This window comes from Pinus tabuliformis, chromosome 2_2 (genome assembly GCF_031772625.1).
Source record: "Pinus tabuliformis cultivar Carrire ecotype Pingquan chromosome 2_2, CPIR1, whole genome shotgun sequence".
Lineage (NCBI taxonomy): Eukaryota > Viridiplantae > Streptophyta > Pinopsida > Pinales > Pinaceae > Pinus > Pinus tabuliformis.
The window spans coordinates 27,160,338-27,232,426 of NC_142300.1; positions in this window are offsets into that span (position 1 = coordinate 27,160,338).

Here is a 72,089-nt window from a genome sequence, read left to right on the forward strand (position 1 = left end):
TTAGTATCTTCACCAAAAGCTTGGGATTCTCCCATGTTCTCATTAGACTCTTTCTCTTATCTCACTAAGTAGAAAGGGGGAGTGGAGGTGTGTACAGGTCCACAAGATGACAATTTATTAGGGGTAGTTGCCTTTTGTCATTGATGACAAAGGGGGAGAGAAGGTAGTAGGAAGAGATGTCATGATCACAGGGGGAGTACTTTTGTTGCCATCAATGCCAAAGAGGGAGATTTCTTATCAGTGGTTTTCATTGATGTCAACCCAAGCAACACCATGGGCTACCCCGATTTTGCATGGGAATTTTGAATTGAAAAATTACTCTATTCTGAGTCAAGAATTTTCTATATGGATTCTACTCGTTGATATGTTTCTGTTGATGTATGGCAAGCCACATAATTCTTCACGGTTTGAGAGATATTCATGTTTGAAGTTAGTAACCCTAGTTAGTGGGCTAAAACCACATGGGGTTGTGGCATGACACTCATCATTGGTTGTGGGCATTGATTAGTCAATAATTAATAATGTTTTAAGCTCCTAAAATCCCTCCAACTTTCACTTGTTGAAGCCCCTCTCAACTCAAGTCATTTCTATAAATTGTGACCCTCATATCCTCCTCATGCAAGTACTTTCAACAGACTATATTGTGAGAAGACCTCTGTAATTTTTTGGCCCTCATGAGATTCTAACGCATGATATGTTGCATGGATTTTAAGGTTTTGTTGAGGTCTAGTTAGGGTACAAAATTATGATCAAGTTTGAAGGTTTGTTTTGAAGCAAGTTTAGAGATTTGGATTCTAGGATTTCACTGCTTCAAACAGGCCATCGTAGAATTCTCGATATAGGTTTTTTCCTACAAAGCTTCAAAATATGAAATCAAAAATCATTTTAGCTGAAATCTTGATGAACCTTGTGACCAAATTTCCGATTTTGGTTTGCTATATTTTCAGAGATATGATTTGAGGAAGGTAGGGTTTTTGCAGGTTCCTGAATTCCATATCAAACAGGTGACCATGGGAAAATTGTCATAAATTTATCTATGATAATTGGATTCAAATTTTGTAAACTGTGATTGAAAGAGGACAAAATTTATATTGTTGGGTATTTCTTTCATGGCCAAAGGTCGAAACGATGAGACATGGCACTTCGTACAAATTTTCTCTACGGAACCCGTCTATAATCAGGTCATCGTGGGAGATTAGGCATAACTCTTTCTTGAAGAATCCAATATCTATCAAACCTTTGGGGTTGGAAAGAGGAATCAGAGGAATACAACAAGATGAAATTTCAGATCTTGGAGATCCAAAATTACATAGATACAATAGATTCAATATCGAGCTCCTAGAAGGCAAGAAAAAGTATGCATTCAAGGATCACTGCAGTAAGGACCACACATCAACAATCAAGGGTAAGTCTGATACAAAGAGGTATGTATGATTAGTTTTTTCATTTGAATTTTGAATATCATCTCTGACATGTGTTTTGCAAGATAGAGTAAGTATTTTGTTTGTGTATTGGTTTGGGTCTTATTCATTAATGCATGTGCAGGAAGGAGGACACTTCAGGACAACTTAGACACATACTAGAAGGACATGAAACACCAAAATAACATTACTTGAAGAAAACATGACAATACCTCAGTAGCTGCAATTGATTTAAGAAGTCGTGTCAATTCAAGCGTCAGTTCTTGGCAAGAGTCAGTATTGTAAAAGATCATCATTGTAAAATTGTAAAAAAGTCAATCTGCCTAGAGTTGAAGAGGCATTGTTGGGAGGTATAGGAGTCATTGTTGGATGATGTCATGGTTAGATTGTAGGTCATAGTGTGATTGGGTAATTGGTCAATTACAAGAAAATCATTGTAAATTTTATTGTATCGTGGATCATTGTCCCTAGTACGAGAGTCCACACTCTTCTTTCATTTATGGTCATTATAAGGTGGTAGGGAGGTGCTAGGAAGGTGCATGAAATCGCTTACAGGTTGGAGCCTGTGAACACTTTAGGGTGGTAGGTTGGTCTAGGATGTTGGGGCATCCATTCAGTTGACTACTGAAGAAACGAGGGCATTAGGGCGTCCTTCCAGTGGGAGCTGGAGAAGAATGATTTTCTAGAATTATAGGAAGTTGTAACTTTCATTTCAGTTGGTGCTGAAGATTAAATAATTTATTCGAAAAGTGTTTGGCGCTTTTTGACCGGGAGGGGGTTTTCCACCTAAAATTGTTGTTCCTAGTCTGTTTTATTGTTTACTGTTGTTATTGGAAAACCATTAATAATAATTGAAGGTTAACTAATGCTATGAAACGATTTAAAAGTGCTAATTTCTAAGGAATACTGATTCACCCTCCCTCCCAGTATTTCCAACAGACCTGTGCAGAAACTGTACGCGCCTTTCCTTCTTCATACCTATTGGGGAAAAGTGATTGCCTGTCATTTAATTTGTCAACCTGGGGGTTTCGTAAACTTGTGAAGCATGCATGCACTGTATGTGCTAGAAATTGTCTTTCAGTTTAGATCAATCTAACTACAAAATAATGAAAACCAATTCATTTAATCTATGAAATCAAATAATGAAAATGAAATTCAACTAACCTGTGAAATAAAAAACAACTAATGTATACTTAGTTATTCTAGCATTCAATTATGAAGTGTTACCTTCTTGAGTTGATGTGTAAGCAACTATTTATACTTTAACTTCAACCATTGAATCTTGAAATATGATTAAATCAATTTCTTAGAATGATCTTTAGGAATATCAGTTAATCCAATTAAGTGAGTATCTTAAAAGAAAATATAAAAGCACGAAAAAGTAAAGCTCAATGATTGCATAGGTTGAATATTCAATCACCCAATTTGAAGCCACCTTCTTGGCCTAATATTTTATTCAATTATACAATGAATTGATAGTTTGATCTAAGAAAGTAAATAACAGAACATGAAAAGAAACTAAATAACTATGAGGTCTTTCCTCAAACTTAATCCAATTTGGAAAATACATAAATCTTTCCTATTGAAATGTTTTTAGAGAAGCAAATATTACACAGTCATTCTAAAACTAATACTAAGAAAGCAAATGAACTTTAATCTATAAAAGCAATTAAATCTCACACATTTTAGGTAGTCGACCTAAAAGTGTGAGAGATGGTAAATCAAGATGCTACATATATAAGAAAAACCAAGTCAAAATGAAGGAACATTCATGAGTAAGGTGCCACAATCTAATTCTGTATTCAAAGCTTGAGCATAACTCCAATTTTACACATGAAAATGATAGGAGAAAATTTCCCCTATTTATACAAAAATATGAGAAGTTATCTCATTAATGAGAGTCCATGAATCTCTCCCCATATCTCTAGAGTTACAATCAAAATAGGAAATGATAAGACACATGTTTTCTTAGAGTTTCAATACACATCGGAAATGAGACACATATCCTCATGATCCCATGATCTTCTCCACTCAAATTCGAATTTGGTTTTGGGAGGCCTCATAAGGGCCTTTTAGAAGCTTCCTTTTGACCTACACATGTCAACAATCTCATCCCACTTGTTAGGTATAAGCATATGCACATTATTTTCTAATTTTTAGCCATAAATTCACTTAAAAATGCTAAGAATTAATAAAGTTTGGAAAAACATAAATGTGACCCAATAATGATAATGGTAAGGTAAATGTAATGAAATAGAGGTAAATGTAATGAAATAGAAGTGGAGTGAAGATGACAATATGGAAATATAAGTGAAAATGTAATGGAAGTGAATGACAATTTCAAGGCCCAACAATACCCACATGTGTACGTGGATTTTATTTACAAAATCGATGTATACTCTACTTCGCTTCACCAAACCTGAGTGTGTACATGACTTTGCTTCATAGAACCTGAATATACTCAAATTTTCTTCACCAAACCTGCATATACTTCAATCATATTTATCATTCTTCTATCTCTGAATTGGTAATCCTTTTCTATCACATGTAGACATATCTTGTTGACATATTCTTCACGTAGGTTTCCATCAAAGGAAAAATCATCAAGTAGGTTTCCATCAAGGACAACACATTATTCATAATGCCAACATTCTCCCCCTTTGGGCTTGATGGAAACCACTTTTGTGTTTGGTCACAACCACCTGTATATACCTGTAAAACACATCAAGCTAAGCACCAAGATTTTCAAACACCAAGTTACTCTCCCCCTTTAACATCAAGGGAAAAGGGATGACCAATGCTTGAATGAAGGCTTCTCTTCCTTCGTTGATATGAGCGTTGTAAATCTGATCATCTGAGTATGAACACTAAATACTGACCATGCTCCTTTTGAGCACACGCTGATATTTCTAAAGGATGTACATTGAAGTACATGAATGAACTAAATATGAATTTCCCCATCACCAAGGACTCAAACAATCACCCAATCATAGTGGGGTTACAAATTACATCATATGCCCAAAAACACTTGACAATAATAGTCCATACATGACTGAATTTGACAATGATTACATCATATGTCTTTCATGACATTTAAATCAAATGAAAGATATGACATGTATAACAAATACCAAAGACCTCTATAGTAGCTTCAATATCATCAACCTGTGACTAGGTATGTAGCAACAACATAAGTGAAGACCAAGCATATCATCATAAAGTAAGGTAGGATTGTGTATCATCATTCTTCAGAATCATCAAAATATGCCATGTTCTCAATATCATCAAGCAAATGTAGCAATAGTATATCAATAACCTTATCTTTGTGAAAACTGTCGCAACATCATTCTCTTGGCCCAAATTATTCATACATAAAAACTATGAAACTCAACCACTCATCTCATAGACTTCATCCATGATGGAAGCATTATCATCAAATAATCATAGCATGAGATAAAAATATCTACATGTTTTTTTCACAACTGATAAGCATCAACCATAATTAGCAACTCATGCATCATCATTCAAGAACTTCAACAACCTAAGCAACATTACCATTGATAAGCATTATTATGTACCAAGGAATTTTAAAGCAAACATAATTCAAGCAATGCATTATTAGAAGTATATAAAATTCTCCCCCTAAACCTGTGGAAACTCTTCATTGCCAAATCTAATCATATAATCTTGTATCTCATTAAGAACATCAAAGTATCTTCATTAATCAGTTATCCATCAGGGCATCAGCAACTTCTAAAAACCACTTCTAAATAGCATCAACATAATGTAACCATCAACCATCAGAACAAGAAATATAAATAATATTTGACTGAAGTATATCATAGCCTTCTCTTGAGTCCGTATCACTATTTATTCATCACAAAAAAATATACGTGATTTTTCAGATCAGAACTCGTGTATATGTGCGACTTGTCTTCATATGATCCGCGTACAAAAAATTAAATACTAAAAATTCAACTCTCCTTGAACCTGTACTATATCTACTTGCCTCCTATTACTACACCATATGCACCATCAATGGTATAACCAATATGAATATGAAAATAATCATAGGAATCATCATCAAGGCAAAACATGTATTTCTCCCCCTGAGATTATTGATCCTGTGGACTTGATAACAGACTTCTGTTCTTATGAGGTCAAGTACCTCACATTACTTCTGCTTTCCCTATTAGAAGTATTCATTTAAGAATAATGGATCACAATGAGCACCATCTTCTTTTACTCTAAGTCTAAATCCTCATATCTACTAGAATTTCATTCTTCAAGCACATATAATTTGTTTGGGTTTCTATATCCTCTTGCTATGAATTTCCCAGTTTCTTCATCCATAACCTTGCACTTGGTTGATGTAAACACAATTATATTTCCTTTATCTTACATTTTACCTAAACTTAGAATATTCTACTTTAGACCTTGAACTAATAAAGCATCAACTTCTCCTCTATGTTTATTAATTCTGGCTTTACCTTTTCCTAAAACTTTTGCTGAAACATTAGTTCCAAGAATAACATTACCATATTGGTTTTTCTTGAGAGAACCCATCCTACTCTTATCTCCTGTCATGTGATGAGAACATACACTATCTATGTACCATTCATCATTGTCTTCAAATGAGCAAAGTGCAATACCACACCTTGTTTGTTCTTCTTCTTTATGCTTGTTATGATAAATGTTGGTGGATCCATCTTTTTCAGGTCTTCTGACATCAATATCCTTATCTGGTTTCTTACCATGTTGTATGCGACGATCAATATACTTGTTCCTACATTCTTTTCATACATGCCCAAACTTGTTACAGGCATAACATCTTATATGAGTAGAGAAATCATAATACTTTTGTTTCATATTCCATCTGAAGAAATCAATAGCTTTGTGACCATACCCATTGCAAGAAAAAAATTATCCATTAAAGAGACCAGAGTAATTGGGAGTTGAGGATATTTCTGTGAAACAATTATTTTCTTGTGATTGAAATAGTCTACTTCTAGAATTAGCTGCAATGTGTCCATAACTATGGCATATCAAATACTCAACATTGTTGGTCAAAGGAGAGAATTAGTTAACATTTCTATAGTTAGGAGTAAATGATTTCCTTTGAAGATTCAATTTCCTTATTTGTTGATCAGGTTGACTTTTTATCTCTTTGTTGAGCATTTCATATTTTGCATTATTATTCTTTAAATTCCTTTGCTCAGCTTGTGAACTAGATTCTCCTTTAACAGTTTCATGAAAACCAAGACCGGATTTGATGGCGGGAGCCCTTTGACTACTAAGAATATTATCTAAAATCTTAGTACTATCTTGAAATCACAAAAGTTTATCCTTTTCTTCTAATTTACCTTTTAGGATGTTTACCTTAACCTAATATTGCTTTTCCTTTTCTAGATATTTCTTCTTCATAACTTCTTCAATCTTTCTTCCTTCCTCCACTTACTGCTTTAATTTGAGAATCTCTTCTTTTAGCTCATTTTATTTTTCTTCAAATGCTTGAAGTAGTTCTTCATTCCGCTTATCTACTTTTTCAATATCTGCTTTTAGAGAGACAATCTTAGCTTCAAGACCTTCATAATATTTTTTAGATACCATACCAGCATGATATTGTTTATCATATGCCTGCAACTTATCTTTAAGATTAAAATTCTTTTTCAAAGCAAGGTCAAACTTTGTTCTAAGATCGAAAATTTCTTCTAACATGTCTTCTTTTGAATCAATAACTCCATTTGACACTTTGGACACATTGTTAGGGAAGAGATTACTTGGAAGTTTCCTTTATGAGGAATCTTCTTCATGGATTGCTTGTACCTTATCCCACACTTGCTTTGTAGTTGTATAATGTATAACTTTATTTAATGTTGAATTAGGTATGCTACAAAATATGTCACTCAAAGCCTTACTATTCTCTTGCCCTTCCTTGTTTGATGGAGGAATCTTGGTGTAGCCATTGCATACTAGATACCAAGCATCAAGGTTCATTAGATTATACTTCATATTTTCTTTGAATTGTTGATAATTATCTTTGCTTAGCATATGCACATCTGCATTGTCCATTATTTCTAACTTGCATTGATCTAGAGACATCATTTTGAATCTGTCTTACTTGTAGAGTGCTTACCTTCACTTTTACCCATGAGTGTAAGTTCAGTTGATTTATTGTCATCATCACTATCATTATTGCATAGATAATGAAATGTATCACATTTAGCACAAGAGTCCATACTTGATAATTATTTATTATCATCTTCTTCATTCTTGTTGGGATGGTGTTCCCAGGGGAAAAATGGAATTAAATAGTAATGTTTTGTAACAAATTTTGTAAAATATGTAAAGTCTCCATGATTTGTGGATGCGGAGCGCATAGTTGCATAAGAGTCAAAAGGGCTTAGCCCCTTGTTTTAAGTAAAACATTGAGTTGGTTTTGAGATTCACCCATGGTCCACGGACCATGGCATTGTATCGAAAAGTCTATAAATAGTTGAGTCTTACATCAAGGAAGAATAAACTTAGATAGAATTGAGTTCATTGGAGAGTCTTGGCCAGGAGCTAAGGTAGGAAGGCTCTTCTTCCCGTGCTTAGGTAAAGAAAGGAAGGCTTCGCAACTGAGTGCATGGAGGCCTAGGTAGAATCTGCAGCTGAGTGCATAGACCCCTACAGCTGTGTGCGCAAACCCTTACAGCTATGTGCGCAGAACCCTGCAGCTGTGTGCGCAGGGTAGTTTGAGTTTGCAACCAGTGAATTGAAGATTAATAAAGACAGTTTTCTGAAGAATTATTGAGTATTTTTGTTTATATCTATTAATGTTATATGCAGCTAATGAATGACATGTTTTATGAAATACTGATTAAATGCTATGCGATTGTCTTGAATTTAGCTTAATAATGCATGAAATGAATTCTTAGCCACTTCCGCGAAGATTCTGGTGATCCTTGATATGTTTTCTGATGAATAAAGTATATCTACATGAACTCCCATTTAGGATTGTTTTCTGATGCACGTAAGTAGGTAGATTGACTATTAAAGGCCCGCAAAGGCTAATCCTGGGCTTTCTCGAAGGTCTAAAGGCCACTTAACTGAGTTGCAGTAACGTGCCCTAGAAGTCTGTCAATTTGTGCGGAGGAAGATCCAAGGCACTGAAAGACATCACACTAATCTCTCGATGCAGAAGCTTGGTTCTTGCTTCCCCCCATACTGCTTCGGGTGAGACTGCAGCATGCACTACGCAGGTTGTTTTCGAAAGGGCCAATATTGTAGGGTTTTGTTGGTTGGCACAACTAACTCTGAACCTGGGTTATGACCCCCTAAGACAACAAATGGTTCCATTGACGGGACTGGGATCTGCTTGAAAGATATCATAGCGTGAGAAAACAAGAATCCGCACCTGTCGAAGGAAGAGTGGTTGAATAGATATCTGTATACAATTATACACAAGATCTTCTTCTACACCTTCCCCATTGAACTGTATGATGGTTAGCTGAATTGACATATAGTTAAGGAAGGTGGAAGCTCGATAGTCCTATAGTGTGGACTCCAGAATTAGTATGACGACTAGAAGCTTCTGAAAACAAGATTGCACGGGCTGTCGACCATTGGATCGATCAAATTCTAGGAGGATTTGTTATAGAATTTTCAGTTGATACCTCAGTCAACTATAACGAAGAGGAGCGAAAATTCTTCAAGGGACCACGAGGTAAGTATTTAAGATCATTGAATACTTGGATTAAAATGTTGTTATGTGAAAAACAAGTGATGCCATTACCTTGATTTTCAGAGCTATGCGGAGTAGACGATTCTTTAGAAATCATGAAGGATCAAGACCAGACTATAGTCCATTGATTAGACCTCCTTCAAGTGATGACGAAGGGGTGGGGAAGACTACATCATGAAGCATTGTTCAGCTAATCACTCAGGGGATTCCTAGAAAAAATCATCCATCCACTCCACCTCCACATCCACCTCCACCGCATACACCTTCGCCCACACCTCCACCTCCACCTCCACCCTTCAAAATGGCGAACATAATGAAGATGTCAATCTTCAAGGGCATAGGAAGTGAAGATCTAGAGCAGTTCTAGTTTGTTACGAATGCTGTATGGACATCACAACAGATCACCAATGATAACATAAAGAAGGCGTAGTTGGTTATTGCTTTGTAGGATCGTGTGCTAACCAGGTACATTAAGTATTGCGTTGATAATCCTCTTGCAACACTAGTAGAGACTAAGACGACTTTGAAAAAAGAGTTTAATAAGCCTAAATCTAACTCACAGTCGGTGATTGAATTTAAAGAGATCATGATGAAGGTTGAAGAGACGTCTTGGGACTTTGATCAAAGGTTGAAGTGCCAGATCAGATAGGCTAACATGCAGATCATAGATCGCTAGCATCGTGACTGGTTTATTGCTTCACTTCTACCTAATTTGAGAATCGCTCTATCACAACAAAAGATAGATACATAGGTAGAAGCCTTGGAGATCATGATGAGGCTGCATGCATCACATATTCATGACACGAACCTGGGGGTGCAGCAAATCCACTCACAATTAGCAAGCCTCCACCTAGAATTATAGAGTTTAACAAAAGACAAGGAGATTAAGCCTGACCTACATGCAAAAGTGTGGTGTTTGAAGTGAAAAGGCCATGGGCACGATAAAGGTCATTGTCCCATATATGCGAATTGTATTACATGAGGGGGGCCAATTCCCTTGAAGCCCTAGTAGGGCCAAACATGGGGGTTGCGCTATGGTGTGCCATTTGTCAAGTTACTAGGTAACATGCGACAGATAATTTCCATCTACTTCAGAAGTTCATTCAAACACCCCAACAGGTGTTCTGTAATTTCTGCAAATCTGTGGGCCACGATGAACGCCACTGTCAAAGCTATGAGTTGATGATGGAAAGAACCCTAACTTACCGTATGCAAGCAAAAACTCAGCCTCTAGATCAAGGCACTGGAGGCACGCGCGGAGGTTTTTAGGGCCGAGGAGGTGGACCTGGTAGAGGTCGCGGTCAAATTATTTGCTACAAATGCGGACAACCAAGGCATTATGTGTGAGAATTTCAGAATCCTACACACCCATCATGTTAATAATGCAGACAATTTGATCATACTATAGAAGAATTCCTGGTGTTAATAGCTAAGATGCAAGAGAAGAAAACGTAGCCTCAACAACCGACACATAATTTACAAATGATGAGGGCTGAGTCCCATGAAAAAGATCAGAGCGTTAATATTATGCTGATAAGTGGAATGATGACTAGTGCTGATAAAGGTAAACAACCTGAATAAGAGGGATGGGTCCATAAAGCTCCAGATAAAGAAGCCGACTTTTCTAGATTGCGCTAAGAAAATTTTTATGGAAGCAAAGAAGAGCTTCGCGGAGGCCTCTACCTCATAAATCTAGGCAAGATGAAAGAAATTATCAGACCTTCATAGGTTGATCCTTCTATACCCACTATGTTTTTGGAGACTTGCATGAAGCCACTACGCAAAAGAAAGGCAGTGGAGGGACTACAATAATTAATAAATAAATGCACTAGTAAAGATAAGGCCCCTGATGGACATCACATGGTTAGAAAGATTGGCAAGCATAAGGCATTGACAGGGTGATAGATGAGGCTAACAACGTAGATAGGTGATTATGAGATGGACCAGGTCATCTTGGATCTGGGGTACGATGCAAATGTTTTACCGAAACATACATGGGAAAGGATGGGGAGAATTGCGTTGTAGTGGTCTCTGATTCAGCTCAGGATGGCGAACCAACAGAAAATCATCCCCGTGGGATGATTATATTGAGTAATGGTGGATATTGAGGTCGCAAGTGCAGTGGCAGACTTCGAATTTATATAAATTGTCGATGATAGTAATCCTTACCCTGTGCTCCTTAGAATCAACTTGGCTATTGACATGAATGGGGTCATCAATTTGAAGAAAAGGACAATGTCATTTGAAAGAAAGTCACTTAGGGTTACAGTGCCATTGGACCCTATAGAAGGGGTGCGCTACATTGAACCAGTCCGCAATTATGAAGAAAGTGATGATGAACTGGATCAAATTTACAAGATAACAACATGAGATCAGGACAGGATAAATCCAACAATAGATGGGCAGATTGCATAGGACCGAGAGAGTTCCTGCACCTCTGATTCAGATGAGGAATTAGAGTATTGGAAAAATCTCTTACATGAATTTTCTACATTGTGATGCAATATGATGACGAAGTCGCTGCGTTGTGTTTCTTCGGAGGTAAGAAAACAACCTTATTACGGTTTAATTGACGTAGATCTATTTTTGGATGACTTTGAGCTTGAAGTCCCTGAGGACCATTGCTTCCAAGCCTTAGAGTTGGAATTGCGTGCTACGCCTACACGATGGTGGGGTATGCATAAGGATAATTTTGCTAGATGGAAGGATTACAGATGAATATGAATCTATGGTTTGGACGTACTAATACCAGAATGAATGAGAAGTATAATGGAAAGTATGATCCATGCAATCACCTGGCAAAGTGGAATAAGGCATGGGGGACATAACCACAACTAGAATGGGTACACATATTTTGTCATACCTTGGATACAATCCCCATGAACTGGTATCTTGAAACAAAGCTCTACCATGACACTGCGGAATGGGATGTCTTGAAGGAAGGTTTCTTGTTGAATTTCAGTTTTGAAAACGATTTGCAAGCATCGATGAAGCACTACAAGAGATTAAGGTGGTTATCTTCAGAACACCAAAGGAACCTATGGAATTGACCCAACCAGAATGGAGCACCCAGCTACGTCACACATTGGAATACTATAATGTGACTGCTGAAGAGGAAGAAGAAGACCAAAGGAACATCAATATTCTAGAGGCAGAAGGGCATCGCGAAGTTGGAGGCCCAAAAATAGAAAACCCGAACATCTACACACCTTTGAAAATAAAGTAGGTAAACATTGGAACTGAAGAAGAACTAAAGTTCACAAAAATTGGAGACTATTGGGATGGCGCTACAGTAGTTAAAGTTGTTAAATTACTTCATGAATATCAAAATCTTTTCCCCACTAATTTTTTGGATTTAAAGGGCATAATTGGTGATTTTGGCGTTATGAAGATTGCATTGAAGCCGGACGTGAAGCCTATTAAATGAATGCCTTATCTCCTTAATCCTAAGTATAAGGAAAAGGTTCGCCAAGAGCTAGATAAGATGCTGGAGGCAGGCATCATAGAACCTGTTGAAGAATCTGATTGGGTGAGCTTGATGGTGGTCCAAGAGAAGAAACAAAAAGGCGAAATAAGGATTTGTGTAGATCTGCGGAAGCTTAATGATGCATGTGTTCATGATCCATTTCCAACACCATTTACAGATGAAGTGTTAGACAATGTTGGAGGGAAGGATGCCTATTCCTTTACTAATGGGTTTTCAGGGTATCATCAAATCAATATCATGCCAGAGGATAAGAGAGAAATGACCTTCGCAACAGAGTGGGGTTGTTTTCAGTACAATGTTATGCCTTTTGGACTAAAGAATGCACCTGCAATATTTTCCCGCGTAGTCATCGCGACATTCAAGGAGTTCATTCATAAGTTTCTGGAAGTGTATTTTGATGACTGGATAGTGTTTAGATTAGTGAAGCGCCATGTAGTGAGTCTGCGCCTAATACTGGATACATGTTGAAGATACCACATCACACTGAATTTGAAAAAATTCATATTCTGTGTTCCTTTTCGGATCTTGCTGGGTCATGTTGTGTGCAAGCAAGGATTGATGGTGGACCCTACAAATATTGCGGCGATTGTGAAATTGGATGCTCCTAGGAACGTTAAACGGCTGCGCACAACATTGGGAAATACGAGATACTATAGAAAATTTATCAAAGCTTATTATCATATTACCGCACCTATGGAGAAACAACTAAAAAAGGACGTGACATTCTGTTGGGACAAAGAGTGTCAGGGCAGCTTAGATGTGTTGAAAGAAAATATGGTAACTGTGCCAATCTTTTTGTTTCTCGATTAGAAAAAGGAGTTTCATGTACACATGGATGCTTCTTGTATTGCGTTGGGTGTAGTGCTAACACAAGTTGGTGAAGGAGAACTGGACCATCTTATCACCTTCGCAAGTAGGAAGTTAATGAAGGCCAAGAAAAATTATTCAACGACTGAGCACGAAAGGGTTGGCCATGGTCTACGTGTTGTAAAAATTTAGCCATTTTCTGTTAGGAGGGCATTTCAAGATGTATACAAATCATTCTGCCTTAAAATACCTAGTCAACAAACCTATGTTGTGGGGAAAATTTGCAGATGTTTGCTATTATTTGAGGTGTATTACTTTGAATTCATTGTGAAGCCAGGGAGGTTAAATCCTGGACCTGACCATCTGTCGCGAATTGAAACAGGTGAAGAACCTAGTAATTTGGAGGAAGGGTTGCCAGATGTGCAACTCTTCGTGGTGCACATAGCGGATGACCATTTTGCAGACATTATTCACTTCTTAACTATAGGGATGACGCCGGAGGTATACACGAGTCAATAAAGGAAGGAATTAGTAGTGCATGTGACCAATTTTTCAGTCATTGTGGGACATTTCTATAAAATGGGTGTAGATGAAATATTGTGACGATATGTGCTAGACTTTGAGCATCAAAGAATTCTCGCCAAAGCTCGTGGGGGAGCTGCGGGAGGCCATTATTCAGGAAAATCAACTACGCAGAATATTTGCGCGTAGGTCTATGGTAGCCAAAATTGCATAAGGATTCCAAGGCATACTGTAATGCGTGCGATGCATGTTAAAGAACTGGCAGACTGTCGCGAAGGGATGAGCTACCATTACATCCTCAAGTATCTTTGTAGGCATTTGAGTAGTGGGTGGTTGACTTTACTGGGCCAATTCTACCCCTTGGAAAGAAAACAGGTGCACACTATATTATTACTACGACGGAATATCTAACCAGATGTGCGGAAGCACAACCTATAAAGGATTGTACAGGGGATAAGACATCAAAATTCTTGTTTGAGTATGTCTTAACAAGATTTGGATGCCTGAAAGTATTGATGAGTGATAGGGGTACGCACTTTCTGAATGAGATGATCAGCGTGTTGACTGAGGAATTCTAGGTCTACCATCAGAAGAGTACATCCTATCATCCACAAGAAAATGGAATTGTTGAAGCCTTTAACAAGATTTTGGAGAACGCGCTGACGAAGATCTGCAACGTGCAATAGAATGATTGGGATGTATGTGTACCTACAATGCTATGGGCTTATAGGATTACTTGTAAGAATCTGACAAGACAAATGCCATTTAGATTGGTCTATGGGGTCGAAGTCGTAATGCTATTGGAATACATTGTACCTAGTATGTGCATAATATATTTGACGGATATGGCAGATCGCGAGGCCCTGGAAAAACGGCTTATGTAGCTCATGGAGCTTGAAGAAGATAGATTTTTTGGCAGGATTCCATCAACAAGTATAGAAGGAATGAAAAAAAGCATGGCATGATCACCATATCAAGCTTCACAAATTCAAGGTAAACGATTTTGTCCTATTATATGATAGTAAGCTCACTAAGTTTCCGGGTAAATTCCAGATGTATTGGTTAGGGCCATATATTGTCAAATAAATTATAGATGGTGGCATAGTTTAGCTCGCAAAGCTAAATGGGGAACCCTTCTTGGGGAAAGTGAATGGCAACAGGTTGTAGTTGTATACAGGGGATCTTGCGCAATGACTATATGGTAGCAATATAGTCTTAGTGCTCCAGGCAGTTGCAAGGGATCGCGACACTATAAACTACACTACCCATCTTGAAGGAGAAGGTAGCGAGAAGTCTGCGTGGAGAGTGATGAAGATACAACAAATGAAGCTACACCATGGGGGAAGGTACTACACAACACGAGAGGAAAATGACTGTTAGAATTACTATTCACGATGGGACGACCAAAGAGCGGTTAGGAGGAGTAGGATGGTGGAAATTAAGGTGAAAATATTTGAAGATATACCGCCAAAAAAACATTTATTATGAGAAATTGGGGGGAACGGTTGAATTTGAATTCAAAACCCCCTATAAATTACGTGTACCAGCCCAACAGAGACTTTGCGCTCTAAGACTTGTTGGTGAATTTTGCTGTCTGTCGCATATGAGCCGAGCATTCTAGGAAGAATTTATGTCACTAGAAAATTGTTCTCTTGTAGCCCGAGAGTTATTTATGGAGAGAATGACCACCACTAACCTTGCCGAAGTCCTGAGTTTGGGAGCAACTATGTTTAACCCGCTAGGACTAGAAGTGTTTAGTATAGAGGCTATGCCTACAGTGCCCATGGTGTGAGGTCACCTAGGCCCAAATAGACTATGGCGAAAGAAAAACAATCTGCTATGAAAGAAAAGAAACCAGCCGTGAAGGAAAAATTGATGAAGACGATGCCGGTGCGTGCGTCACTGAGGAAGCATACCGAGACATAGGCAAAGCAAAAAAAGGATAAGTGGTCGGAAAAGTTGTGGACCTAGAAGGGGAATATTTCCAGGGAATTGAGGATATTGATTCCGAAGAAGTGGAGCATATGATGAGGCTGCGTGAGTATATCCCTCCACGGAAGGGAAAACCTAAGATAACAAAGGATCCTGATACAGGAAAATTTCCAGTATCAACACCTTTTCTGCTTGAGAAAGTTGTGTTCGAAGGTCCTAGGCTGGTGCACATTCCATTGCTTAAAATGGAAGATTGGGACCTCGCGGACCACACAAATTTTCCACACTTGGAGACTCAGAAATACATGCAGAAAACCTACTTTGATGACACGGGGGTTACAATTTTGGAGCCCATGAAGTGGGTGCGCAGTGTTGAGTAGTCAAGGTTGCTCAATCTACTGTTGGTGCCACATTATCACCGCACCCCCATTAATACGGTCTGCGTGTGCCAGCTCCTCGCATTGGTGCATGATGGGTGCCTATGGCTAGGAGAGCCTATCCCTATCACTGACATGTTGATCCACAGGATCACTAAGTTACCATACAAGGGAGCGAACCCTGCCAAGGAGTTTGGGGGCAAAACCAAAGAGAAAGAGTTGACGAGTAAGATGAAGGAGTTCGGTATGATTAAAAAGTCGTGAGAGTACTCGATCATGTAAATATCAGACTCGATAGTATAGTTGGTTGCCCATATTCTAGCAGGTAAAGTAATGATAAAATTCTGCGTGGATGAAGTTCTGATGCCAGTCATATCACTCGCGTCTCAGTACGTGAAGGGGGTTCAATAAAACTGGGCCAAGTATCTATGTCAGGAGCTCCTCGTGAACTGCCATGAGGCCCATGATGAGAGAAGGCTATTCCATTACACCTGGCTATTGTTGTCTATTGTTTTGGTCTCTTTGAGGTTACTAGAGGATAGCCAGTTTCCTCCGCACAAAAAAGAATTGCCCGAGGCAGCACTGTTTGCCTCATTTTGGGCCTCAAAAGATCCAGAGCATATGAAGGAGACAAAGATCTTTTGAGTTTTGATGGAGATGGACATGCATATAGTGGTTAACCAATGGCCAAGGCTGTCTCCCACCTTGTACACGTAGCTATCAGCTTATGCATAATTCAAAGCTGATTTTCATAGGGTCTTGATCAAAGTGCGCAAAGACCCTGAGAAGAAATGGCACGCGTTGTTTTATATGGTGACAAATACAGATATTCAGGAGGTTGTGGGGCTTTGGCCGTGGGAATGATCTGTTGTAACATTATTTGGTTTTGATAAGTTAGTATATTAGTCAAAAATAAATTCAAAATGTTAAGTTAGGATATGGATGCAAAAGAAAATAAAAATTAAAATGTTAGGACAATTCTATATTTTATAGGCATCCATATCAATAAAATGATAGGAGTTAGCTGCCCTAAAGAAAGAAGGCAAAAGAAAAATAAAATGTTAGGGAAGCAAAAAGAAAACAAAGGCTTCATTTTCATACAAAAATAAATGCAAAGGCTACTAGTCTAAATGCGCCACATTAGAAAAATGTTAAATTTTGTTAATTTATGATTAATTCCTTAATCAGGATTAAATATTTGGTTATAAATATTTGGCATTTCAAATTTTATTATAAAACACATATTTGATTAGACCCAAGCTAATAAATGACAAGAGGTCTTGTCGGGTTTCCATAAAACAAGCGCAGGATTCAACGGTTGATCTACTCCCTTCCCAGATCAATGCCGGGGAGAGATTTCACACTCCCCTTGATCGTTTGTCGTTATTGCGACAGGGGGCAGGCAGAGTACGCAATGCAATTTCCATGGCGGGTGCCCCAAAACCACTTGTGGAGAGATTTCACACTCCCCCAGCTCAAAACCACAAACTACTCACTCCCCCCCTGCAAACCACTCGTGGTTTCCCTCCGCCAAGGGCTCTTTCACCCCACCAAAGCCGTTATCCCTCAACCAATCTTGAGCCACCAACTCACATACCCATTGCCTATTCGTCCCATCCATTACCCCATTACACGCTCACTGCCCTATTGTCGTACCCGTTATATCCACCTGTTGTAGCTCAGCTCCCGTGTATTCAAAGATGCTATGGTTATGAATAAAACCATTATCCCTTCCTGCATGTTATAAATAAAACTACACCTGCCTCTTCTTCACTTTCCTCTGACTATTTTCAATTATTTGTAGGTTTACAACTTTTTAGCACTTCTTCCTACTTGCTCAGTTTGTTACTACAACCACTCTTCCTCTTGTCTTCCAACATGGCCCCAAAGGTGAAATCCAAAAAGAAGAGTACAGATGAAAGTTTTGCCACTCCAACCTAGCTTGACCTTGACCATATTTTGCTTGTGGATTCACTGTTCAAAATTGCAGAAGCCAAGTGCGAGTTTGATTTCTATGAACTATAGTTGTGGCTCAAACAGAATTATCTCGACAAGAAAGATCCAATTAGGTTTTTGGAAACCTCGTTACGTTTCTATAGTTTCCAAAGACACATGAGTTCCTTGACCTTATTACCTAGTGTCAAGCCAAGTGTGATCCTGTGAAAAGATCAGTCATGGCTCGGAATGGAGACATTCTAATAACCACTTCTTCTCAAACCATAAATGAAATGCTCATAATTCCTCAAATTGAATCTTTGAATCAGTTTTCACCAACAACACTTATGAATCTGTACCATAAGTTAACCTTCCCAGAGAGAGCCCAAATTTTTGAAATATTTTTGCCTGAGGATGTAGAATTTCCCAAAAGAAATCCACCTTACTCATCTTCCATTTTTCCTGAAGCCTCTAAACATTACATTTCCTTGATTTCCTATTTACTAGGGTACCCTGATGACTAGTTTGTTGATGAGACTATCCTTGGTTTCCTATCCATTTTTAATAAAGAACAACCACTAGAATTCATGTATAATTACAACCAATTATTGGCTGATAATATACATGAACATTTCATGAACTTCACTGTGTGGGGAGTGTTTAATTACAACTCTGTAATTGTCCACATGTTTCCTTTTCAGCAGGGTGATCTGTTACCTATCAAACTCAGCAAGAAGGATGAAAAAGGAGTGAATCAATTAGTGATTCATTGGACATAAATGGTCAGAACAACTTCTACCACCTCATCATTTGTAGAATTTGTAGATGCATTCGTACATCCAATGACACATCTCCTTAATAGTTAGACAGAGCCCAGGATTGGGGATGAAATTAAAACGATTCCACACTTAAGTGAACAAACCAAAACTGGTGATTGTTATTTATACCAGAACTATACTCAAATAAGAGTATATGGTTGTGAGCTTTCACCATATAAGTTGCCCAAATATGTTCCTATGAGAATATTTTCTCTAGAATATATTAGGCAGAGCTACATTTTGTGTCAGATAAAAGGAAGTCTCAATTCAAGCTTAAACTATAGATTGGATCATTTATTTGCAACACCAGATCAACTGGTGTTGAGGTAGATACATTGTTGAGGATACTGAATTTTCAACCCAGTTTCACCTGGTCCTATGATACTTTTGGAATCATTTCTACTTTGAGAGATAGTTTCAAGATGACTCCTTATAACCGTACTCCACGGTTAGAAATAGAAAAATTTATGAATAAAGAAACATGGGTTGATGGGAACCTTCAAGAATGGAATGAGGAGATCGTGTCTACCGCCACTGAACAGACTCCAGTTACTCAAAGTAAGAAATAGAAAATGTGAGAGAGGAAAATTCATCTACTGAAGATGTTCTGAAAGGATTCATTTTTCAAAAAAACATGCCTAAGGTTTTCTTAGACACATAAGCAGAAGAGGCTCCACCAGTGATCATTGATCTTGGAGATCTAGAAGTGTCTACATCAGCAGGAGTTAGTGCTTCAACCACTCCTCCCACAATTAGTGCTTCAACTACTCCTCCTACAACTTCACCTTCTAGAGAGCCTCTAGAAATTATTCACTAGCTCTTCGAGTGATCAAAATATATTTTCAAGGTTCCTAGAAATTAAGCCAAAAAATGAGACTTAAAAGTCCAATGTGTTCAACCAGTTTTGGAAAAAAACTTCAACCTCACAACACATACTACTTTCTTCTTTTGACAATGAGAAAGGCAGAATGAAAATGGATTTCTTACAAGCCTAGATTCCATTTCCTAAATCACCATCTGTTTACAAAAGGACTGTGTTTTGATTTGACACCAATCGAATTCATCCAATTGACCAGATGGATATGCACAGACAGACTGGTGAGATGTTGTTTTCTACTATGACAAGTACAACCATGTCTCTTTATAAACTTAGGATTCTCGTATCTAATGTTCAGTCCCAACTTAAGTTAGAAAATATTTCTTCTCTAGTTAAAGACAATAGAATAAAAACATTAGAGGATTTTGTGATAAAAATGGGATATGATCCCAAAGATGTAAAAGTTGTAGAGCTACTCCTTAAGAAGAAAGATGTAGACATTGCTGCATTGAAGAAACTTTTAAACCCACCTTCAACAGAAGATCCTATGACCAAGGATATGGCAGAAAGTGAACAACAAAAGGAGGATATGCTCAAGCTTATCATTGAGCAGAATATACAGTTGAAGAAAATGGAAGAGAAAATTGAAGAGTTATTGAAGGAAAAGGAAGTATCATAGCTTGCCATGGTTCCACTCGCAATAGTACCAATAGCAGTTGCAGGTACAAAGCCTAGTTCCTCATCAACAACCATTGAGTCTACATGAACATCAACTGATCTAGTCAAATTATCACAGGAATTGTCAATACAAAAACAGGAAAACCAGAAAATACTACGGAAATTCCAAAATCTAGAATTGCAGAAAGTACAAAATGATACTTTGTATCTGCAAGAAATGCAGAAGACTCATAAATTGGAACTTAAAATCCACAAGTTAGATAGTGATTCCTTGATGGAAGACACTTTGGCTCATGCCAAGGAAAGTATTTGGACAAAAATAAGCCAATCCATGACAAAGGCATGGCCTTCCATACAAATTATTTTTGAGCAGCATGAACTCACTACTAGATGCAGAGCAGTGATTGAAGAACATAAAACAGCCTTGAAAACCAAGACAACAGAGGCCACATATATGATCAAGGTTTTAAACTCAAAGAGCATAGAATAATTAGAATAAATAAACATCTCCAGCATAACAACCACCATCTTAGAGATCAAGAAGGTATTACAAAAAAGGAATTTGATTAATCAATTAGAAACTAAATGTCAAACCCTGGATATTTCTGTCAAGATATCTCATTCAAAGTTTAATGTTTTAAATCAGAAAGGGTTGCCATGCTTAGTAGGTTTGAATGATAAACTGATTAGATTAGATGATTATTGTAAAGAATTATATGCTATTGCAGTAGACAAATCCAAATTTGCAGGGGTTAAAGGATAGATAACAGGGAGGGATTTTCTAGAAGCCTTGGAGTTTGATTTAGCCATCTTGCATGAAATTAAACATTTGTTTCTTACCAAGCCTAATTTCAAGAGATACACAGAGGTGGATGAAACATTTAGTAAAATGGTGAATGTAGAATTCCCAAGTGAACAAATATGGGATCAATTGTGTGAAACAATTGAGTAATTTCTCATTTTAACAGCACGACAGTTCATCAGTGTTTTCAGGATAGCTCATTAGTGTTTTCAGGCGAGATCATCAACAGATTCCCAAAGGATAGAGCGACCTCTTCAGCAGTTTCTCGGTTCCTATTATATTGTTCTATTTTTGTAATTTTTTACTATTTTGGTATTCTATTCCAAACAGATTGTAGATCTTTTGCAAAATTTTGTATAAATAACTCCTCCTTTGAGTTATTGTGGGTTGAAACCTTGAACAGTTATCAAGCAGATTTGTACTAAGCTAGAGCATTTTTGAAATAATAAAATATTCTCGATTGACCTCATATGGTCTATCTCTCAGTGAGTTGTATTTCTTCTTGTTCATTCATTATGTTTTCTTCATATAAATTAAGTCGTTTGTAGTTATCCAATTTAAAATTTAACTGAGTTTCGGTCTCCTTTTGAATCCTCTGTGAAGTTGTATTTTTAAATAAGAGAATAATTTACATAATTGTTTGTTTTTGTAAGTTCCTATTTAAATATAAATTACACCAGATCTCTATAATAGTTTGATTATATTTTTTTGATTAAGAAATCACTATTTTCTTAATTTCTTCTTATAAATGGTTAAATATTCAGTTTGAATATCAAATCAATTATACCTCTCCATTCTCTACTTCTCGATCCCCATCTAAATCAAACTAACCATGTGCAGTTAAAGAACAACCTTTTATTCTAATTAAGAATATATCTAAGTTTGAATCACCCTTTTATAAAATAGTTCACTGGTCATCCAATAATTTAAAACAATAAAACATTATAGATGATTTGGCATAACTAGTTAACCTTAGGTTATCTCAAAGGACAACATTAGATTGGTGCCTTTGCCGGGGAGCGAAGGATTGAAAGTTAGATTTTCTCTAAGGCAACGATTTTCCCTTTTCCTTTAAGATGAATAAAGGATAGGATATAGGTCAAAATATTTCACCTCGCGATTCCACTAGTCTAAGATGGCTCCTTTTAAGCATACTAGATCACGTTCTGATTCTAAGATTGTTAACCCTCTACTAGATCTAGAAAGACTTATTAGGGTAGCCTCTTCAAGGAGAATGCATAGAACCCCTTCTTCTTCTTCAGCTTTACACCCTGAAGACATATCATCTATAGATCCATTTTCATTTGTTCCATCCAATCTTGATTGGACAGAACTACCTCCTAGGGTTTCTGAACTCCGTTCAAAATGAGTAGATCTTCCATCAGCCTTTTTAATACAATCACTTGAGTCATATCAAGTGCCATCCATTCCTATAAAGTCACCTTCATCTCAGGAATAATTGGGTTTACATTTACCTAAATTCATGCATATAGAATGCATTTCTCCAACTTCTTATTCTGTTCCATAAACTTCTACTAATATTGAAGAGACATTCTCTTTCTATTCGAATCCTGTTGGCATTATGATTCAAGTGTTGTCCTTGATGGCAACTCACTCAGAGGTTGGTACAGGTGCTCAGAGGTTGGTACAGGTGATGGCAACTTAATCAGAGGACAGATCTTAGTACAACATGCCAAGAAAGTTCATACACGCAGGTTCGTTAAGCCCAAGTCGCGTATACAAGCAGGTTCACTATATACCAAGTCGCGTATACGCAGGCTCTCTATATATCAAGTCGCGTGTACATGCAGGTTGGCTTCAGTAAAAGAGCGTGTATGTGGAAAAGTACCTTTGGTCCGTGGCGGTTAGTCCTTGGAAGTTGTGCCTATGGTTTCGGACCATGGTGTCTCGACGGGCGTGTCGATCCCTCGTTTTGAGGTTGATGGTATTGTGTTACTATGGTTTTGGTCCGTGGTATTGTGAAGGACCTAAAGCTATATAAGGAGAAAGATCATTAGGCCAAAGCAGGTGTGTATGTGAGTGATGCAGATCTGAGGAAGTGTGAGATCCAAATGCTGGTTATGGGTTGGTGATCTGAACCAAGGTTTCACTCATGCGAAGGATGATGAATGATGGAACGAGATCTCAAGGCTTGGAATGATTATCTTCTTATGGTTTGACTGTGGATAGACTAGATCTATTGGCGCAGGTTTATTGTTATGATCTGGGTAAGTTTTGATGTCTGATATAGCTGCGGAGTTTAAGTCTGAATTTGCAGATCTGTACGCGGGTTGGCTTTGGTAAAAGAGCGTATACACGCAGGTTGGTTTTGTCGAAGTAGCGTATACAATGTGAAGTATGAAGATGGAGTTGGATCTGGTTGTTGTTATGTTCTTGATAAGGTTTCAGTGATTCAGTATTGGGTGACTCAGAGATTGATGATGCAGGTTGTTCTACAATGGTGATAGTTTCATGGATCCAGTATGAAAATGTATGAAACGTGGTCCCGGGAAGATCATAGGCCGGCACCTACATACTGGTAAACATATCAGCCAGTACAAGAGCCAGGGGGTTGTAGCTCCCTTCCAGGAGCAGCTGGAAAACGAGTAAAAGTTGGAGCATTCTGTAGGTAGGCACCTACGTACTAGTAAATGGATCGGCTAGTACAAGAGCTATGAGGGTTGTAGCCCTCTGCAGGTTGTAGCCTGCGTGCTGGTAAAGGACTGCACCAGTACATTGTAAAAGAAGTTTCTTATTAAAGAAGAAAGAGACAAATTGCAGCAGGTGGTTTTCACCCACATTGGGTTTCCACCTTATATCATGGTGTTCATGTGTGTGGCTTTTGTGTGATGATCTATTCTGTTATACTGCACCTGTTTACTGTTAATATGGTTAATAATGATCTGATGCACTTACTGAAGATAAGCTAACTGAATCATAAGATTTCTGGATATACGCTAGTTGCTTTAGACACAGTAGCGTGTACACGCGGATTCACTTAACTGAAGTAGCGTATATGTTTATGAGTATGAAATTGAAAAGTTTTATCTGATTTGATAATACTGATTCACCCCCCCCCTCTCAGTATTATTTCCAACAATTGGTTTCAGAGCAGGTCCTTCAGAGAAGCTTGATCGCTTGAAGGAGATTCGTAGAACAATGGGGAAGAAAGCACGTCAGAAGAAGAAGACAGCTCAAAGGAACAATGACAACCTGCCGTTGAGTGGAAGCAAGAATTCAGATCCTGAATCACCTCAGAATGAAGATGGACAAACAAATGAAGCATCAGATCAAACCATAGATCAGCAAGATCTACCTAGCAAAAAGGAGAATGCCCTCAAGGAAGAAATCATCAGATTAGAAGATCTATTGGAATATGCCTCCAGGATTCGACAAATGCTGCTAGCACTGAATAAAGAGCAAGAAAATGAGATCCTCAAACTAAGGCATCAGCTGGATGAAGGAAGGAAAACTGAAGAGACCTTGAAGAAGCAATGTCTGGAAAAAGAAGAACAACATCAAGTTGAGGTAAATATCTTGAAAAGTAAATTAGAAGAAAAAGATAAACTATTACGATTTCAAGATAGTACTAAGATCTTGGATGATATTCTTAGTAGTCAAAGGTCCCCTGCTATCAAAACTGGTCTTGGTTTTCATGAGTCTATTGAAGGTGAATCTGGTTCACAAAGTAAGACAAGAATCTCTAATGCAAAATCTGAAAGGCTCTACAAGGAGATAAAAAGACAACCCCATCAACAATCAAGGAAAGAGACTCCTCAAAGAAAATCTTTTACTCCTCCCATGGATAATGTTGAATGTTATGTATGTCATAATCTTGGACATGTTGCAGCCATATGTAGAAGAAGAAGGTTTCAATACCATCATGCAGAAAGATCATCACATTCAAGGTACTTTAGTGGATATTGCTTTTCTTGCAATATGTTTGGCCACAAAGCTCCTGATTGCTATAGGAGGAATATGAAACATGTAAGATGCTATGCATGTAACAAGTTTGGACATAGAGCAAAGGATTGCAGGAACAAAGCTCATGATAAGAAGAAATCATCAACATGCCTGAAGATATGGAAGAAGAAGGAAGTTCAGTCAGAAAGATGTGGCACAGCACAGACATAACAGACTCAGGGGGAGCTGAAGGTATAGAACTTCAGTGTTCTAATTCTCATACGCAAGTTTAATGAAGGTAAGTCGCGTATATACGCGAGTTTCACACTGCAAAATCGCGTATATACGCGAGTTTCACACTGCAAAATCGCGTATATGTCAGTCTGAAGAAATGCAGTGGGGATAGGCTCAGAAAAGGGGTCTGATATGATTCAGTCCAATATCTGCTCTCTTGATTAACGGTTACAGTCTGCTGAGGATGTTTGGAAATGTTTTGATACTTGTAAGATGTTAGAAGTGTTTAATCCTAACTCGATGATGATGAGATCTTGATGCTTATTACTGATCAGATCTAACTACAGATGGCATAGGCTCAGGGGGAGCATATACTTCAAATAATGCATTGTTGGCATTATGGTTAGAAGTTGTTGATAAAGTCTATGAAGCTAAATGATACATCTTGTTGTTTGATCAAAGGAATGGTATTGCAGGCTGATGGTACAGATCATATATGATGAATGATAGTCATGGTCTTGAATGAATTGCTGGTCTTAGAACTTGCATCTACTCAAGGGGAGCATGGATGGATTGATACAACTTGGAGCCCATTCAGAAACTTCAGCATGTATCTCTTTTGTGATATCTCTTTTATGGTGTCAAGGTCATGTAACGGCCTATGTTGGTTTCCCCACTATGCCTGGGATGAATGATGTAATTGGTTGTTATATGTAAATTTCTGATGTATCCCCACTTGGTTGGGAGTATGGATGTATGTATTAAGTCTTTTTGTGATAGGAAGGTCCTTTATGATGTATAAGTCTTGGTTCTTTTTGAAGAACATCCTTTTGCAGATCTTGCCTACAGTCAGGGGGAGCATGTTCAGCACAACAGAGCAGAGATATTCAGCATGTACTCAGGGGGAGTATGGACAGCAGAAGGTATACCAAAGAAGAGAATATCTTGGTCCGCCCTTTGCCCTTGATGTCAAAGGGGGAGAGTGACTTGGTGTGGTGGTTGCCATCAAGTCCAAAGGGGGAGATTGTTGGCATTATGATTCAAGTGTTGTCCTTGATGGCAACTCACTCAGAGGTTGGTACAGGTGCTCAGAGGTTGGTACAGGTGATGGCAACTTAATCAAAGGACAGATCTTAGTACAACATGCCAAGAAAGTTCATACACGCAGGTTCGTTAAGCCCAAGTCGCGTATACAAGCAGGTTCACTATATACCAAGTCGCGTATACGCAGGCTCTCTATATATCAAGTCGCGTGTACACGCAGGTTGGCTTCAGTAAAAGAGCGTGTATGTGGAAAAGTACCTTTGGTCCATGGCGGTTAGTCCTTGGAAGTTGTGCCTATGGTTTCGGACCATGGTGTCTCGACGGGCGTGTCGATCCCTCGTTTTGAGGTTGATGGTATTGTGTTACTATGGTTTTGGTCCGTGGTATTGTGAAGGGCCTAAAGCTATATAAGGAGAAAGATCATTAGGCCAAAGCAGGTGTGTATGTGAGTGATGCAGATCTGAGGAAGTGTGAGATCCAAATGCTGGTTATGGGTTGGTGATCTGAACCAAGGTTTCACTCATGCGAAGGATGATGAATGATGGAACGAGATCTCAAGGCTTGGAATGATTATCTTCTTATGGTTTGACTGTGGATAGACTAGATCTATTGGCGCAGGTTTATTGTTATGATCTGGGTAAGTTTTGATGTCTGATATAGCTGCGGAGTTTTAAGTCTGAATTTGCAGATCTGTACGCGGGTTGGCTTTGGTAAAAGAGCGTATACACGCAGGTTGGTTTTGTCGAAGTAGCGTATACAATGTGAAGTATGAAGATGGAGTTGGATCTGGTTGTTGTTATGTTCTTGATAAGGTTTCAGTGATTCAGTATTGGGTGACTCAGAGATTGATGATGCAGGTTGTTCTACAATGGTGATAGTTTCATTGATCCAGTATGAAAATGTATGAAACGTGGTCCCGGGAAGATCGTAGGCCGGCACCTACATACTGGTAAACATATCAGCCAGTACAAGAGCCAGGGGGTTGTAGCTCCCTTCCAGGAGCAGCTGGAAAACGAGTAAAAGTTGGAGCATTATGTAGGTAGGCACCTACGTACTAGTAAATGGATCGGCTAGTACAAGAGATATGAGGGTTGTAGCCCTTTGCAGGTTGTAGCCTGCGTGCTGGTAAAGGACTGCACCAGTACATTGTAAAAGAAGTTTCTTATTAAAGAAGAAAGAGACAAATTGCAGCAGGTGGTTTTCACCCACATTGGGTTTCCACCTTATATCATGGTGTTCATGTGTGTGGCTTTTGTGTGATGATCTGTTCTGTTATACTGCACCTGTTTACTGTTAATATGGTTAATAATGATCTGATGCACTTACTGAAGATAAGCTAACTGAATCATAAGATTTCTGGATATACGCTAGTTGCTTTAGACACAGTAGCGTGTACACGCGGATTCACTTAACTGAAGTAGCGTATATGTTTCTGAGTATGAAATTGAAAAGTTTTATCTGATTTGATAATACTGATTCACCCCCCCTCCTCTCAGTATTATTTCCAACAAATCCTTTGTTTGATAATAAGGAAGAATTTACATTAGGAGTTCAGAAGTTGGTTATTAAAACCCCTTTGAAATCTCCAAGGAGGTCTCCTCCCTCTTTTTCTCCTCCACATACTAATAACCCTAATAACTCCTCTTCATCACCTTCATCTTCATCATCTACCTCTTCCTCATCATCATCCACTCAGTCACCACAAACTCCTCCTGTTATCATGGCTTTTCAGCCCATTGTACAAGCAAGGTATGCTACTCTAGTCCTCCCTCAAAACTTGGCAAATTTTCCTGATGGATATCTAAAGCATTTACCAAGGTTTAATGGAGAAACTGGTCCTTCAGTAGAAGATCATGTATCAACTTTCCTAGATTTTGCTGACAATATGAACATAGAACAGGAAAATGTTTATATGAGATTATTTGTGCAATCCTTAGAAGGAAATGTTAGGATCTGGTTTAGGCAACTTAGACCTGACTCTATTACAACATGGAATGAGCTCATAACTATTTTTAAAAATCAATGGGGGGTAAAGAAAGATCATGTCTACTTTCTCATTGAATTTGAAGAATTGAAGAGAAACCTTGGTGAACCAGTTGCTGAATTCATCAAGAGATTTAACAAACTCTATCATAAAATGCCTGCTGATTGTAAACCACCAGTAGCAGCTGCAAAAGTCAGATTTTCCAAAGTGTTTGAAGATGACTTTGTAGTCATGCTGAGAGAAAGGGTATCTAATACATTAGAAGACATGTAGAAAAATGCTATAGAGGTATAAGATAATAGGTCTGCTTCTGGAAAACTTAAAGCTAAATCAGAGAAAGAAGAAAGAAAATTAAAAGCTAGAATTGATGATTCATCTTCTTCCAAATCTACACTTGAAGATCAGAAAATTGATGAAATTACATCTTTACTTAGAAACCTTTCTAATAAGATTTCTAAAATTGAATCACAACCTAGAACAACTCAACAAGCTGCTGTGAGACCTCAAACTCAAACTCAATTTCAAAGAGCTCCTCAAATGCAGATCCTTTAGAGACCAAGTTTTGATCAAAACATTCAACCAACTTTGTTGATTTATGATCAACAACCATAGGATACAGGTCCTTTAATCACTGAAGATATCAATAATGTTGATTCTTCAGCAGTACAAATGTCCATAATTCCTTCATCTTCCCCCTAGTCTTTTGAACAATAATAAGGAGTTGCTTAACTTTCAAAATATCAAGCATTTTTTGAATTTCTAATTGCAAAGTTAAATAAAAGATATGATCTAAGACCTAGATCAGGCCCAAGTAGACCAACAAAATCTACCACTATAATTGAATGTGCAATAAAATCTATTCAAACACAAACTCCAACACCTCAAACTGTAGAGTCATCTACTGAAACCTTTTCATATGATAAGACCATTTTGGCAACTTTCAATATTGAAAAGGAATTGGAAAGGGTCAAGATTCATATCCCTTTAGCTGAAATTTCCAAAAACCCTAGTTGTAAAAAGCAATTGTATAAATGGATACAGTCCTCTAGTATGGATGCTGAGGGAGATGTTATTAGTTTACAAGATGAAAAACCCTCAGTAGTGTTTGGCCCTATTTCTAATATGATTAACGAGATTGTTCTACCATTTTATGTAAATTTAAAGGCCCATGACTTTCTTTTGTATAACTTCATGCTGGACTCTGGAGCTTCTCATAACCTTATTCCAAAGGTAGTTATGGACTAGCTTCAGCTACAAGTTACTCGTTCTTATCATGATCTCTACACCTTTGGTTCAAAGAAAGTACCATGCCTAGGACTGATCAAAGACCTAGTTGTGACCTTAGCCCAAATACTTATCAAGAGTATACTTTTGGACATAGTTGTCACTAATATTCCTGCCAAGTTTGGCATGCTCCTGTCTAGATCATGTTGTGCTAAACTTGGAGGATCACTTCAAATGGACATGCCTTTTGCTACTCTTCCAGTCTATGGAGGTGAACATTTAAGGTTATATAGGGAAGTTAGATTCCTCCATACTGTTTGTAGTTATGATCAAGAAAAAAGTCACCCTATCTATGCAATAGATCAGGATTTTGGTTTCTTTCGGTTGTCCTTACAAAATTCATCAAACACTCAACTTGCCATCGAAAATACAGTTTCCAAACCTAAAATTGTAGAATCATATATCTGGAAACTTTATTTTGATGGATCTTTCTCAAAGAAAGGAGTAGGGGCATAATTTTTTTTAATTTCAGCAAATAAAGAAAACATAACTCAATCATGCAAACTTGACTTTGAAGTCACCAATAATGTGGTTGAGTATGAGGATTTTATACTTGGTCTTGAACTAGATAAGAGTCTGTTGAGGGCCCCGAAGTCGGGTCAACAACAAGGGGGATACCCACCCGGTCCGGAACCTAGTTGGCGGCTCCTTGCCCGTTTGGAGTAGCGGGTCCGACTGGGGGTAATGGGACCAGTTTCCCAATGTGATGGGTGTGTGTGTGTGCATAGAGTCTGATGATATTAATCTAGAGGTTTTTCTAAACTAGTCTTGATTTTAACTGCTAAACTAACTCTATGCTAATGTAATCTAATGAAGAGAAATACATCTGATCTATGCTAACCCGGGGTGTTTTTCTTTTGTTTATGCGATCTAGAAAGATTTCTAACAGCAGCTAGTAATAAAGATCATTCAACTGATATCAGAATATAAACCAATAAAGATAAACCGTTCTGCATAAGAAGTTAGGCAGAGTAGTTGTGAAAAACATATCGCATAATCAGTTTTCTATATGTTAAGCATGATTAAATGATCCCACCGTACAGAAGTGCCAAATGGTAATTCAGAAATTCATACAATAACATATAAAGAACTCAGCTACATATCAATTTAGGGATACTAGCAGAATCTAGTCAAGAGATAAAAGTACCATTTATGACTAATTTCACCAATAAACTTCAAGTAATAATGATTTATTTCTACTTGTTCTAACATCTGCTAAGAGTACAGAAGTGCAACATCAGTAACAGATATTAAAATGCAAACATAAATAAATCTTGATCCATCTATTCATCAAAAACCTCCTCTGAGGGTGCAGAAGTGCATGTTCTGAGGATAAGTTTTTTGACAGATTTCCGGACCCTTCTCCAAAAACCATGAGAAGGGTTAAATACTACTAGCTAATTGATATTAATTACATGAATCTAGGGAATCGGCTTCAAATGACCGCCCTTTACTAAAAGAAAATTTATTTCTAAAACTTTAAATCTAATTTCTGACCGTTTCTGTATATTCTCTTTAGTGCTGTCAACAGCGCAACGTTTTCCTGGGAAGAGTCGGCTGACTGCCTTCTTCTTTTGCTCGGGAGATAAAAGTGGAAATAACAAGAGCTGACACTTTCTCCTGACAGACCAGAAGATATTTTCGAAAACCTTTCTCTAGCTGGGTGTATTCGCCGCGTGTATACTTAGCACAACCCAGGTTCTTCTCGAACTGATTTTGCTGTTGCTGTTTTGGTTTCCGGTTGTGCGAATGACTGAGTGGGTTAGGAGTCGTGCTGTATGGACATCCCCCTGTTTTAAGAATTGTTTCCGTTCTTTGTTCCAGGTTTTCCTGAAGCGTCTTCCTTCTCATGCGCTTCTTTCTCTGCTTTACCAAGTCTGAGCTTCAGGATCTTTTCTGAACACGCTGCTTTTGTGCGCCTTTGACTCTGAGTCCTGGATAGTCTAATTTCATCAGTGCCAGTTGTCTGATAGTCTGGAATCCGCGGTCCTTCTGCATGCGACATTCATTTGCGGAGGCATCTTCTCTCTGCTGTTTGATTGGCGCTTTCCCCTTTCTCTCAGATGTTTCCTGCATATAGATTTATATCAGTTGTGTGTCTTGCAGTCTACGCAAAGAAGCAGGGAAATGAAAAGATTGACATGAAAGCATTAAACTCTAATGAATGCGTAATCCTGACATGCATCATGACTTGACACTTCGATAAATGCGATGCAATCATTCCTCGATACTCAAGCACGAGGTCATTAAATTCCTTCAAGGCGCGCACTTAATCCTGGGCTTGTCGTGTGATAAGTCTTTTCAGATCGCAGATCGCAAATCGCTGCCATCACAGATCGCGAATCGCTGCCATCGCAGATCGCGAATCGCTGCCATCGCAGATCGCGAATCGCTGCCATCGCAGATCGCAAATCGCAGATATCGCAAATTTTGTTTAATGGTTATGCCGTATAGCGTGATGCTTGCGATTGGCGATTTCGCATATCGGCGGTCGGCGTTTTTCGAAGGTCTTCTTTTAAAGGGGCGCGTGTGATGTATGCGATGCGATGAACTTCGCATCGCTCATTCGTGGTCTTGCTTTTCGCACTCGAGCCAAGCTTCGGCCTTTCTTTGCGATGCGATTTAAGCCTTAGTGAGAGAAATATAAAAACTTTAGAAAAATATTTTTTTGGAATTTTTTGTTCAGGGTCCCCTCTTTGCTTGACGTTATTGCTAATGTCAAGTGAAGAAGGGGGGTTGTTGGTGACCACAACAATGGCGATTCACTGTGAAGAACCAGTTATCTCTGCTTGTTCTATTGCATTTTCACTTCCAAAACAGAAAAGTTTTCTTACGCCTAAATTTTGTTATGGACAGATAGAGTATTACCCCTTATCCTGTCAATGATGTTTTGTCACAACTTTTTATTTCATTCCGATTGTTTGCTTCCTCTGGGTTATTTCTTGTATTTACACCTAGACATTACTTAGTCTTTTCAAAGACAAAATAAGGTCTTCTCTGCGTACTGGCTTTGTAAAGTATGCTCATTTGTCGTAGGTAGAGCCTCTGCTGCCCGCAAGCGTCCATAGCCTCAACAGGGTTACCATATTTATCCAGCAATGATCCTTTTTCCTGCTTGAGGTTATTTACAACATTCCAGAGAAAAACCCTTTTGACACTTTTTCTTTCCTTTTTAATTTTTTTTATTCTCTAAAGAACAATGTCTTGGTTTGGTGGCCAAATTATGACACAGTCATTCACTTGATTTACACTTTTGCTGAACAAGCTGGCTCGCGATGAGACCCCTTGTCTTTTGATTGCAACAATCTTGAGTCGTTGCCCTGTTTTGATAGACAGTAGTGGCAAAGTCAGCAAGTTATAATATCTGTGATCATGATAAGCCGGCTCGTGATGAGACCTCTTATTCTTTGAGATATAGTGTTTTCTTGGATTGTTTCTCTGGATGCTGCGATTTTCCTTAACAGGGAGGAAATCATTGTTTTTCCTTAAGAAAGCTCTGGACGACAATAATAGAGTTTAAGAAAAACAGTTTTGCAGAGAATACTTATTTTGCTATTGATGATACTTTTCATTGCGTTGGCATAGAACAATTTTTTGCCAAAAGTTACCTTCATCCCAGATTTCTTTGTAAAGTTGAAACTAACATCACATTCAGGCTAAAGTTAACTCTACCTGTCAATAATAAAAGTCAGATTTTTCGAAAAGCTTTACTATTTATACAAGTGAAATCAAAATTTGATAGAGAAATGGTATATACTTCATAAATACAATTTATGATCACTCACAACCAACCTTATTTATATTTAAAAAATAAAACTAAAATAAAACTAAAATTTTCCTACAAAAATTAGAAGGATAACCTTCTATGGAAAATACATTTTGAGGATTTGTCTGTTTACAGGCAGAGAATCTCTCCTGCCTGTCAAGTCCTGCAACACAAAAGTCGATGGGCCTATGACTTCTATGATTTGAAAAGGACCAAGCCATAGCTTCTGGAATTTCGTATGTTTGCCCTTCTCTTCGTGAGCCTTATCCCACTTCAAAACTAGGTCTCCCATCTGAAAGTTTTTTCTGGTCATTATGTTCGAATCAAAAGAGGATTTTATCAGCGCTTGGTGGTGAGCGTGGGTTTTCTTGGCCTGTTCTCGTTGTTCTTCTAGCTTGATTATTTCCGTTTGCCTTAGTTGTAAGGGAGAAGTGGATACTTCATAAATGTATTGTACTAAGGACAAGGAGGGAATGACTAAGTGAGTAGGAAGAACTGCTTCTCTCCCGTAAACTAAATTAAAGGGAGAAGTGCCGATAGAGGCTTTCTTTGTAATTCTGTCTGCCCATAGGGTGTTTACTAGCGCTTTATGCCAATTCTTTTGGCTTTGGTCGACTGTCTTTTTGATAATCCTAATTAGGTTCTTGTTCATTGATTCAGCCAACCCATTACCTTGCGGATAGTAGTTGGCAGAATACTTTAGTTTGAACCCTCTTTTGAGTGCGAACTCAGTCATGGTATTTCAAGAAAAATATGAAGCGTTATCGAATATTAAGGCCGTTGGCAATCCAAACCTAGTAATGATAAACTGATCTATGAATTCAATAATATTTTCAGAATTAGCTGTCTTGAGAGGAACTGCCTCTACCCATTTAGTAAAATAGTCAGTTGCAGTGAGGATATACCTATGCTGTTTAGAGGAGTGAGGAACGATCTCACCTATTATGTCCAGGCCCCATTGGCTGAACGGCTGTTCGATGTTAACCGACTGCAGTGGCATGGAAGACTTCTTTTGTTTCCCTGCAGCCATTTGGCAGACTTGGCATTTTCTTACGTGATTGTACGAGTCTTTGAACAGCGTGGGCCAGTAGTATCCTGCACGTAAGATTTTGTGTGCGGTGGCTTCTCCAGCATAGTGTCCACCTGCTGGTCCATCGTGGAGTTCCTGCAAAACCTTTTCGGCTTCAGTTTTCTCAAGACATCTAAGAAGCACAGAATCATAGTTTCTTTTAAATAAGACATCATCTACGAGCTGATATTGTTTGGCTTTTAACCTCAGGGCTCTCTTTTTGATGTGATCCAGGTGAAATGGAGCATATCCATTTTTCAGGAAATAAATGATGTCAGCATAAAATGATTCTGCGTCGTTTAGGCTTACCTCATACGTGTGTACCTCTTCAGGCGATTCTTCGGGGATTTGCGATGCTCCAGCTAACATCTTGCAGAAGCCTTGGCCTCTTACGATGTGTGCCGGCTTGATTTCCAGGTCATATTCTTGCAAGGCGGTGATCCAATTCGCTCTCTTCTCGCCCACGTCTTTCTGAATCAGGAGGTTTCTTACCGCTGGGAATGGTACTATGACCTTGGTATGGGCCTTTAGCAAGAAGGGTCTGAAATATTTGACCGCTTTGAAAACGGCATACGCCTGTTTCTCTACGTCCGAATATTTCATCTCAGCACCTTGTAAGTTTGAGCTAAAGAATGCGATTGGGGCTTCTGCCTTTTCTTGGTTTGCCTAGGTCAAGATCGCAGCATAAGAATTTTCTGAGGCAAACGTGTATAAGATGAATGGTTCTGAAAAATTTGGGGTTGCTAGGGATGGAGCGTTGATGATGGCTTGTTTGATTAAGTTAAATGCTTCGTGCTCGTCTAGACCCCATTTAAAGCTTGAATTCTTTTTTATCATTTTTTGTAAAGGAGAAATAATGCGTGAAAAATCTGGGACAAATCTTTTCACAAAATTGATCTGTCCTAGGAAAGATTGCATGGTCTTTTTGTTATGGGGCATGGATATCTCGGAAATTTCTCTGATTCTGTCAGGTTCAATGTGGATGCCCGATTTGGACACTATGAACCCTAGCAATTTTCCTTCACTCAACGCGAAAAAAGATTTCTTCGGGTTAAGCGAGATTCCATACCTTAAACATCTTTGAAAGATTTGCTTCAAATCTTTGAGATGGTCGCTTCGGTTCTTGGAGTACACAGTTATATCATCCAGGTAAATCACTACTGATTTATTGACTAACCCTTTGAACGCAATGTCCATAGCCCTTCGAAAAGTAGCGCCGGTGTTGATCAGACCGAATGGCATCTTCCGATACGCGTAGGTACCCCATTTAGTTCGGAAGGTGGTTTTTAGCTGATCGTCTGGGTGTACCAGCACTTGATTATATCCTGAAAATCCATCCAGGAAAGACATCAATTCTGAGCTTGCTACAGCCTGTAGTATTTGCTCCATAGGTGGGAGGGGAAAATTTTCTTTCTGACAGGCTTTGTTGAGATTCCGGAAGTCGATGCAGATTCTAATATCTCCGTTTTTCTTCCTAACAGGTACCATGTTGGATACCCATTTGGAATGTCTGACCGGGAAAATTATTCTGGCTCTCAACAACTTATTCAGCTCAGTTTTTATCTGATTTTCCAGGTTGGGGTGGATTTTCCTGAGCTTCTGTTGGATGGGTTTCTCGTTGTCAATCATAGGGATAGTGTGCTGAATGATAGAAGTGTTATAAGTTTTCAGCTCATCGTAGTTCTAGGCAAAGCCGTTTTTGTACTGTCGTAGAAGACAGATGTATGCGGACTTTTCTTCAGGAGCTAGGCCTTGGCCTAGATTAACGTTTTGGGGTTTCTCTTCGGTTCCTAAGTTCACTGATTCGTAGTTCAGAGTTGAACTGTAAAGTTTGGCGTTAGCTGATCTTTTGAACCGACCTTTTAAGTCATACAAATCTTCTAATTTGACCACTGATTTGGGTATAGCATTATCCGTGCCATTTTGTTGTATTTGGTGGTCATGACAGTCCTCGTCGATTATCTGGTTTGAGTAGGATCCTTCAGAGGTAAGGAAACTTACGATGTCTGGGTCGTCGTTGAACACTCTCCAGTTGGTGATGTTGTCAGGGATAGACGGCTTAAAAATTAACTCTATGGAAAACCTATCTGGACTAAAGTCTTCGGAGGGGATGAGTCTGGAGGCTACGTTTGCTAGCAGGTCTGCGCTTGCATTGTGAAGTCTTGGGATTGATGAAATATTGAATGCTGTAAAATGCGCAGTGAGATCTTGCACTAAAGACTGATAGTGCTTTAAATGACTAGAGAGGCAGTGTATGGTGTTACATACCTGTTTGACGACGATCTCGGAATCTCCAAAGACTTGAAGATATTTGACGTTGCAGCCGATTGCTTTGTATAGGCCTTGCACCAAGGCTTCGTATTCCGCTGTGTTGTTCGTGCAATCGAACTCCAACCTGCATGTGAGCATGGTCTTATTTCCGTCGGGGCTAATCAAGACGCATCCTGCTCCCGCTCCCTCATTGGACTTAGAGCCATCAAAATATAATTTCCAAAATAAAGAAGTATTTACAGGGTTATCTAAGAAACTAACACATTTTGAATCATCAGTCTGGGAAAAGTTTTCTACTTGGGACACGACTGAATTTTCTAAATATGGTGATATGTGAGCATTGAAATTTCCAAGGAAAGAGTCTACCGAGTAGTTGCCTATGATGCTGCTGTTGTATGCTATGGCTTCGTTCTCTCCCTCCAAATCCGTCACTATGTACTTTTGGTGCAGTTCTCATTCAACCTTTATTTGATTTGGCTTCCCGTTGAAGGGTAACCACATGTGTGACCAGTCAGTCGAAAAATATCCGTGGAGCTTCTCGGACCAATCCCTGCTAAGAATTAGACCATAAAATTCAGGGATGTCAGCAACTAGAATATCGATGACCTGGCATACCTTGGGGTTGGACGACAGTCTTATGTTCACTTGATTAAGTTCGCCTATCACTTCGACTTGTGATCGATCAAGTTGAACTACGCGCACTGCGGATTTTTGTGGTTGAACATTAAGTTTGGCACATATTGACTTGGGTAAAATATTGGTTGAAGCACCAGAATCAACCAAGCAGTTATGCACGTTTCTGTTAAAGATCTCATAAGTGAGGAGGAAAGGAGGAGTGTGAGATCTAGACCTCCCTCCAATCAAAGCGATGTCATTTGGATCGATTTTATTGATCGCGTTAATTGGGGGTCTTCCTATATTATGGGAAGCTATAGCTGTAGGTAGAGGTGCAGTAGGTACGGCGTGTAACTCTTTCATCATGATCTTCTGTTGGTGTTTCAATTTGCTCAACTCGTACAGGGTGATATTAGCCCTAGTCTTCTTCATGTCGTCGATGATGTTATACTCCATTTCATCTGACACTATTAGTGTCTTTGATGGAGGCGATTGCTCTGATTGGACTGGACTAAATGAGGTCGCTTTAGAGGTTGTCTTCTTTGTTGCGACCTTTTCTTTCGCTGGAGGGCTTGCGACCTTCTGTTTTGGGGTAGTCTGGGGAGGATCAAGTTGATTTCTGCTTCGTGTGCTAACCGGAAGTGCTTCTTGATCTTCCTCTTGTGGGAGGATGAAATCCCACATTCCTTGTAGTTCCACCACTTCTTCGTCGTCAGTCTGCATTTCGATGGTGCTCTCTTCTTCTTCTTCTTCAGATTCCACATTTGAGACCACGTTGGGTGGCTTCGTCTCCATAAGGGGATTTCTTTTGAAATTCCTAAAAGGCTTTCTTGGGGACGATTCTGCTACTTGCTTTCTTATGTCAATCATCTCATTAGACATGGCTTTCAAGACCTTTTGTAATCCTTCCATGTCGAAAGGATCCTTCGTTTGCTTCTTCTTGGTTTCTTCTTTGAAAGAGATTTTCTTAGATTTACGCTCTTCGATTGTAGATCTCTTTTCTAGGGCTACTACGCGTCTTTCGACTGCCAATGCCTCAGCCAAGTTTTCGACTAAGGTTGTCTTGCTTGCCCTATCTATGAAGATGGCCAAGTTTGAAGGTAAGGCCGTGATGTACCATTCGCATCTTACTTCCTCGCTGGGCTGGGAAGCAACGGGGATTTTATTGAGGATCTTGTTGAACCGTAAGTTAAAATCTTTAATGGGTTCCCTAGCCTCAGCTTTAAGATTGGACAGATCGTTGATCAGTGTCGCTGTCGATCTATCATCACCGAATTTGGTGAGAAATTGATTTTGAAAAATATCCCAGCTGGTGATAGATCCGGAGGGTAGCGAAAAGTACCATGACCCGGCTGTCCCTTGCATCGTATAGGGGAAGAGTCGGACCACGGCATCTTCGTTGGTGACCCCGTTGAGATTAACAGAAAGCATGAAATTATTGATATGTTCTTCAGCTAGCATTCCAGTTTCTGGATTGAACTTTGGTAACCACTTCTCAGGATGGGCAGGTATTGGACTCAGGGGTGGAGGCATTAAAACCGCCCCAGGGTTGTTCCATGGAGATTGTGCCATCGCTGAGTTGCTGGTTAATAAAAGTGTAGAAGATGATCTTCGAGGTTGAGAAGATAGAGATGTTACGATCTTTGACGATTGTGGAGGAAGGGTTGCGGAAGATGGATGAGTGATTTGAGGTGGAGATGTGGGTGGTTGACTTCGCGGAGAGGGAGTTGAAATGGACGAGGTGGATGAAAGAGTCTCTCTGTCAGACTCTTGAAGTGCTTTCCTTGCTCTTTTCCTAGTGGGGAGAGGGATTTCAGTTGGCTGAATGCCGAACTTTTCACTCTTCAATCGGGTCAGGGGATGAGCAGGGTTGTATTGCGAAGTCAAGCTGCCTTTAAATTTATCAGATTTCTGGTTAAAAATAGAGAATCCCTGGAGTTTACGGATCAAGGTTTGAACTTCAGGGGGATCGACAATAAGTTGTTTTGATATATCGGGATGTATAGCAGCGGTGGATGTCTGAGCGACTTCCAGTTCCGAGTTTAGTCGTACCGGGGAAGTCGGGGAAGTTGGTGAGGGTGACTTGCTCTTAGAATGGTATTTGGATTTTGAATTATGCGCCATTCATAGCTCGGCCCTCCTTCTAGCACCAGAAATGTTGAGGGCCCCGAAGTCGGGTCAACAACAAGGGGGATACCCACCCGGTCCGGAACCTGGTTGGCGGCTCCTTGCCCGTTTGGAGTAGCGGGTCCGACTGGAGGTAATGGGACCAGTTTCCCAATGTGATGGGTGTGTGTGTGTGCGTAGAGTCTGATGATACTAATCTAGAGGTTTTTCTAAACTAGTTTTCTATATGTTAAGCATGATTAAATGATCCCACCGTACAGAAGTGCCAAATGGTAATGCAGACATTCATACAATAACATATAAAGAACTCAGCTACATATCACTTTAGGGATACTAGCAGAATCTAGTCAAGAGATAAAAGTACCATTTATGACTAATTTCACCAATAAACTTCAAGTAATAATGATTTATTTCTACTTGTTCTAACATCTGCTAAGAGTACAGAAGTGCAACATCAGTAACAGATATTAAAATGCAAACATAAATAAATCTTGATCCATCTATTCATCAAAAACCTCCTCTGAGGGTGTAGAAGTGCATGTTCTGAGGATGAGTTTTTTGACAGATTTCCGGACCCTTCTCCAAAAACCATGAAAAGGGTTAAATACTACTAGCTAATTGATATTAATTACATGAATCTAGGGAATCGGCTTCAAATGACCGCCCTTTACTAAAAGCAAATTTATTTCTAAAACTTTAAATCTAATTTCTGACCGTTTCTGTATATTCTCTTTAGTGCTGTCAACAGCGCAACGTTTTCCTGGGAAGAGTCGGCTGACTGCCTTCTTCTTTTGCTCGGGAGATAAAAGTGGAAATAACAAGAGCTGACACTTTCTCCTGACAGACCAGAAGATATTTTCGAAAACCTTTCTCTAGCTGGGTGTATTCGCCGCGTGTATACTTAGCACAACCCAGGTTCTTCTCGAACTGATTTTGCTGTTGCTGTTTTGGTTTCCGGTTGTGCGAATGACTGAGTGGGTTAGGAGTCGTGCTGTATGGACATCCCCCTGTTTTAAGAATTGTTTCCGTTCTTTGTTCCAGGTTTTCCTGAAGCGTCTTCCTTCTCATGCGCTTCTTTCTCTGCTTTACCAAGTCTGAGCTTCAGGATCTTTTCTGAACACGCTGCTTTTGTGCGCCTTTGACTCTGAGTCCTGGATAGTCTGATTTCATCAGTGTCGGTTGTCTGATAATCTGGAATCCGCGGTCCTGCTGCATGCGGCATTAGTTTGCGGAGGCATCTTCTCTCTGCTGTTTGATTGGCGCTTTCCCCTTTCTCTCAGATGTTTCCTGCATATAGATTTATATCAGTTGCGTGTCTTGCAGTCTACGCAAAGAAGCAGGGAAATGAAAAGATTGACATGAAAGCATTAAACTCTAATGAATGCGTAATCCTGACATGCATCATGACTTGACTCTTCGATAAATGCGATGCAATCATTCCTCGATACTCAAGCATGAGGTCATTAAATTCCTTCAAGGCGTGCACTTAATCCTGGGCTTGTCGTGTGATAAGTCTTTTCAGATCGCAGATCACAAATCGCTGCCATCGCAGATCGCAAATCGCTGCCATCACAGATCGCAAATCGCTGCCATCGCAAATCGCGAATCGCTGCCATCGCAGATCGCAAATTGCAGATATCGCAAATTTTGTTTAATGGTTATGCCGTATAGCGTGATGCTTGCGATTGGCGATTTCGCATATCGGCGGTCGGCGTTTTTCGAAGGTCTTCTTTTAAAGGGGCGCGTGTGATGTATGCGACGTGATGAACTTCGCATCGCTCATTCGCGGGCTTGCTTTTCGCGCTCGAGCCAAGCTTCGGCCTTTCTTTGCGATGCGATTTAAGCCTTAGGGAGAGAAATATAAAAACTTTAGAAAAATATTTTTTTGGAATTTTTTGTTCAGGGTCCCCTCTTTGCTTGACGTTATTGCTAATGTCAAGTGAAGAAGGGGGGTTGTTGGTGACCACAACAGAGTCTAAAGGTTCAAAACTTGAGTGTATTTTCTGATTCTGAGCTAATAGTGAAGCAGGTTAGAAACCTGTGTCAAACAAAGCACCCAAGACTTAGGTCCTATAGAAATGAAGTTTGGGACACAATTGAAAATTTCTTCCTAGGATTTAACATAATAGCTATACCTAGAGATGAGAATATGCATGCTGATTCACTTGTTGTCTCAACAAGCTCTTTCAAAATCCCTGAGCCAGTATTGTTGGAATACCAGATTCAAGTCAAGTATAGACCATCAATTCCTAATAACCTTAAACATTGGCAGATTTTTGAGGATGATGAACAATTAAAATCTTTTCTTCAAGTCATTGATGAATTCTCAAATATGCAAATTGAAGAAGATCAAAAAGATGTTCAAGAATCAAATCAACAAAGCCCAGAAACTTCATTTAGTCCTAAAATTCTTGATCATGATATCATTCAATTATCTAATAATTTTATTCCCAAAGGATTAGTTCCATTGGAAAAACTATTTGATAATAATGATGTCTCCAAAAACCCCTTGTTTAACTCACCTGAAGAAGAAATCAAAGAATGTAATATTGGGAATTTAAATGTAGTGAGAAATGTTAAATTGTCATCAACTTTGCCTTTGGATGTAAAAATCAAATACTTGAATCTTCTTAAAAATTACAAAGATGTTTTTTCCTGGTCTTATAATGAGTTAAAAACTTATGATACATCTTTAATTGAGCATAAGATTCCTTTGAAACTAGAAGCAAAACCCTTTCAACAAAAACTAAGAAGAATCAATCCAATACTTCTTCCAACTATTGAGAAAGAACTTAAAAAGATGCTTGATGCTCACATCATAGTACCTCTACGGTATTCTGACTGGGTAGCTAACCTTGTCCATGTCAGAAATAAAAATGGTGAAATTAGGCTATGTGTCGAAATCTGAACAAATCATCTTTAAAGAATAACTACCCATTGCCCATAATGGATCATCTACTCCAGAAAGTTTCAAGTGCAAATAGGATTTCTATACTAGATGGATTTTTTGGTTACAACTAGATTATGGTGAGTCAAGCTGACCAAGATAAAACTGCTTTCACCACTCCTTGGGGTACATTCATGTATGCTAGAATGCCATTTGGACTGACAAATGCTAGAGCCACTTTACAGAGAGCCATGGATCTAGCATTTGTAGGTAAAAGATCTGAATTTATTATCATTTATCTAGATGATTTAACTATTTTCTCTGATTCTGATGAAAATTATTTAAAACAATTGAGTAAGGTTTTTGACAGGTGCAAAAAATTTGGCATATCCATCAATCTGAAGAAATCTTTATTTGTTGTAAAGGAAGGGAAATTACTAGGGCATATAATTTCCAAGGAGGGAGTTATAATTGACCCAAAGAGAGTTTCAACTATTCAAACCCTATCTCTACCAAGAAACAAGAAATAGATACAAACCTTTCTTGGGAAAATAATTTTTCTCAGAAGGTTTATCCCTAATTATGCAGAGATAGTAAAGGATATAACTAATATGCTAAAGAAGAACAATGAAGTGAAATGGATAGTTTCTGCTAGATATGCTTTTGATCAGATCAAAAAGGCTATATTTGAGGCCCCTACATTAGCCAATCCTGATTATTCTTCACCTTTTAGCATATTTTCTTTTGCATCAGAGACAACCTTAGCAACTGTACTTTTACAAAAGAATACAAATGGTGATGACCAACCCATAGCCTTCTTTTCCAAAGTCATGAGGGATGTTGAGCTTAGGTATGAAATTATTTAAAAAAATTCTTATGCCTTAATCCAAGCCCTCAAAGCCTTTAGAACCTATGTCTTGAATTCACACACTACAACCTATGTCCCTAATCATGCTGTTAAAACTATTTTGACCCAACCTGATACTGATGGAAGAAGAGGGAGATGGATTGCTAAAATTCTTGAATTTGACCTTGAAATTAATACCACAAATCTAGTAAAGGGTCAAGGCCTGGCCAAATTTTTAGCTGAATCCAATTGCAAAGTATTGGGGATAAATCTAGTTTTTGAAATTTCATCTAGGGAGAATCCACAAGAACCTTATTCAATTTCATTTGGGGAGAATCCACAAGAAACTTCCTCAATTACAGAGGGGGGGAATCCAAAAGAACCTCTTTGTTCAGATCAAGCCATTCTTGTTAATATAAATAAGAAATATCTACTCTCTGATTAGTATTATGATATTGTGCAATTTCTTAGAGATTTTCAATGTTTAGCTGAACTTGACTTGAAGCAGTGTAAAGCCTGGAAGCTTAAAGAAGTGAAATACTGCATTATCAATGCTAATATATACTGGAAAGACCCTCTTAATATCCTTCTTCTTCGTTTAACTGAAAATGAAACAAAGGGAATTATAGATCAGTTCCATGCAGGGTTTTGTGGTGGAAACTATGCTTGGAGAGAAACAACCTACAAAATTTTAAAGGCAGGTTTCTACTGACCCACACTTTTTAAGGAAGTTGGAGCAAGAGTAAGAAGTTACACATAATGTCAAATATTTGCAGGGAAACATAAACTATCAACACTTCCTCTTGTTCCAGTATTGGTTCACACTCCTTTTCTACAATGGGGGCTGTACTTTATAGGGGAAATTCATCCACAATCAATTAATCAACATAGATGGATTTAACTGCTACAGACTATTTTACCAAGCGGGTGGAGGCAATACCTATTAAAAATGAAACTGATACCATTGTGATTAAACTCCTTGAGGAGAATGTTTTATCAAGCTTTGGATGTCCTCAACAGATTATGACAGATAATGCAAAAACTTTTAGCAGTGTTAAAATGATTGAGTTTTGTCAAAAGTTTTCAATCCTCTTACACCATACTATCCATAGGGTAATGGGCTAGCAGAGTCCCCCAACAATAGTTTAGTTAAGGTCATTAAGAATACTCTTGAATACCATAAAAGGAGTTGTGGTAGCCACCTAATCCATGCAATTTGGGCAAACAGAGTTTCTCCTAAGAGGTCAAAAGGCAAGTCTCCTTTCCAATTAGTTTATGGTATGGAAGCAGTTTTTCCCACTCATTTAGCTTTACCTATTATGATATTCCTTCAGGAATTCTATGAAGAAAAGGATGATTTCTCAAGAAGGATTAATCAAATCATTGAGTTGAAATAAGACAGGGATGAAATTTAGTACAAGCTAAGGAAATATCAAAACAAGATGAAGGAATTGTTTGACAGAAAGGCTAGAGAAAGGAATTTCAAAAAAGGTGACCTAGTGCTTAGATGGGATACAAGGAGGGAGGATAAAGGAAAGCATGCAAAATTTCACAACCTTTGGTTTGGTCCATTTAGCATTGCATAAGTCAAAGGGAACAATACATTCATCCTACATAATTTGGAAAGAGAGTATTCCTCATTACTAGTTAATGGGAAATACTTGAAACATTATATTCAGTATTAATTTTTCATCCATTCATTCATCATATGTAAATATCTGGAGAGTTCATTTTATTTTGAAAAATTTGCAAGTGAGTATTTGTTTTATCAAAGACTCCATAGTCCAAGGAGAAGGCACATGGACTTGCTTTTTCTCTACATGCCACAGGGGGAAGCAGTCCTTAGCTGGAGCTGATGTTGTAACATTATTTGGTTTTGATAAGTTAGTAAATTAGTCAAAAATAAATTCAAAATGTTAAGTTAGGATATGGATGCAAAAGAAAAGAAAAATTAAAATGTTATGACAATTCTATGTTTTATAGGCATCCATATCAATAAAATGATAGGAGTTAGCTACCCTAAAGAAATAAGGAAAAAGAAAAATAAAATGTTAGGGAATAAAAAAGAAAACAAAGGCTTCATTTTCATACAAAAATAAATGTAAAGGTTGTTAGTCTAAATGCGCTACATTATAAAAATGTTAAATTTTGTTAATTTATGATTAATTCCTTAATCGGGATTAAATATTTGGCATTTCAAATTGTATTATAAAACACATATTTGATTAGACCCAAGCCAATAAATAATAAGAAGTCTTGTCAGATTTCCATAAAGCAAACGCATTTTTCAACGATTGATCTACTCCCCACTCGGATCAACGGTGTGTAGAGATTTCACACCCCCCTCGACTATTTCTCGTTAACGCAACCAGGGGGGTGGGCATCTACAAAGTGGATTCCATGGCGGGCGCCCCAACCTTATGCGTCACCACCATATCTCTCCACCCTCTCCCCCCCCGCTCAAAACCACAAACTACTCACTGCCCCCCGCAAACCACTCGTGGTTTCCCTCTGCCAATGATTCTTTCACCCCGTCAAAGCCATTATCCCTCAACCAATCTTGAGCTGCCACCTCACATAACCATTGTCTATTCTTCCCATCAGTTACCCCCTTACATGCTCACTACCCTACTGTCGTACCCGTTATATTCACCCATTTTAGCTTTGCTCCTGTACATTCAAAGCTGCTACGATTATGGATAAAACCGTTATCCCTTCCCGCATGTTATAAATAAAACTACAACTACCTCTTCTTTACTTTCCTATGACTATTTTCAATTATTTGCAGGTTTACAGTTTTTCAACGCTTCTTCCTACTTGCTCAGTTTGTTACTACAACCACTCTCCCTCCTGTCTACCAGCATGACCCCAAAGGTGAAATTCGAAAAGTAGAGTTCAGATGAAAGTTTTGCCACTCCAACCCAGCTTGACCTTGACCATATTCTACTTGTGGATTCACTGTTCAAAATTGGAGAAGCCAAGTGCGAGTTCAATTTCTATGAACTGCACTTGTGGCTCAAACAAAATTATTTCGACAAGCAAGATACAATTAGGTTTTGTGAATCCCTATTAACTTTCCACAGTTTCCCAAAGACACAAGAGTTCCATGATCTTATTACCTGGTCTCAAGCCAAGTATGATCCTCTGAAAAGAGAAGTCATGGCTCAAAATGGAGACATTCTGATAACTATTTCTGCTCAAACCGTAAATGAAATGCTCTTAATTCCTCAATTTGACTCTTTGACTCAGTTTTCATCAGCAACACTTATGGATCTGTACCCTAAGTTAACCTTCCCACAGAGAATCCAAAATTTTGAAATCTTTTTGCCTGAGGATGCAAAATTGGCCAAAAGAAATCCACCTTACTCATCTGCCATGTTTCCTGAAGCCTTTAGACACTGCATTTCCTTGCTTTGATATTTACTAGGATACCCTTATGACCAGTCTGTTGATGAGACTATCCTTGGTTTCCTATCCATTTTTAATAAAGATAAAAAACCAGCGTTCATGTATAATTACAACCAATTCTTGGCTGATAATATACATGAACAATTCATGAACTTCATTATGGAGGGAGTGTTTAATTACAGCTCTGTAATTGTCCGCATGTTTCCTTTTCAGTAAGGTGATTTTTTACCTATCAAACTCAGCAAGCAGGATGAATAAGGAGTGAATCAATCAGTGATTCACTGGACATAAATGGTTAGAACAAATTCTACCACCTCATAATTTGTAGAATTTGTAGATGCATTCATACATCCAGTGGCGCAGCTCCTTAACAGTCAAACAAAGCCTAGGATTGGGGAAGAAATTAAAATGATTCTACACTTAAGTGAACAAAACAAAACTGGTGACTGTTATTTATGCCATAACTATACTGAAATATGAGTATATGGTTGTGAGCTTGCACCATATAAGCTACCCAAATATTTACATATGAGAATATTTTCTCTAGAATATATTAGGCAGATGATTCACATGGATGAGCTACATTTTGTGTCAAGTAAAAGGAAGTCTCAATTCAAGCTTAAAGCACAGATTGAATCATTTATTTGCAACACCAGATCAGCTGGTGTTGAGGTAAATACATTGTTGAGGAAAATGAATTTTTAGCCCTGTTTCACCTAGTCCCATGATCATTTTGGAATCATTTCTTCTTTGAGAATTAGTTTGAAGATGACTCCTTATAACCATACTCCAAGGCTAGAAATAGAAAAATTTATGAATCAAGAAACATGGGTTGATGGGACTGTTCAAGAAGAATATGAGCAGGTCGTGTCTACCTCCACTAAACAGACTCCAATTTCTCAGAGTAAGCAATAGAAAAGGCTGAGAGAGGAAACTTCATATACTGAAGATGTTTTGAAAGGATTAATTTTTCAACAAAAGAAGCCTAATGTTAGCTTGGTAACATTAGCAGAAGAGACTCCACTAGTGATCATTGATCTTGGAGATCTAGAAGTGTCTACATCAGCAAGAGTTAGTGCTTCAACCACTCCTCTCACAATTAGTGCTTCAAATACTCCTCCTACAACTTCAACTTCTAGAGAGCCTATGGAAATCAGTCAGTCCATAGGAACTAGCTCTTGGGATGATCAAAATATATTTTCAAGGTTCCTAGAAATTAAGCAGAAAAATGAGAATTAAAAGTCCAATGTGTACAACCAGTTCTGGAAACAAACTTCAACCTCCCAATACAAGCTACTTTCTGCTTTTGATAGCGAGAAAGGCAGAATGCAAATGGATTTATTACAAGCCCAGATTCCATTTCCTAAATCACCATCTGATTACAAAAATACTGTGTTTTCATTTGACACCAGTGAAATTCATCCAATTGACCAGATGGATATGCATAGAAAGACTGGTGAGATGTTGTTTTCTACTATGACAACTGCAACCATGTCTCTTTCTAAACTTAGGACCACCCTATCTAATTTTTAGTCCCAATTTAAGTTAGAAAAGGTTTGTTCTCTAGCTAAAGACAATAGAATAAAATCATTAGAGGATTTTGTGATTAAAGTGGGATATGATCCCAAAGATGTAAAAGCTGTAGAGATACTCCTTAAGAAGAAATATGCAGACATTGCTGCATTGAAGAAACAATTAAAGTTGCCTTCAACAGAAGATCCTATGACCAAGGATATGGCAGAAAGTGAACAAAAAAAGGACGATATGCTCAAGCTTATCATTGAGCAGAATATACAGTTGAAGAAAATGGAAGAGCAAATTGAAGAGTTATTGAAGGAAAAGGAAGCATCAACACTTGCCATGGTTCCACTCACAACAGTCCCATAGAATTTGTAGGTATAGAGCCTAGTTCGTCATCAAAAACCATTGATTCTACATCAATAACAACTGATCTAGACAGATTATCACAGGAATTGTCATTACAAAAATAGGAAAACCATAAATTACTACAGAAATTCCAAAATATATAATTGCAGAAAGTACAAAATGATATTTTTTATCTGTAAGAAATGCAGAAGACTCACAAATTGGAACTTAAAAACTAGAAGTTAGAGAGTGAGTCCCTGATGGCAGACACTTTGGCTCATGCCAAGGAAAGTATTTGCAAAAAAATCATCCAATCCATGACAGAGGTATGGCCTTCCATACATATTATTTTTGAGCAGCAAGAACTCATTACTAGATACAGAGCAGTGATTGAAGAACAAAAGGTAGCCTTGAAAACCAAGCCAACAGAGGCCACATATATGATCAAGGTTTTAAACTCAAAGAGTAGAGAAGAATTAAAAGAAATAAACATCTCTGACATAACAACTACCATCTTCGAGATCAAGAAGGTATTACAAAAAATGAATTTGATCAATCAATTAGAAACTAAATGTCAAACCCTGGATATTTCTGTCAAGAGATTTCATTCAAAGTTTAATGTTTTAAATTAGAAATGGTTGCCAAGATTAGTAGGTTTGAATGATAAAATGATTAGATTAGATGATTATTGCAAAGAATTATATGCTATTGCAGTAGATAGAACCAAATTTTTTGGGGTTAAAGGACATATAACAGGGAGGGATTTTCTAGAAGCCTTGGAGTTTGATTTAACCATCTTGCATGAAATTAAACATTTGTTGCTTACCAAGCCTAATTTTGAGAGATACACAGAGGTGGATGAAACATTTAGGAAGATAGTGAATGTAGGAATCCCAAGTGAACAGTGATGGGATCAATTGTGTGAAACAATTGAGTAATTTCTCATTTTAATCGCAGAATAGCTCATTAGTGTTTTCAGGACAACTCATCAGTGTTTTCAGGCCAGATCATCAATAGATTCCCAAAGGATAGAGCCACCTCTTCAGCAGTTTCTTGGTTCCTATTATATTGTTCTATTTTTGTAATTTTGTACTATTTTGGTATTCTATTCCAAACAGATTGTAGATCTTTTGCAAAATTTTGTATAAATAACTCCTCCTTTGAGTTATTATGGGTTGAACCCTTGAACAATTATCAAGCATATTTGTACTAAACTTGAGAATTTTTAAAATAATAAAAGATTCTCGATTTACCTCATATGTTCTATCTCTCAATGAGTTGTATTTCTTCTTGTTTATTCATTATGTTTTCTTCATATAAATTAAGTCTTTTGTAGTTATCCGATTTAAAATTTAACTGAGTTTCAGTCTCATTTTGAATCCTCTGTGAAGTTGTAATTTTAAATAAGAGAATAATTTACAAAACTGTTTGTTTTTGTAAGTTCCTCTTTAAATATAAATTACACCAGATCTCTGTAATAGTTTGATTATATTTTGTTGATTAAGAAAGCACTGTTTTCTTAATTTCTTCTTATAAATGGTTAAATATTCAGTTTGAATATCAAATCAATTATACCTCTCCATGCTCTACTTCTCCATCCCCATCTAAATCAAACTAACCATGTGTAGTTAATGAACAACCTTTTATTCTACTTAAGCATATATCTAAGTTTAAAGCACCTATTTATAAAATAGTTCACTGGTTATCAAATCATTTAAAACAACAAAACATTATAGATGATTTGGCATAAATAATTGACCTTAGATTATCTCAAAGGAAAACATGGTGCACACCTACGGAGTTATATACCGGAACAAGCACAAGCATAGAGAGCTCTACTGCGCAAAAGCGGGAGGATTCCACTTAGCAAGTTGCACACACATTAGCTAAGAAAAAGAGGAAGGAGGTTGCTACGACACCTGCAGAGAAGGCACGTCTTGAGAAGGAGCGCGTTGCCAAGGCACAGACAGATCACGAACAAAAGGATACAGAGGAAAGTGAGAATTCTGCTTCCCACCCCACTGATGAGCAAGAGCTGTTAGGGAAAGGAGGAGGTGGCAGTGAGGAGCAAGCCACTCCTTTCATCCCGAAGAAGCGTGTGCAAGAGAAATAAGGTGGGCAGCGAAAGAAGCAAAAGTATGATAAGTAGACACATGTTAATCCCATGGTGCTCAAAGAGGGTGATCTCGATGATATCGGCAAAAAAATTTGGGACACGACGGTAGAGGTGGTGCAAAAATTCGAGCAGAAATACATGCACATGCTCAGGAGCATCTAGAAGGATCTGCGTGAGCTGCAGATCTAGGAAAATAGAATTCAGGTGGATGTAAGGAAGGCATGTGGTGTGCAAGCAATCCTAACATAGGTAAGGAGTGCAGTATCGAAGTTCAACTGGCCTTAGGACATCAAAGTCTTTCCTTTACCTAAAGGGTCAGTCAGCATGGAGTTGGATGAGCATCGCGTGCTACTTCACAGAGTGAAAGACATGGGACTGAACCTTGTCACACTACCGCTTGAGTCCCTTCATGCGTTGCATTAGGGGGTCACTAAATACAAATCAGAGAACAATGCGCACTCACTACCGTCAGTGAGTTCAAAGTCAACAATCAACAATTGTTCGTAGAAAAGACTCAGGCCCTAAAGGAGCAGGAGGAGTTGTGCACATAACGTCAAAACCTGGTCATAGAAATCAAGCATGCCTACAAATTTGTACATGAGTTGGGTATACCTGATGATGCAGAGGTTTCAACCAAGGTAAGGAAATTGGCTGTTGCAGTGCACACTTTGAAGGAGAAGGTCAACAAGGTGAATTTCGACCTTAGGATGAAAATAGATGAGCTGCAGTTGAAGTTGTAGCTAACCACACTGCCTAAGGTTTGGGAACAAAGGAACGAAGAAATTAAAGAATCCATGGCTCAGCTAGGGGTCAATGCTCAAGGGTGTGACAAGCTCTTTAATCAGGCACCGAGCCTCTGGGATACATTACAGGAGGATCCTACGCTGCAACAGTTAAGCACGGAACTTAGGGAAGTGCAACAACAATATGATGAAATCATCACAACAGTGCAAACGTTGGCACCAGTCCACCGTTTCACGCACTTATAGGAAGGTAAAGCGAAATTGCTACACATTCAAGGATTGTAGAAGAAGAATTCTATGCTTAGCACACGATTTGAGCCATGGACAGAGGAAGCTAGCCAACTCACATAGACCATTATTGAGAAGATAAAGGCTATGCAACAAATGCTGAGGACTATGCAACTGGAAGTAGAAGGGCCAATGTAGCAAGCAGCAGAATAAAGTGTCGCGTAGCTACACACATTGACTAAGGCATTTAGTGAACTCCGCCAGAAAGTAGAGCAACCAGCTAAGTGACTCAAAGGCAAGTCACGATCTTTGTGTTGGGGGCCTATTGGGATGGGGTCCCTAGGGGAAAAATGGAATTAAATAGTCAAATTTTGTAAAATATTTAAAGTCTCCATGATTTTTGGTTGTGGAGCGTGCAGTTGAATAAGAGTCAAAAGGGATTAGCCCCTTGTTTTAAGTAAAATGTTGAGTCAGTTTTGAGATTCACCCATGGTCCGTGGACCACGACCTTGTATGGAAAAGTCTATAAATAGTTGAGTGCTAGCGAAAGGAAGAAGAAAATTAGATAGAATTAAGTTCATTGGAGAGTATTGGGTAGGAGCTAAGGTAGGAAGGCTCTGCTTCCTATGCTTAGGTAAATAAAGGAAGGCTTTGTAGCTAAGTACGTAGAGGCCTAGGTAGAGTCTGCAACTCAGTGCGCGGACCCTTGCAGTTGTGTACACAGGGTAGTTTGAGTTTGTAACTAGTGAATTGACAATCAATAAACATAATTTTTCTGAAGAATTATTGAGAATTTCAGTTTATATCTATTAATGTTATATGCAGCTGATGAATGATATGTTTTATGAAATATTGATTAAATGCTACACGAATGTCTTGAATTTAGCTTAATAATGTATGAAATGAATGCTTAGCCACTTCCATGAAGATTCTGGTGATCCTTATTATGTTTTCTGACGAATAAAGTAGATCTGCATGAACTCTCATTTAGGATTGTTTTCTGATGCACGTAAGTAGGTAGATCAACTGTTAAAGATCCACAAGGGATGATCGTGGGCCTTTGCAAAGGTCTGAAGGCTGCTTGATTGAGTTGCATTAACGTGCAGGGAGGCAGATCCAAGGTGCTGAAAGACATCACACTAATCTCTGGATGTAAAGCTTGGTTCTTGCATCCCCCCATACTGCTTCAGGTGAGACTGCAACCTACGCTACATGGGTTGTTTCTGAAAGGGTTAGTAGTGTAGGGTTTTGTGGTGCAACTAACTCTGAACCTGGGTCAGGACCCCCTAAGCCAACAATTCTTGATTAATATAAAGTGGGCTATTCCTAATTTGCTGACATCTATAACTGTTACCACATCTGATATATCCATGTCAAATTTTTAATAAAAATATTATTTTATTCTAGGCCATTAAATCCATCACTATTTCTATCTTCAAATTCCATAAGTAATTAACATTCTTGATCATAGTCACCTTCTTCACCATTTGAAAGACCATCACTATCTTCATGTGTATAAAAACTTCTCTTGTTTTCAAACCTTCTCCTATTTATATCTAAAGCTTCTTTTCCTTTCTCTTTCTCTATATGTATAGTTAGTAGCGTAATGACCAACTCTACCACAAGAAAAACATTTGAAGGGAATCTTACCTCTAAATCTTCTGATACCCACTTGGAGTTTCTTTACAAAGTTTTCTTATTCTTCTTCTGATACATAACTTGATCCTTCCTTTTCCTTTCCTTTTGTAGTAGCTTTGAACGTTGCCTCTCTCATTTCTGAAGGACCACCTTTCCTCATCTCAAATGTTGTTAATATTCCATGGATTTGATCAAGTGTGAGACTTTTCAGATCCTGCATTTCCTCAATAGCGGAGACTTTGGAATCGATCTTCGGAGTTAGTGATCTCAAAATATTTTCAACAACAGTAGCATATTTTATTTCTTCACCAATATTTCTCATGGAATTAACAATTTCATCTACTCTAAGAAAAAATGTTGCAATTCTTTCATCATTATGCATCTTCAGTGTCTCATATTGTATCCTGAAAGTTTAAAGTTTAACACTTTTTACCTTGGTGTCACACTCATAACTTTGGATAATTTTATCCCACATTCCCTTTGCTGTGTTTAGATGCATTACCTTCATAAACTCGGACTCGGCCACACTCCCCAAGATGGAATTTACATCTTTTTCATTTCTTTAATACTATTTATTTCCTGCAATATCTATGGGAATGGAGGCTGGATATTGATATATGCTTTCAACGATTTCGCATACATCAGCTCCTAGTGCCTGTAAGTATGCTCTCATACTAACTTTCCAAAATACAATGTTAGTTCCATTAAATATAGGTGGCCTGATATAAAATTATCCTTCTTGACTACTCATCTTGACAGATCTCCTTCAAGCGATCAAGCTTCTGCTGAAGAACCGGATCTGATACCAATTGTTGGGAAAAATGCTGAGAGGGGGGCTGAATCAGTATTTTCAAAACATTAAAATTTTCAATTTTATATCCAAATTTATGTACATGACTTTACTGAAGGGAGCCCCCGTATGTACATGACTGTTATTCAAACATCTAGCATATATCCAGTAAATTAACTTTTCAATTAATTCATCATCTATTTATCTTGAGCTCGTGCATCAGTACTTCACTAGAAATTAAATAAATAGTAACCATGTGCAATAAGAAAAAAATAAAACATCACACATTAGCGACACATCAACACACATGAACACCAACCTTTTTAGGTGGAAACCTAATGTGGGAAAAAACCACTGCTAATGTCGTCTCTGTCTTCCTTTTATTATAAGAAAACTTCTTGCAATCTTGTACTAGTGCAGACTCATACTGGCACGAAGGCCTCCACCTTCAGAAGGCTACAACCTTCTATCGTCTTCTAGCACCCAATGGAAGGGAGCTTCAACCCCTTGATCTCATTTACCGACACCCACCAGAAGGGAGATCCAACCCCCTAATAAGATTTACTAGCTACCACTGGAAGGAAGATCCAACTTCCTCATTGAAGGCTACAACCCTCAACGCCTCTGTGGACCACGTTTCATAAATTTTCATACTGGATCCACCTGATACAAAATATCACAACTGTAGGCCACGTTTCATAAAAATTTTAGACTGGACGCACTACCGTCATTTAAGCCCAAAATCAAACATCAAATCCAAAACTGATCACTGCAACAAATAACTCAATCATCAATTGAAAAAACCCAATCTATGAATGAACTGAATTAAACAATCACTGAATCAAATGAAACCCAACTCAATCAACTTATTCTCAAACAACTAGAACAATTAGATCACTTTTACTAGAATACTAATACTACCCAAACACTGCATCATCTTACTGAATCAACTGAAATCCCTAATCAATAAACTATCTGAATATATACGCTACTTTGCTATAACAAACCCGCGTGTATACACGAATTTATTGAAGCATACCCATGTACATATCTCAAAACATTGAACCCTTAAACTGAACCACTGTCACTCTGAAATAAACACTGAATCATAAACAAAACCACTGCATCATTATGAAATAATCACAAAACCATCCCTGATCTTCACTCACAAACAACTAGTAGCTTCATCATTCTCCAATCAATAAAACCTTAATCAAAACATCACTGTTAAGCCTAGATCATCAAGTAAGACTTCATTGATAGAAAACATAAACACAAGAAGACTGATTAAACTGACCAGACATCTTTTTTAGCAAAACCCTAGTTTATGTACGTGCTTTCCTCAAAACAATTTCACGTGTATATGCGCTTTTGAGGAAACAAACCCGTGTATAGATTTGAATATATACGCAACTTACTAGTATTAAAACCACATGTGTACACACCTTTCATTTTATCAAAATCGTGTAAATATCTACAATTACTGACCCAAACCTTCATTGCATCAAAAAACTTCAGACATAACCAGATCTTGGCATACACAAAAAAATCACACGTTAAGACACTATCATCACTGATCAAATAAACCCATAATCATCATCACCATTTCAGGTCTATTGGATCTAATTCATCATCAAATTCCTGGTTGCATACTTTCTTTTAGATCAAATAAATCAATAATAGGCCATTACATTAATACTTGCTTCAAATATAACTATTCATGAAAATGTTCATTACTTGCACACATCTACCACTTTGCTCTTCATCTCCTTATATAACTTGGCTCTTATTCAATACCACAGGTCAAAACCATACTAATTTCGATGGTATTCTTAGACGAGATCAAATATATGTTGCTGGATGCAATACCATAGGTTAATACCATGGTAAAGACCATTAGTATTTAGAATACCATGGTGCGGAAACTATACGCACCTTTCCTTCTTCATACCCATGTGTGTACACATTTTTCTTTACATAACCCGCATGTACTCTACTTTTCTTTGCCAAACCTGAGTGTGTACATGACTTAGATTCATAGAACCTACATATACTCAACTTTGCTTTACCAAACATGTGTATAATTCTTCAAAATTCATCTTTATAATTTTTGTCTCTGAACTGATAATCCTTTTATGTCACATGTAGACATATCCTGTTGACATCTTCATCAAGTAGGTTTCCATCAAAGGACAACTCATCAAGTAGGTTTCCATCAAGGACAACACATTATTCATAATTTCAACAATATCCCCCTTTGGACTTGATGGCAACCACATGTGGATACATCTAAAACACATCAATATAAGCACCAAGATTTTCAAACACCAAGTTACTCTCCCCCTTTGACATCAAGGGCAAAGGGTTGACCAATGCTTGAATGAAGGCCTCTCCTCTTTTGTTGATATGAGTGTTGTAAATTTGATCATCTGAGTATGAACACTAAATACTGACCATGATCCCCCTGAGCACATGTTGATATTTCTTAAGGATGTACATTGAAGTACATGACTCTATTGAATACGACTTTTCCTATCACCAAGGACTCAAACAATTACCCAATCATAGTGGGGTTACAAATTACATCATATGCCCAAAAACACTTGAAAACAATAGTCCATACACTGAATTTGACAATGATTACATCATAGGTCTTTACATGAACTTTACATCAAATGAAAGATATGACATGTACAACAAAGACCAAAGACCTCTATAGTGAGGTAACAAGACTAAGATACTCTATAACAACCATCATAAACCATGTCAGCAACAACTCATCTTCAATATGCAAGATAGGACAATGTAGCTTCAATATCATCAACCTGTGACCAGGTATGAAACAAAAACATAAGTGAGGACCAAGCATATCATCATAAAGTAAGGTAGGATAGTGTAGCATCATTCTTCAACATCATCAAAATATTCCATGTTCCCAAGTATCATCAAGAAGATGTAGCAATAGTATATCAATAACCATGTCTTTGTGAAAACTATAGCAACATCATTCTCTTGGCCCAAATTATTCATACATCAGAAACTATGAAACTCAACCACTCATCCCATAGACTTCATCCATGATAGAAACATTATCATCAAATAATCATAGCATGAGATAAAAATATCTACATGTTCTTTCCACAACTGATAAGCATCAACCATAATTAGCAACTCATGCATCATCATTCAAGAACTTAAGCAACATAAGAACATCACCATTGATAATAATCATTATGTACCAAGGAATTCTAAATCAAACATAATGCCAACAATACATTATTAGAAGCATAGAAAATGCTCCCCCTCAACCTGTGCCAACTGATCATGGTCAAATTTGATTATATCATATCATATCTTAGTAAGAACATCAAAGTATCTTCATCAATCAATTATCCATTGGAGCATCAACAAATTATAAAAACCACTTCTAAATAGCATTAACAAATTGTAACCATCAACCATCAGAATAGGAAAGCTAAATAATAATTGACTAAGGGTTGGGTTGTGTTATTCTTTCCACGACTAGCCCACATAGTGAACCGGGGGGCTAGAGGGGGGGCATAGGCCCCCCTTCGTTGCGCCGATTGCGTAGTGGGGGGGTCACAGGGGGTTTTAGGGGGGCGGGTATTCCCCCTCTACAAGGTCAAGGGCAGCACCCCGAGAATTTTTTTTTGGACCCTATATTAGGTTGGGCGGACCTACCGATGGTTTTGTGCATGCTTTTCGCACATGGTTTTGTACGCGATGGTTTTCGGTCCATGGTTTTAGACGCGATGTTTTTCAGCCCATGGTATTGGATGCTTTGACATGCATAAATATGTATTGTAACATTGAAAGGAAGATACTGAAAAATCAACTTGGTAGTCTCGGTTTTGGGATCCAGGGGAAATCTCTATGTATATGTGTTTTATGTGTTATGATCTCGCATTGTTTATTTTCTGTGTTTTAGAATTCGTATGCAGGTAATTTCTGTATGGGTTTAAAACCTACATTTGGTATCAGAGCTATTTTGGCTTCAAGGGGATGCCTTTTTTGCTGAGGGGTTTTTCTCAGGCCTGTGGTAGACCTCGTTTAGTGGGAGATCTGCAAGATCGATTCAGGTGGTGAAAGAAGATGGCAAGTAGTGGAAAGATAGAGATTGAGAAATTTAATGGTTAGAGTTTTGAGTTGTGGAAACTCAAGATGGAGGATCTGTTGGTGGATAAAGATCAGTGGATCGTGGTAGATCTAGGCACTAAACCAATACGAGTGTCTGATGGAGAATGGAAGAAGTTGGATTGGAAGGCAAGGAGCACAATACGATTGTGTGTCTCAGATTCAGTATTGTTGAATGTATCAAGGGAAGCTACGAAGAAGGCTTTGTGGGACAAGTTAGGACTTTGTACCAATCTAAGTCTCTGGTGAATAAATTGTTCCTACGGAAAAAACTGTATAACCTGAGGATGAAAGATGGAGACTCGGTGATAAAGCATCTGAATGCGTTTAATACTGTGGTAAGTCAGTTATCGTCTGTTGATATCAAAATTTCAAATGAAGATAAGTGCATTAGTTTGTTGTGTTCTCTACCAAATTCATGGGATAGTCTGGTTATTGCAATAGGTAGCAATGCAACTGCCTTGCAGTTTGATGAAATAGTCTCATCCTTGTTGATGGAGGAGATGAGACGGAAAAATATGGAGGGCCAGAATGGTGATGCATTATCTGTACGAGGACGGTCCCATAACAGAAACAGAAATAAGTCATTAAGTGGTAGATCTAAATCTAGAGGGAGATCTAAATCTCCAGGAAAACCTGTAAAGGTGGTGTGCTGGAAATGCAGAAAGGAAGGGCACTACAAAAGGGACTGTAAATCTAAAGCTCCTGACAACGGAAAGGGATCTGATGATGCTCCTTCTATAGAGGTGAAAACCACCTCAGATGAAGATGGGGATGTGTACTTGGCTTCTTCAAGTACACATGTAGATCATGAGGCATGGTTGATTGACTCAGGGGCATCCTTTCACTTCACTCCCCATAGAGATTGGTTCTGCGAGTATGAGAAATATGATGGTGGTGATGTCTTCTTAGGGGATGATAGGAAGGCTAGAATCATTGGTTGTGGAAAAGTAAAGTTGAAGTTGCAAGGTGGAAGGGTTAGAACACTTCCGGGTGTTCTACATATTCTTGCATTGGCTAGAAATCTAATTTCTGTAAGCAAGCTGGATGATGCAGGTGTAAAAAATGTGTTTGAGAAGGATACCTGCAAGATGGTTCAGGGAGCATTGGTATTATGCGGGGAGTTCAGATTGGAACTTTGTACAAGATGCAAGGTAGCACTGTTGTTGATGGGTGCAACAGTTCTGTGGTTCTTGAAAGTGGAGCAGAAAATCTAGTGGTCTCTAGAGAGAAGACCATGCTGTGGCATCAAAGGCTTGGAAATATTGGAGAGAATGGCCTTTGAATACTTCATGGTAAAGGTATGGTAGAAGGTATGAGTAATAGCTCCCTGGATTTTGATTTTTGTGAAAATTGTGTATATGGGAAGCAGAATCGGGTGAGTTTCCCCTCTGGTGGTAAGAGGGCGAAACAGATATTAGAGCTTGTGCACAATGATGTGTTTGGACATGTGAAGGTTCCATCACTGGGTAAGTCTGTGTAATATGTATCATTTATAGATGACTTCTCAAGGAATACATGGATATATTTCCTTAAGAAGAAATCTGAAGTCTTTGACAGGTTTAAAGAATTTAAGGCTCTGGTGGAAAACCAGATAGAGAAGAAGATAAAGGTGCCGAGGACAGATAATGGTGGAGAGTTTTGTAGTAAGGAATTTGAAGAATTTTGTAAGAAGTGTGGTATATCATGGCAGAAGACTACGCCATATACACCTCAGCAAAATGGAGTTTCAGAAATAATGAAAAAGACGTTGATGGAAAGGGCAAGAAGCATGCTCAGTGGTGCCGGGTTAGGATAGGAATTCTTGGTAGAGGCAGTGGAGACAACGTGTTACCTAGTCAATAGATCACTTTCATCAAAATTGGAGGATAAGACTCCACAAGAGGTATGGACTAGTAAGAAACCCTCTCTTTCACATCTGAGGGTATTTTGATGTGATGCATATGTACATGTTCCAAAGGATAAACGAACCAAGTTGGACAGTAAATATGAAAAATGCATCTTTATTGGGTATAAGGATGGTTTAAAGGGTTATAAGCTTTGGAACCCAGTAACAAGGAAGGCTATGTACAACCAAGATGTGGTGTTCAGAGAGGTGAAAGATGTTATTAAACATGAAGTCCAACCAAAGGAACATGAGAAGATAGAGTTTGAGCTAAAGGAGGAAGAGTCAGACTCTACAATAGATGAGGAATCAGAAGATGAAGAGCCACAAACTCCGGGTGTGAGAAGATCAGTTCGAGAAAGAAGGCAGCCAGAAAGGTATAGTCCATCTTCTTTTTGTTCAAATTTTGCTTTATCTATTACTGATGATGATCCTAGAATTGGGAAGGAAGCAATAGATTCAGAGGATGGAAAACTCTGGAAAGAGGCCATGGTTGATGAAATGGAATCTTTGCACAAAAATGAGGCTTGGGATCTGGTGGAATTTCGGGCTGGAAGGAAACCCATTGGCAGCAAATAGGTGTTCAAGAAGAAGACAAATGCAGAAGGAAAGGTGGATAAATACAAAGCTCGGTTGGTAACAAAAGGTTATTTGTAGGTTCCAGGAATTGATTTTGGTGATATTTTTTCTCCTATTGCCAAGGTAGCTTCTATTAGATTACTTTTATCTGTTGCTGCTGCTTTTGATTTTGAGGTAGAATAGATGGATGTGAGGACAACATTTCTTCACGGGGATCTAGAAGAGGAGATCTACATGAAGCAACCTGAAGGCTTTGCGGTGAAGGGTAAGAATGAACTGGTATGCAAGTTAAAGAAGTCTTTGTATGGGTTAAAACTGCCACCAAGGATGTGGTATCAGAAATTTGATACATTTATACGGGACTTGGCTTCACCAGAAGCAAAGAGAATCATTATGTGTATTTTAAAAACAATGTAAACTTTGAAACAGGAACTATAAACTCAAAATGGGAACTCTGGATAAAAAACCCCGAAAAAACATCAAAAAAAGTGCTAAAAACAAAAAGTGTGGGTACTGGAACGATGGTTTTTTTTTAGGGTCAATTTTGAACATGTTTTAAAGATGGCAGTGAAAACGAAATTTTCGTGCAAAATATAGCTTGAAACCGAAAAAGTGATGATACTGGAACGATGATTTTTTTTTGGGTCAATTTTCAACATTTTTAAAAAATTCTAGTAAAACCGAATTTTTATGTGTCAAACAAAGTTGTTTATGAGGAAAAAAACACACTAATGTTTTTGGTAGAATAACATTTTTCTTTCCTAAGTATAAATTCAACATGTTCTCAACCATAGCATGTTAGATACAAAAGAAATTGAATTTTTTTCAACCATAAAATTAAAAAACCATGACATTATGAACAAATTACATCACTAAATGAATTCAAAATTCATTATTTGTATATTGAATGAAACATAAATTATATCTCTAATTTAATGTTGCATTGTAGATATTCTAAACAATAAAAATGATTATAATTAAGACATATAATCCAACAACATAAAAATGACTCATAACTTCTCATTTAACACCATATGGAAATCGAAAATTTTATTTCAAGATACAATGAAACATCAGTTATATAAATTGTCTTAAACAATTATTCAAAATCACTCATATTTTCTTGCACACCATAAGAATTCACATCTTCAGATGAGTGACTAGATGCTGACGAAGATGTTCCATATTATTCTCTTTCATCAACTAGTGCCCGATGTGAGTTCACATGCATGCCCACCATTTTAGGTTTCAAAATTCTTCTAAATCTACGACTGGTTTCAGCAGACTCCCATCTCAACACTATTCCTTTTGGTAACAACCTTTTTAGAATCTCTATCGTCTTGAAGTGAAGAGTTCCTCTCTTTGTTAAATTGACGTCATAAACAAGTATGTCAACATCCTCCAATTTTAATATGTCTGTGCGGCGACGATTTATATTTGTACCCTTCCTTTTTCTCTTTCCGCTATTTTTTTTGTCAACTACAATCTCTGGCTTATACACACCATTGAATGGGTGTGTATTTGTGGCATACCGATGTACTTCAACACCTGTAACATCCTCATTTTTTGTAAAGACCTTTATAAATTTAGCAACCCAGAATGGATAGCCATTGGGATCTCCATCTGCTAGCACTGCGATCATGCAACCCTCCTTAATATCCTGTACTGAACCCATATAAAGGTGTTCCATGGCTTCATGTTATGCACGAGATCGTTTGGAACCAATATACATCTCTCGTTCCTCTACCTGTGAAGAATTAATAATACCTTGAGATTGTTGCTGTTCAACAATGTTTATTCCTCATGTTCATTCAACACATTTTGTGGCCAAATAAATGGATTTTTCAAAGGTATATCTTCATTTGTTGTTGTTGAAATGATATCACTTTGATTATTGAAAAATGACTCCCACCAAATTGAATCAACAATGTCAAAGTACTCATATGTATATCTAATACATTTTTTAATATCTTCTAGGCAATTAGAATAATTTATATCTATATTTTGTCTGCGTGCATTATGAACTTCACCAACTGATTGTAATAACAATATTTTTGATGCAAATAATGGATGATATAGAATGAACTTAAAAAATTGCAAACCTGATGACGGTGCCCATTCTGCAGTAGTTGAATACTTCTTGCCCCATATTAGTGTTTTCCCATCAATTTTTTTGATACGAAATTGATGTTGGAAGCTAATGTCATTAAGTTGTTCAATGCATTTCCCCTCACCATATGATCCCAGAATAAACCTTCGCATGTCAACAGTTTCTTCCAACAAATCAAAAGTAGGTTCTGGCATGTATGATTTCTTAACACGTTCAATTAATGATGGCAAGCTCCTAACTTCCTTCCTCCTCAATGTGACTGAAAAACAACTGAACATCTGATCAATATGGTCATGAGTGTGCCTAACAAGAAGGAAACCAACCTTTACCTTCGGAAAATTTTTCAATTCAACAAGCATGTTTAGATATCCAAAAACAACCTGATTTTTGTTTTCACGGCAAGTGTTGTCCAATTGTAGATACAAAACTTCAAGAAGATTACTAGACCAATGAGAAAGCACATCATGAATTATGGTTATGGTCAAATTTGCATCATTATGAATATTTGGAGCTGTGAAGTACACCCTTGGCAACATTTTCCCATTGAAGACCATACAACAGACCAAGTGATACTGAATAAAATTTTCCTCTTGTAAATTTTTGGGTGTGCGAACAAAATGTGGTAAAAGTGTTTTCTTCTGGTCCATACCATCAATTATTAAACCCAAATATTTATTCAGATTATCAAAAAACTTCTTTCGATGCTTGTACAACTTTTTCCTTTCATTTGTTTCTTGTTCATGATGCTCCTGAAGTTCTTTGACAATTGAATCTACACAACATAAAAGAAAGCCATTAAGAAATATGTTTTCATAGTTGATGACTGTACAATTTTAAAAGTTGAAGTTATGAATGCTTACCTCTTTTTGACCCTTCACATTTGTCCCTTTTTGATTTAAGAGAAGCACATGTGCTGCAAATCCCCATCCTTGTCTTCTTAGGAATATGGACATTGTTGAATTCTTTCTTCCATACCTTCACAAAATATTGATATGTAATAAACCGGCCATGTCCCTCAGCACCTTCTGCATATTCTTTGTATAAGTTGTAGATTTCTCGTCTTGAAAAATTATCTGGAATATGTATTGTCTCTCTATTTGGCATACACTCTCCATGCTTTGAAAATAAATCTTTCATCCATGACATTGCAGTATTTGATAATGGCCCAAACTGTCTTTTATGACGTACTTCTAAATAAAATGTGGGATCCTTTTCCAATTTTTCTTGAATTCTCGAGAGACGAAAATTCCCAATTAAATGAAACATATTGAAAGCTTTTCTACAGATAAATAAAGTCCTAATATGATAATCATAACCCGACAATGTAGATTTCATGCACCCAACTAAATATGAATTTTTCATGCTTTTATTCATTGAAAAATATCTCTTCCTGGACCAAAGATTCTTAGAGGTGAATCTTCAAAAAACATTGGTGAACGAACTCCACTTGAGCTCATGGCTACAAATCTTTCAAGTGCCTCAAATGATAAGAAGATGATTTCATACTGGAAGAATTCAAAAGAAGTGAAATTTCCATCAAGAATCTGGTATGTGAAAGAAAGAGAAAGCCAAAATGTGAATATATATCTATATATTGATATACCGAATGATAATGGAATTTATGAGGTGATGGGAAGAGTCATAGATATGTGTTCGGTACCAGACACTGAAGTTGTTTACATACTTACAAAACCTCCCAAGTCACACGAAATGATTAAATACTGACTATTGTTATAGATCTGACCCAAAAATATAAGAGAATACAAATAAACCCAATAAATGACAAGATCTGAATAGATAAATGCTTCTTTATTAATATCAAACCCTTAAGGTAGGGCAACACCATACATTCACTCCTTAAGGAAGGAGAACACTCCACAAGCCATATGCCTGTTCATACAATATTCCTTGACATCTCTCAATGGGGAGTCTCTAGCCTCTATATAGGCCTCATACATACAATACCATGGGTCATTACCATGGTTCCCTCAATACCATCTATCTAATACCATGGTTTTATTACATTATTGCTAACTACTTGTGGTCCCTTACATGATACAGGTTAACCACCTTATTTATTACTATGGCCCATCCCATTATTACATTATTCCCTTGGGTACCTTCCTTTATACCCCATATTATCCCCTCTAGGTATACTACATTCCACCCCCCTTAACATGTTTCGTCCTCGAAACATGGGAAGAACAAAAATAATAAGATCTACTCAAAAGAGTAGTCCACTGGTACCATGCACGTGCATTTAACCATCCAAGAGAAAGGTGAACCCTCGATCTAGCTGGTGCCTCACTCGCTTGAGATGGAAGTTGATCCTCGTAGCTCTTCTGTGTTGATGTATAGTAGGTGGATCATCACCCCTCTCTATATACCATGTGAGGGGGTCCCTTACATGATATGGGTTAACCACCTTATTTATTACTATGACCCATCCCATCATTACATTATTCCCTTGGGTACCTCCCTTTGTACCCCATATTATCCCCCCTAGGTACACTACATTATAGATCTGATCCAAAAATATAAGATAATGCAAATATACCCAAAAATAATAAGATAGAAATAGATAGAAATGCTTCTTTTTATTAATCAAAAGCCTTAAGGTAGGGCAACACCATACATTCACTCCTTAAGGAAACAGAACACTCCACAAGCCATATGCTTGTTCATACAATATTCCTTGACACCTCTCAATGGGGAGTCCTTAGCCTCTATATAGGCCTCATACATACAATACCATGGGTCATTACCATGGTTCCCTCAATACCATCTATCTAATACCATGGGCTCATTACATTATTACTAACTACTTGTGGTCCCTTACATGATATGAATTAACCACCTTATTTATTACTATGGCCCATCCCATTATTACATTATTCCCTTGGGTACCTCCCTTTGTACCCCATATTATCCCCTCTAGGTACACTACATTCCACCCCCCTTAACATGTTTCATCCCCGAAACATGGGAAGAACACAAATAATAAGATCTACTCAAAAGAGTAGTCCACTAGTACCATGTACGTGCATCTAACCATCCAAGATAAAGGTGAACCCTCGATCCAACTAGTGCCTCGCTCGCTTGAGATGGAAATTGACCGTGGCGGCTCTTCTGTGTTGATGTGTAGTAGGTGGATCGCCACTCCTCTCTATCTATCATGTGGGGGCTGTTGTCGTTGTGGCTAATTCATTGCCATCTTGTTGGTTGTTTTCTTGCGGGGTGATGTGGGTGGTGATAAGCTAAATTTTTAACCAACAGTGGATCTTTATTTAATTTACCACCTAATGGAGCCTGATTGGTATCTGGTACATGTTGTTGTACCTGCTGTTGTTTCTTATCTTCTAATATTACTGCAACCACTGAGTTCTCATCTGATGTATCAGTACCTGTAACATTTTCTGCTTCAACTTCTGTTTGTGTTTGATTGTCGACCGTCAAAGGCTTATCATCTGATGTGTAAGTGTCATTAGAGCTTTTTGCTTCTACCTCCATAGTCTCTACTTGAGTCTTAATGGAAATATCCTGCAATGTAATTTTCTTCTTTTTATACTAGAGCTTAAGAAATTTCTTCTGCACATTAATATTGACCCTACCCACAGATTCCATCCAAGGATATCCTAAAACAACATCCATGTTATCCATATCTGAAGCATAAAAATCAGAATGCAATACATACTTGTCCATAGAAATCTTCAAATCTTTATAAACTTGCACCTGCTCACTATTAACCTTTGTGTGCTCCATGTGTTTTGCTGGCACTTGTAATTTTTTGCCAAATTGACATTTATGAGATTTTGCTTGCAACTAGGATTTATAGACACAATGATATTCTCCTTCTGAATCAATCCATGAACTTGCAATAAGGATATACCAGTAGGAAATAACCCCACATGTTTTTCCTTATCTTGTTTTCTAGCATGAGACCATTTTTCTAAAAGAAGTTCTTCTAGTTTTTCATGAGGAAGTCGCACCACTGAATTGTCAAGTGAGTCCCACCATTTAGCAGCTTCATCTTTTAGATTAAATAGCAGGCGACTTGTCCAAAATTTTTTGCGTCGAGATTTGTGATATTGTATAAATTCTTCAATAGTAGGACCCTTATCATTCCCTGTAAAAAATTCCTTGCTAGAAGCCATGAAGAAGGTTTGGAAAAAAATTCACGTACTTGGCTAAAATTTGAAATGGCCACAATTCCATCAATATTGCTCAGAATCCCTATTATGACCTGTTTTCGGAAATGGAACAACCATTCTACATCTTTCCATGTGGTCGAAATCTTGATCTAGGCACTGGAACTATCCCATCATCATAAAATTTTTTCTAGAAAAAGCGCTGATTTTAAATCAGTGATATCTCCCTCATCCAAACTCCAATTCGACTGGTTTTTTTTTTAAAACTTGGGTATTTTTTCACAAGAAATCCAGATTTTCAATTAGATTCTACAGATTTTGCACCAGAATGTACAGATCTACGCCACAAACTCGCTGCCCCCAAAAAATGTCTGCAACAACACTGCTTTTTAAATCAGCGAAATCTCCTTCATTCAGACTCTGATTCGGCCGATTTTTTTTTTTTTTTTTGGTTTAGACTGAGTATTTTTCACCAAAAACCTAGATCTGCAATTAGATTTTGCATATTTTGCACCAAAACATACAGATCTGATCTGCAAACTCGCCGCCCCGAAAAATGTCTGCAACACCACTGATTTTTAGATCAACGATATCTCCTTCATCCGAACTCCGATTTGGCCGATTTTTTGTTTTGAATTTGGGTATTTTTTCACAAATAATCCAGATCTGCAATTAGATTTTGTAGTTTTTTCTCCAAAACATACAGGTCTGATATGAAAACTCGCCGCCCCAGAAAGTTCTTGCAAAAAAAAAAAAAAATTCCACTTTTTCCTAAGAAAGTGCTCTGATACCACTTATTATAGCTTCGATACCACTTGTTATAGATCTGATCCAAAAATATAATATAATGAAAATATACGCAATAAATGAAAAGATCTGAATAGATAAATGCTTCTTTATTAATATCAAGCCCTTAAGGTAGGGCAACACCATACATTCACTCCTTAAGGAAGGAGAACACTCCACAATCCATATGCCTGTTCATACAATATTCCTTGAAACCTCCCAATGGGGAGTCCTTAGTCTCTATATAGGCCTCATACATACAATACCATGGGTCATTACCATGGTTCCCTCAATACCATCTATCTAATACCATGGACCCATTACATTATTACTAACTACTTGTGGTCCCTTACATGATATGTGTTAACCACCTTATTTATTACTATGGCCCATCCCATTATTACATTATTCCCTTGGGTACCTCCCTTTGTACCCCATATTATCCCCCCTAGTTACACTACAACTATCATATTCATTGTATGACACGAGAGAGGTATTTACAAAGTTGTGTAAACAAATTGTAAATGAGATGAAACAAAACATCATAAGTATTGCTATTTATATTTGTATTTTACGTTCTTGTAACTATCTCACTATATATTTTGAACTTTGTTTTTATTGACATATGATATTTTGTTTGGCAGAATTTTGTTGAAAGTTGTTCAATTAGGTTGGGAGGCATTCATTTCACAGAGCATGATATTATGAAAGTTGTCAGCAGTTTCTACTCAGTGTCAGAAGAAGATATGGAAAACAAGCAAAATGTAGTAGTTGATGATGCTACAAAACTACATCCAAGGGATCAGGAAAAAAAGGGCTTTAGTAGATAAATCTAGGAAGGGTAGACAAGTTACTTTTGAAGACGATGAAGTTGAAACTGATAGTGAAGCATATGTTGCCATTACTGAAGATGACATTGGAACTAAAAAGAGCTGTAAAAGACCAAAAGTATCAATGCCCAAGAATAAATCTGTTACAATTAATGATGAGAATGTCATGAAGAAGAAAAGTAAAGTTGAAGATTTTGAAGTAGTCATTACCAGTAGTCAAGAACCTAGCGAAACTTCAAAAGAAAGTAGATAAATCATTACACCAGGAGTTGATATAGAGGATGGCATTATAAAAACAAAACAAATTGCCATTCGACAAAATTTGACAAAGAGAAACTTAATTGATGGTGGTCATACATTTCTGCTTAATGTCAGACAAACCTATAAGGCAAGTGAAGGACAATGTCAATATCAAGTCAGAAAGCCACATCATCTGCATGTTCACAACTTGAAGACATTGATGAGGTATAATCCATATGCTCATGTGGTTAGTTATGTGCTTCTTGTTGATCTAGTTCAAGTTCCCAACAAATAAGCATTTAATAAGTCAAAATATTTTGAATACAATTATTATGTGCTTGGGGGGAACCATTCTGTAGAAGCTCAAAGATAATTGATGGAGGAATATCCTAATAACCCACGTTTTGAAACAATGAAATGTATCATTTATGCTGGTTTATTAGATACAGAAGCAAAGTTAGTGGCATGGGATCATAATTCAGATAATGAATATAGGATGTCTATGACTTTCATCCAAAGGGTTAGATTTATTCATAGTGAATTTCAATAAAAATGTGGTGGGGATAGGATAAATGTTACTGTAGATTTCCGAAAGGAATGTTGTATGGAAATAGACTATCAAATTGAAGAGAAAATCAATTCAAAAGGTGGAAAACACGACAGCATTAGTGATTTATTCAGAGGTGTTGATAACATTTTCCAGTTGGCATTTAGAACTGGAGATGTATGGGAGTTGATTAATGATATTTTTAGCATGTGGGAAAACATTGGCATTAAAAACGAGAAGGTCAAAAAGTCTAAGCCATTGATATGTAGCGGCAGTAAATCAGGTCCTGAAATGAAGCAACTTCCAGAAGATATGACTATCACACCTTCGAGAGCAATGCAAGGAGTGAAAAATGAAAAAATTATCAAAACAATATTATCTTGTGTGAGGTTAGGGGAATTATCATTGGAGGAAATGTCTGAGGAATTTCAAAAGTAAGTTTGTTGAATTATTTTTATCTATTTCTATATTATAATTTTCTTTTAAATAAAACATATTGTTCTTGGTAGTATTTGTTATACATATCATTATATTAACTTTTTTTTACTTTATCTATGCAGTCACAAAGTTTACATGAAAATTCAAGAACAAATGGTTAAATTGTTGAATGAAGATAGTTGAGATGATGTTGTATGCAACTATCCAGATTCAAGTTCTACATCAACATTAAAAGTTTTTTATCTTGCATTTAAAAAGGCATCTTGATTTATACATTCATTTTTATTCATCTGTGTACTATTTTTAAATTATAACTTACACATATATTTGTTTATTTTATAAAAGATGAAGAAGGATGATAATGGAGCACCAGATGGTTTCAGAACCTTTATTGAAAAAATAAAGATCGAAAGATTGAGGAAGCAACGTATTAAGAATGTTGAACTTGATCCAACTCTTACTCATTTCATTTGGAATGGGCTAGACACTATTCAATATCAAGTAATACAAGGCGATTGTGAAGACATTGCTAAACTCATACCTAAAATGGATTATGCCCTAGTTATTGCAGATATTCCCCATGGTTTCAATATTCCAAACATTGACTATGATAATGACCCTTATACTTATCAAGCTCTTAGTAAAGTGGTTGCGGGATTTCTAGAAGTCACGTCATCACCATTATGGAGATTTGTGACATTTCATTCAGACACACAATTGGAAATGGTATTGTCAAGCTTCAAGGGGAAAAGAAATTCAAGGATGCAACTTATATGGTAAGATGTTTAAAATGTATATTTGATTAATGTTGAAAAATTCATTTATGTACAAGTTAATTGAACTTTTACTATTTCATGTTACAGGCAAAAGTCAAATCTTCTTAACCATGAAGATCAACTATTTATAAATGATTGTGAGTTCATTCATATTGATAGTTGGACAAAATATGATAGCTATATGTCTATGATTTTTAATCGGGTAGACGGCAAGAGTCATAGCCAAATACTGACTTATGATGCTGTTGTGAGAAAACTAACATATGAAGACAAAGAAGCAAAATGAGAGATAGTTAACATTTATCAAAAACCACAATTATTGATTAACTATCTTATAAGCATATGTTTAAATGAAGGAGATTGGGTTCTGGATTTATTTTCTGGCTTAGGTAAGTTTTATTATATGGAATTGAATTTCAATATGTTATTTTTTAATTAATATGTCATTGTACTAATTTACTTCATTATTTCTTTTGTGCTTGATAATTAGGTACAACACTAGCATGTTGCCTTCAAAAAGGAATAAATTGCATTGCAATTGAAAAAGATCCAATACAGTGCAATTTCATTTAGCAAAGAATTAATGCTCTTCAATTTCTTCTAGATGTAATGCAAGAAATTGGGTTGAAGAAAGGGGACTTTAGTGAATCACGTGTGGCAAAAAAGGCAAAGGAACCCCAACCACCATTACATGGAATGTTTGGAAATACATACATTGGAAGATTCGCAGACATCAAAGATCCATTAGAAGAGGAAAATGAGAAAAAGGAAGCAGAAAATATTGTGGAAGAAGAAAATGATGAAACTCTAGAGGACAAAGAGTTTGGATTACGTGACATTGTTGATTAAATTTAAGTTATGCTTGGAAATCAAGCTCATTTTTTGTAACTATTAAGTAGTTATACTTGTAATGTTTTGACTTTGAAATTTTATGAGAAGAATATGCACTCAATTAAGGTTGTTATGCGTTCAATATTTGTAATCTATGATTTTTGCATTAATTTTTAAGTTAATCATCATTTTTTGAAAAAAAAAAGTGATTAATATTATTTTTTTGACAAGAAATTCATAAAAAAAAAACTATTATTTAACCATTTTTAGTTAAAATTTTCATATAAAAAATGTGATTTTGACATGTCATTTCTAGCAAAAAATTATCAAAATGTGTAGTTTTTTAGTTATATTTATGTTAAAAATGGTTATTTTTATGTCAATTGTTAAAAAATAGTGTTTTTTTGAAACAATTATTTCATGTGGAATTACCATTTTTTAAAATCAGCATAAAAAACACTACCATTCTAAAATGAAATGTACATAAAAAAAATTTATAGTGCCAAAAACTATGCTTTAAAAAAAACATGTGTGTTCTGCATCACCCTTTTTCAAAATTGGGTCACTTTTTTGCTATCTCTACAAAACGGGCAATAGTATGAGTTCCCGTTTCAAAGTTTAC